General features: G+C 41.8%; 3 protein-coding genes, 1 long non-coding RNA gene and 1 pseudogene across 5 annotated transcripts in view; 3 read left to right on the top strand and 2 right to left on the bottom strand.

Annotated features, from left to right (window-relative positions):
* LOC127775977 (GDSL esterase/lipase EXL1-like) overlaps positions 1 to 3635 on the top strand; it is a 9562-nt gene extending 5927 nt beyond the window's left edge. The window contains exons 3-5 of the mRNA XM_052302291.1: positions 133 to 366; positions 1233 to 1485; positions 3171 to 3635. Coding sequence (XP_052158251.1) covers positions 133 to 366; positions 1233 to 1485; positions 3171 to 3358 — 675 coding nt within the window. The 3' untranslated portion in view covers positions 3359 to 3635. The remainder of the gene's footprint in view (positions 1 to 132; positions 367 to 1232; positions 1486 to 3170) is intronic.
* Positions 3636 to 15108: 11473 nt separating this feature from the next.
* Positions 15109 to 20099, top strand: LOC127777935 (GDSL esterase/lipase At3g14820-like). Its single transcript, XM_052304557.1, has 5 exons — positions 15109 to 15400; positions 18506 to 18636; positions 18799 to 19032; positions 19382 to 19643; positions 19912 to 20099. Exons 1-5 carry the CDS (start codon positions 15109 to 15111, stop codon positions 20097 to 20099), a joined length of 1107 nt encoding a protein of 368 aa, XP_052160517.1.
* Positions 20100 to 34705: 14606 nt separating this feature from the next.
* LOC127777571 (uncharacterized) lies at positions 34706 to 36922 on the top strand (annotated as a pseudogene).
* Positions 36923 to 43566: 6644 nt separating this feature from the next.
* On the bottom strand, positions 43567 to 46156 carry LOC127777591 (uncharacterized). 2 transcript variants are annotated; one of them, XR_008018350.1, is made up of 4 exons: positions 45966 to 46156; positions 45634 to 45878; positions 45445 to 45556; positions 43567 to 43623 (listed from the first exon to the last, which is right to left on the bottom strand). It is a non-coding gene; the product is annotated as an uncharacterized LOC127777591 (long non-coding RNA). The 2 variants fall into 2 exon arrangements; XR_008018349.1 differs by having other exon boundaries at positions 45634 to 46156.
* Positions 46157 to 50161: 4005 nt separating this feature from the next.
* Positions 50162 to 51373, bottom strand: LOC127777602 (protein DMP4-like). Its single transcript, XM_052304204.1, has one exon. It carries the CDS (start codon positions 51173 to 51175, stop codon positions 50414 to 50416), a length of 762 nt encoding a protein of 253 aa, XP_052160164.1. The 5' UTR covers positions 51176 to 51373; the 3' UTR covers positions 50162 to 50413.
* Between the last annotated feature and the right edge of the window lie 20716 nt (positions 51374 to 72089).

Below are 72089 nucleotides of genomic sequence, written 5' to 3'. Positions count from 1 at the left end.
AACTCTCAGAAAATACTTCGAAACAAATTTATATTTCCTCATAATGCACCATAAAAAAAGACATTTCGTTAATTGTGAAATACCAATTGATGTATACATGTGCATATGTAATATTTTGTTATGATCATGCAGACTGCCATATCGAGTTCAGGACAACTCAATTTATTCAGTGACTACAAGCAGAAGCTTACATCTTTGATCGGAGAGGAGGCAATGACACGTATTCTCTCAGAAGCAGTTTTCTTTACTGTCATGGGAGCAAATGACTTGCTCAACAATTATTTTACGCTTCCTGTGAGGCGGCATCAATATGACATTCCTGGCTACGTGGACTTTGTTGTCTCTAACGCAGTTAACTTTACTCTGGTAAATAGTTATTCTATTTTTCATCCATATTATTTTTAAGCCATTTTGATTACATGGAAAATTACCATTTATTTCAGTTGTAATGTAAGCACTGCAACGTTTAAATATCCCATATATTTCTGTGATCAGCAGAATGTGTAAGAATATCTTCATCTCCCTCTGCTTTTAATAATTCGTATAGTTGACTATTACTTGAATCCTTCAAATGGATTAAAAAGGCCCAATAATTCTTTCCTCGTATTTACGAAAAATACATCACACAATTCTATAATGTAGCATTATTTGTATATGTTGTTATTAATTTATTGCTAAAAAAGAGTAGGCAAAGTTTAAAACCGGAAAGTCCAATAACATCTCTTTGAGAGTGGAGGTGGTATTTCGTATTTTCTATCCCTAGCAAATAAACATTGTTGTGTTATTACTTCCATGAGTGATATAAACTCATTTTCAGTTAAAAAGAACGAGTGATATACACGCGTTTTTATTACTTGTTCTCGAGTTGGTGTTATTAGAATTACTTGACATGTTATATTTCAACCATCTCGTTGTCACTAGGATTTCATCTTATTAATAGAAACAATTTAATTTAGCAAGTTAACAAATGGAAATTCTCACCATTAGGAAATTACTTTAGTTCGTCGTTTTCAACATGTTTTACAAACTTGCAAGCTAGCTAGATTCTACTTGTCACCAGATCATTGTATGCATTGAGTTATTTAAAAAAAATAATGCCATCATTTTATAAAATAATATCGTTATAGGTACATATTTTAGATAATAAATATTGGCATTTTTACATTGTAGATTATTTCATGGGATGATCCATTTATTTTCATTCTTTCACACTAAACCTATCTCTTGTACAGACAATGAATGAGATGGGTGCTAAGATGATTGGATTCGTTGGTGTTCCACCACTTGGTTGTTGTCCCTCACAGAGAACTGGTCCATCAAGAGAATGCGAACCATTACGAAATCAAGCATCAGAATTATTTAATACTAGAATGAAGCAGGAAATCGATCGACTAAATGTCGAACATAATATTGATGGTTTAAGGGTTGTTTATTTTGACATATACTACAATTTGCTCGACCTGATCCACAATCCTGGTTATTATGGTAAGTTTGTAAATTCTCTTTAGTTATTCTTTTCATTTTAGATAAACAATGAGATCTAAAAAAACATACTACTACAACTATATTAGACGCGATAACGATAAGCGCAACACTTTCCAAAAATAGAAATACCGCGTCCTCTCCCTCACACGGAACTTATGCATCCACCTGTTAGCACCATGCAGTTTATATGCTACATCGTCTAGCACTATTGCACTAGTATTTTTAAAACCTTTTATGGCTTATATCTTTATAACTGTATATTTTTTTAATCTTATTGAGCCATCATACTCTATTTAAAATATATGTGACGAACGAGTACAATATTGAATATATTCAGATTATTTAAAATTTATTTTGATTTTAACTCCTTTAGCAGTGTTTTTACTTCGAATACCACGATGAGTTACTTGCCTCTAGCAATATAGTTACCTTTAGTAGCATGAAGGGTTAGTTTCTTCTAGCAGTGTAGTCACTTTTAATACCATGAAGAGTTACATTAATTTTTAGTTAAGTTACTTCCCTCCAGCAGTGCAGTTCCTTCTGACACAGTGCAAAAAGTTGCTTCGAATATCAATAGTTACTTCTACAGTTACATCTATTTTCTAAAGAATCACTTTCTAGATGAAATAAATTGCTTTTATCGAAAAACAAAAATCTCCCTCTCTCTCTATATATATGGCTTACCTCGAATAAAAAATATCATGTATTTACTTGTGAATCTACACATTACATACGAAGATCTTTCTGTTAACACATATATGTAATTACTTATAATGCTATAAAAAGTTACTTCCATTTTAGAATTCAGTTACTTCTAGCATTTAAGTAAATTACTTCTAAATATTTTAAAATATTTAATATTATACTCATTTCGTCATATATTTTGAGTGGAGTTCAACGGATCTGAAAAGTAATATATGGTTTGAAATATATAAGTTAGGTATATTTCCACTGAACTCTCGCACCAAAAGTATGCATTCATACACCACGCGTATATGATAGCATTAATCGGACAGCTTCGGCAGGCGTCGCACCGTAAGACTAATCTATGCACGCACACATTAGATTTTGCATACTATATTTATAATAATATACACATATACTAGATGTGTAATTAACCTACTATATAACCGCCGATTGAAAAAAAATCTAATCATGACCGACCAAATGTATTGATCAAAACAAGTGTATACTTGGCACATATGTATGATTAAGAGCATGTATACAAAAGACTTTTACTCCATTTATATACTATCACCGTACAACCCTGACCTCTTAATAGGCATGTCTACGAAAATAAACATATTTTCACGTATAGATCTATTGAGCTGTCCGAGTGTAAAATAGATTTTCACATACGACTCTTTACTCTTTACTGGACATCGTCCAAATCCTTTTACATACAAGTTTTCTTTTAGCCCACCTGCAAAAAAAAAAAGGGGCTATCTAAAAAAGTGTTTTTTAAGTAGTGAACACTAACTTCGAAGATATGTTCAACTCAACTTGCATAAATTGGCAAAGACTCGCAGCTTGCACAAGCAAGCATGATTAAATTTAAACCACTAGAGACAGTTTTTTGTGTATACGTAGCTTGCATGTGATAGAGCAACTAGACTTTGGTAATGGGTTTTCTGTGAGTCAAATATATTTAATTACACTGAACATCATGATGATTTTTTATGCAGGTTTCAAGGATACATCTGATGGATGCTGCGGCAACACAGTGCTAAATGCTGCTATATTCATTAAATATCACAGTGCATGTCCAAATGTTTATGATTATATTTTCTGGGATAGCTTCCATCCTACCGAAAAGGCATACGACATAGTGGTTGATAAGCTTATCCAGGAAAATAAGCAGTATCTGATGTAAATGAAATATATTATCTTATATACTACATGTGCTTAAACGGAATATACAACGACTATAAATGTATTCTATAAGTGATTTCAAATTAATCATAACTCTTATTTAGGAAAAAATAACATATATGCTGGTGAGCTAGCGTGTGAAATTCTAGAAAATCAATATATATTGAAAATAAGTTAGCTGATATTAATAATGTGTAAAGTATATTGAGCCTTCTCTGTAAGAAATGTTGTAGGGTAGCCCCTATACTCGAGTATTTATAAGATTTGGAGTAAATGTAAGAATATATATATTTATACACCCAAGAATTTTCCATTTAGAGATTTAACTATTCCATGAAAATTATTTTCAATAACAGAGGGTGGACCTACTTGTTATTTTGATAGAGGAAAGGAACTATGATAAGAGGGAATATATAGTGCAAACCTAAAAATATCATAGGGTCTTAACCATAAATGTCGTCCACATAAACATGATTAAAACTTTTACCTCGAGTAAACCTCTATTCGTAGTTAAATCTAGGAGTAAAACTTGAACATTCATTTTCTTTAATTTATGGTAGTTTTAGTTTTTATTGTGCACTAGCAAAAATGCTTGTGTGTTGTAATAGGTGAATGCAATTGTCACGATTGATAAACTCTTCCAGTTTAAATGATAAACTGAAACACAAAAAACAAAATAATAGCAAAAACAAGTCAATCCAGTTGCGCTCACTTCATGCACCATCACAGAAGAATTCTTATGTACACCTTTCCATATCATCAAGCATCAGTATTTTGCTATATATTGTTAAAAAGATACTCTCATCGACCAGAGATAGAAATGTTGATTATTCAATTAGTGAAAGTTTTTTTTCACTCTAGATGGAATGAACTTAAACATTGATAATTTCAAAACTAATATATTTATAAGGAGATAAATTAGGAAGAAAAAAAGGTGGAAACAAGAGAAAAAGGGGAGAAATGAGGAGAACGGAAGGGGAGGGAGAGGATCATGATGATTAGGAGGAAGGAAACGGAGGTAAAAATATTTAGTGGTAACAGTTGGTGAATATTTATATACAGGTGAATTATGGACGAAAAGCGATGAAATAACCTCCGGCCAATTAGACGTGAGTACACGGATTGGAAGACCCACAAATTAGTGCAAAATTGACACAACTAAAGTATATTCACCGTACACTGCCATAGGGGTCTACCTGCGAGTCTCATAGCGAAGTACGGTGGCCAGATGTGGTGGATATGGTTCGACCGAACCACCAACTGCACTCCTAACCGTCAGCTTCCATGTGGCAACTCCCCATCTGTCCCCAATGACGGTTAAGGGTGTTAACTGCCTTAACCACTGACCTACAACTGTCATTAGCCTCTATAAAATGAGGAGAAGCTCTCACTCTCAATAAACAAAACAAGTGGAGTACAACTCACTAACACATTTAGGCTACTCTCTAGCAGAGTTAGAATAAAAGAAGAGTGTCAAGGGAAGCTCCAAAAGGAGTGCCCCAAATATCGGATTTCACTTCAGGATGTTCTGGAGATATTTGCCTATCTTTGGGAGAGTCCTAGAGGAGCGCCGTAGTTGTCGTATTCGTGATCTTGTACCTCGATGGATACTTCTTTTACATAAGTAAGTATTTGTAATCTCCTTTGGTATTTACTTGTAGATTGTAGTGATCGACAATAATACTTATGGGGTGCACAATAATAACATGTGGATTATACTGGTTAAGGCCCTTAAGGAGAGGTAATACCCTAGTCCAGTTGTAAGATCTTTACCCTTCCAAAGAAAATGCCTACGAGCCCTATCTATATTATCAATGACAACGTAAGAAAATAACAAAGAGCACTTGTAGTAAGTATGCATAGTATAAGAGTCAATTTATCCCCATGGGAAAGTGAAGTGAAAGTGGCAACCATATTCTCCTTTCAATTTGGTCTGAGAGAGGCGAGAAATCAATCACTTTTGGCTTTGAAGCACTGAGAGGGATGCCTAAGTATGTGAATGGAAGAGAGATCAGAGAACAACCATAAGTTGAGGCCAACAAAAGAGAACAACCATAAGTTGAGGCCAACAAAAGAGCATTATCTTCGTCTAGATTGAGTGGAATCATACCAGACTTTGCAAAATTCACCTTTAACGTTGTGGATGAAGAAACTGTCCGAACAAGAGCTTTGAGAGCTATTAGGTGAGGGGCTGAGGCTTGCATAAACAGTGAAGTGTCATCAACATACTGCTTTATGGGAAAATAGTTTTTGGTTTTCTCATTTTAATTAATCCTGCAATTGGTAGTTGTTGATTTAAGATTATTTAGGGTGCTCTTGAAACTCAATTAAAAATTGAGGGACCAATTTAGAGCATGCAGAATTTAATTAAAATACTCCAATCTCAATTAGATTTTTTCTTGGACGTATTTTAGTATTTGAATTTCTTTTAGACTTTTACTATTTTTTATTATAACTTTTAGAATGTGATTTTTAACTTGGGATGGATTTATCAGGCCGTGACATGCTTATATGTAGGGTTGAAAGTGATTTAGATAACTTTCGTCCAACCGGACCTTTTTTCGGATTCGGATAGTTTCGGTCGGATATATCCGGAAATTTTCGAATTCGGATATTTTTTTGGGATATGAAAACGAATATGACTAGTAGGGTGCCCGTGCGTTGCAACGGGTAAAAAATAAAATAACAATAACCATTAGTTCATCTTTCAATTTTCATGATTTAAAGAAGCATTTATTCACTTAGAGCCAAAAAAAAGATGGGATTTCACCACCAGAAGGAAATATTTTTTTTCTTTGGCTTTAAAGAGTGAAGATAAAACCACTAAAATTTTTATTAAACTGAGAAAAACGCTACCCTTAGTGTTATGGACCATGCAAGCTTCTATGCAGACGAGAATGTTAACACAAGCTTCTATGTAAACTGAGAAAAATGTTGCCGCATAATTTGCATATAAATAGTTCTGATCAATGTCAAATTTCCATCAAGAAATCTCTGCTACAATTTCACTTCTAATGAACCTGCTAATCTCTCTCCATGTCTCCAGCTCGTGCCATAAGCTCCCACTCCCATACCCCCACATAATCCATCAACTCCTTTTCCTGGCAAGTGGCTAGTACACCAAGGCCACACGCTAGAGTGATCTAAAGCCTGCCAAAATGAAATGAGATGAGAAGCCACATGAACAACTTTGGAAGCACGATAGCCAAAATAACCAAAATTTGTCACCTTAAAGCAATTATTGGAACATTTAAATAAAAATGAATGTATTGTGCAGGCCTATGTTTTGACAAACACATGAATTTGAAAATTTTGCAGTTTGATAGTTTGGAGCTAAAACTTGGGCTTGTGCAGGCCTGCGTTTTGAGATAAATTAAGCTAGTAATGTGTGATGTCATGCATAAATCATTCTGAACTTTAATAGTCTGAAACTTGCACATGTATTGATTATGAAATCTGAACATGGGCATGCATTTTTTTGTCAACCTATCTGCACAGATAGCTCCCATCCACTTTGAAGGAAGATCTGACAATGACATACTACAGTGCACAGATGAACACAGCACTGCATATTTTGGTCCAAATATAAGAATGCTTATTACACAAACACCATAAGATGGCACAATCCAGTTCATGAAAGGAAAACACTGAATTTTCTTCCTTTGAAAAACAAAAGGTGCAATTAAAGAATAAAAAGCAACAAATTTTACCTGGAAGCGCAAATGTGTCGAAGCACTCAGCACCCTTCCCCTGCCCTCGCCCTTGATATGTTGGCAGGTTCTTCACTGCACTGAATTGAACTTTGCATTCATCTGTCAACTTAACACTTACAGACAGAAATGTCCCGAATAGGATAATATGTCATTTATGAATTGTGCCGCTGCAATAATCCAGCTATTGAAAGGAGAAAGTGTAAAATATGGTTATCAAATCAAGAAGACTGTCAAGTTAAATGAGAAGCGGGAAAAATTCATACTCATTAGTCAACTGAATAGCGATTTGAGTAGGAAGCATATCATCCTCCTAGGGGAAGAAACGTGCAAACATCAGAAAAACCGTTTCGCATCAAAGTAAAAAACTCACAGATACACTACCAGGACAGGCTTAACAGCATATGAAGCTAACAATTAACAGATACAAAATCCTGGAGGTGTAATACACTTTCTCATTAGGCATATATTCAAACTTCAACTATTCTCAATGCTCACAAATATTGCCTTAAATTACAAAATTAGGTGAGAGGAATAAAAAATCCAAACCAAAATCCATTTAGATAGGTCATGCCTAACTAAATGCAAAATCCATTGTTTATTAGCCAAAAAGTAGGTGATTTTTTTAGAAGAATAAGCCTCTCAGATTAATCCCTCTGTCAATTGAGACATAAGGCTTTCATTTACTACTTTAAAAAAATCGTAGTGGCGATAGTGACTCCAATTCTGACAAACACACGTAATATGGATAATTTGATCGTCAAATCCAACGGTTTGGATAACAGGCAAACATGTGCTTTCTCTTTGCATCTGCGCCCATCACAATGCAAAGCAACTCCCCCTCTCGCTTCCTGGTTTTTCTCCGCATCTGCTGCCACCACCATCACCGCAAGTCTGCAACCTAGCCATGGCATTGACAGCCTCCCACAACGCCTTGCCGCCCCTTCCTGCCCTCCCCCATTGCTCCAAGACACCACATCCCCGCCCAAGCCGCTCGGCCGAAGCCCGTGCTGCGCCGCCCCTGCCCTCCCCCTGTTCTCCACGTCACCTCTCCGCCCAACTCAAATCCTCCATGCCATCCCCGCAACACACCGCTTCGCTGTGGATGTTTGAGAAAGCACATCTTAAATTAACAGCATCCTAGAAATTATTAGTAGCAGAGTGTAAAATTCACTGTCGTTCCCCTCTATCAATGTCACACCCTGAAAATTGCTAAATTATAAATTGTTGTGAAAAAGGAATTTTTAGAATTTATTTAATAATTAAAGCAAGTGTGTGAATAAAATCTATGAAACAATTGAACATAAACTTGATCTAGATAAAATTTTATTAAATACTTTGTATGCCCAAGTATTCTCTGGATTTTTTTCAGAATTATTTGAGTATTGGAATTATTTTTAATAAATGAAAGATCATTTCAGCAATTATTTAAATTAAAAAGTTAATTAAATTCTTTTCCTCAGTCTGGGCTGAATCCGGCCCACTCCTCTCTCTCCCTTCTCCCTTCCGCAGCCCGTGCCTCTCCCTTGGCCGAAGTCTGCATTAGCTCCCTCCTCCTTCTTTCTCTCTGACCCCTGGGGCCCACTAGGCTACAGTGCCATCTTCCTCCTCCAGCATCTCTCCCGTCCCGTGACCGTGAAGCCGACGCCGCATCCTCCGCTCGATCCGGTGCATCCCGTGCTCCGTTTCTAAAATTGGTTGCAAAAACGGATTCCCCTCGATCTCCTCTACCTTATCCCTAAGAAACCCCTTTGAATACCGTTGTATATTGCGTGAATTCGGCGCGGTTTCGAGCTCCGTTTTTCCGGCGAACCCTAACTAATCCGTCGCCGATTCCATCCGTTCCCGAGCCGATCTCTCCCTCTTCCGGCTATAAATAGCAGCCCCTCGACCTCGTCTTCCGTTTCCTCCTTTTTCCCGAATTTTTCCCTAACCCTAGCCGCCTCCCCGCGAGCTCCCTCTCTCTCCACCTCCGGTCGCCTCTCCAGCCGCCGTGCGCCGTCGCCTCGGCCGTCGCCGGTCAGCCCCGTCACCTCCCTCGGCTTCGCAAGGGTGAGAGCTACCCCGGCCACCCGTTCTTTTGCGCCGAACTCCGCCGGAAGTCGCCGTCACCGTGAAGGCCGAGCCGTCGCCATGTTTTGATCTCCGGCGAAGCTTTGCCGCTTCTCCCGTGGTCGCCGAACCTCGCCGTTTCCTCCGGTGGCATCGCAGCGCCAAGCCGAAGGCCGTCCACCCCTTCTTCTCCGCCGGTGTTCGCCGTAAAGCCGCCGTCACAGTCGTCCCGATCTCGCCGCCGCTCGAAGCTCGTCGCCGGCTGCCGTTCGTCGCCCATCATCATGCAACTGTGGGTAAGGACTGTCTTGTTCTCCTCTTTGCTTTAGTGCTCTCGCTTTCCACCGTTGTGTCATCGTTTGTCGTCGCCGGCCATCTCCCGTTGCCGTTTTTCGTCGCCGCCGCCATTGGTGAGTTTGTCGTCGCGTCTTCTCTCTCCCGGAGCTGTCCCCTTATCGTCGGAGCGTCGCCATTCAGTCCTCGTTGCTATCCAAAGCCATCCGCCGGTGATGATGTTATCGCTGACATCCACATCATCTCAAGCCATTGCAAAATCAATATAAATATTGTCATCTCTTTTCAATTTATTCCTTTTTAATATATGTTATCTACGATCTAATCTATTTCTGGAGGATGTTTTAATCTTTTGTCTCAGCTATAAATCATTTGTAAATTGTTTAATCAATTTGGATTAGTCTTTTCTTTAATAGGTTTAATTGGAATTAAATCTTGTAAAATTCATATCTAACTCATACAAACTCGGAATGAGGTCGTTCAAGTCCCATAATTCATCTAAATTCAAGCTCTACCTATTTATGAACTTTAATTGTACTGTTCATTTGGTTTTTATTAGTGTTATAGGTTTAGTTTTCCGTTGTTTCGGAGGATCGTTCGTTCGTTGGAGAAGTTCCTGAAGACGAATTGAAGACACTTTTTCGCAAGGCAAGCATGTTGAACCCGTTTAAAGTTAATGTTTTATTTCAACTTATGCATTATTTTAGAATGTCATCGGGTGGTGAGCCTTTCTCATTTAATTATGGCCGAATATGACTTTATTTTCCTATGGGTTATAATTTGACTAGCATGGACCTTATATATTGGATTGGTTCAGCTAGATGTTATTTACAGTTGCTTAGCCGTGCTTAGAAACATTAGCTCATTAATGGGATAAATTATGCTTCACTATTACTTATGGTTATATTTAATGGTAGCTTACGATGGTTAATCGTGTTATGATAATTAATTGATAATTAAAATATGATTAATGGTGGGTTGTGAGCACATGGTTTTGAAGGTCGTGCTCATGACAATTAAGGACCGGTTCGCGAGCTATTGTTGTGAAATATTAACCGTGCCAACAACAAGCCAGCGTGGGCAACGGCTTTACCTTTTGTATAGCATGGTTCATTACGGGGTGCCAGACTAAGAAGCGGCGAGAGGTCCGTGGGGGTCGCTGGGGAATCCATGCCTCTGGTTTTTGAGGGGGTGATTATGATCCAGGAATGGTGCACTGTGGTGAGTTGTGTTGGGCAAAGGGTATTGTCACGATTTCCCCCTTTGTAGTGCCGTGGTGGTACTTCGAGGCATGGCAACATGTGTGGAATCGTGTCTTGTGGGTACAGTGGTACATCTCTGGCCAGAGTAAAACTATTCAAATAGCCGTGCCCGCGGTTATGGGCGGGTCTAACAATGTTTTTCGTGATTAGTCCCACACTACTCATTAATGATAATAATGTGATAATTAATTTAACTTCTGGTTTGGAATGGATAATTCCTGGTTTGGAGGTTTGATCTGTACGACCGGGGTTGGTTGTTCAGGTTTGGTTGGGCCTGAGCAGCATGGGTGTGCTGTTCAGTGTTGATTAATATTGATGATTAATTGCTATACTGTTTTACAAATTCTTAAATCTTTGCTAAATACTGCTTTCGCAAATGAACCCTATATTATGCCATCCTTTGGTATCCTTGTGCACTTGCATACTTGCTGTGTGGCTTGCGGAGTATTGCATGTACTCACCTTGCAAATAATCATCAAACCTCAGTTGAAGAAAAAGGATCCAGAAGGAGAAGACATTTGGTTTAGATCCCAGTTGAGCTGCCTGTGGGAGTGGAGCTGAAGCTTCGCTAGGTTTTATTTTTCCGCTGCAGTTTTCTTCATGGTGAGGACTAAGTGCCTCTTATGTAAGTATTTATTCGCTTTAGTTATTTTGATGAATCTGTATATTAAATTGTCAGTTTGTGTACCTCGGTTGAGTCCTGGACGAGGGTCTTAATGCACAAATTAGTTCGGAAATTACTTGTGAATTTCTGGGCGTGACAATCAACTATCCTTCTCTCCCATAGTACCCAACCTTAGAATCGTTTCCATGACCCTGAAGGCTGAAGCAATAGAATAAACACGGAGCTACTTTGCATTATCATTTCGGTTTAACTTTGTAACATGGTAAATCATAAAGGTTACCTATGGGATGACAAATCCCACATCATTTCCCTGGTGGTCTGCATTACGATTCTGAATTCTAATACCTCCTCAAATTTCCTCTACATAGAAATGACAAAAAAATATTAGTCGAGTTCTGCATAATCACCCGCACTGATTTAGGCCTCAGATCAAGATTGTTTTCAGTTGCATGGATTGATCCGAACAGCAAGTACTGCACCAAGAGAGGGAACACTTACGCTAGTTGAGGTCATCGAATTTCTGTGAAAGGTCGTCGTACCTCTCACCTTGGCTTAATGGTGTAGGAGGATACGTGGGGCAACCAGTATTGCATGAACAATGTCTCGCGGCGCTAGGTAGGAATGAGCTCGCACTCCAGACCGGCCTCGTGGACCTGCCGGACGGTGGCCTTGAGGAGAAGATGGGCAACGGCTAGGAGCGGGGTCTCAGGGGGTGGATGCACGCCGATGAGTGCTGCGGCGCCGATGGGATGGAGGTGGCGTGAGCAGGTGCGTGGGAAAGCGTGAAGGCAGCGGAGAGGAGATGGAGGAGAGGACGATGGGCCACCGGGGAGAGCTGTGGCGCCACTCCTCCCTCCCCTTCCAATCTCAGCCACCGTCATTCGAGCTCCCGCCACCTTGTGAGGCCAGATCGATGGTGAAGAGAGGGTTGTTGGCGGCGTTCCTATCGATTTGAGGTCGGCAGCGCTTGCATCGGGAGGGACTTGAGATGGCAGTGCGACGGTGATATGTGATTGATGAAACTTGAGGCAACTGCGAGGCGACGGTGGCTATGAGAGGGGAGGGAGACGGAGCGGTGGCCGGCGGCGAAGACTGAAGACCTGCGAGGTGGCGGTGCCTATGCAGATCGGCGAGGGCGGAAGAGGCGATGCGCAACGGAGATGAAGGGGAAAGAGCGCGAAGAAGGTGGGGGAGGGGTCGAGGTGCGAGTGGCGGAGGGGGAGGCGATCCGTAACCGAGGGGATACGCGACGTAATCTGGACCGTTTGATCCTGTGATCCAACAACCCTGTGGGTTGGGGTGGGGGAGCGGGCGGAGGAGGAGGAGAGCGAAGGGATCGATCTGGCAGTTGGATCTGGTGATTGTACGGATAGAATGGTGCGTGTCTGTCAGGGTTGGAATCACTGTCACCACTATGGAATTTTAAAGTAGTAGAGATATAGGTGATATCCATCGGAAATCAGATATCCGTCAGATATTATCGGGTATTTTCCATCGGATATCCGACTTACACATAAGGCCCATAATCCAGCCCAACCCAAAGAAGAGGCAAATCAAACTTCTTGGCAAAAATGAATTTCGATTTGAATTTTATGATACTAAATGAACTCATATGTAAAAGTTGTCAAAAACAAAATTGTAGAACTCATTGAGATCTACCAATTTTATTTTCGTCATTTCTCCATCCGAGTTTGATTGAACTATATAAAATTTGAATTTTAAAATATAAGAAATTCAAATAATTTTTTCGGGTAGTAACTGATTTCAAATGGAAAAATTGTCAAAAACAAAGTTGTATACTTATCAAGATCTATAACTTTTATTTTGATCATTTTTCTATATGACTTTGTTTGAACAGTTTGAATTTGAATTTAAAAGTATGACAACTTCAAATAATATTTTCAAATACTAAATCATTTCAACTGGAAAAGTCATCAACTTCAATTGTATAACTCAACAAGATCTATAACTTTTATTTTGATCATTTCTTCATCCGGTAAAGTGATAGTAATATTGTTCATAAAATTTGCATATCTCTCATTTGGTTTTATAAAATATAAGAGAGAGATGTAAATTTTATGAACAATGTTACTATCACTTTGTCAGATTAAGAATTGATCAAAATAAAAGTTATATGTCTTGATGAGTTCTACAACTTTTATGTTGATGACTTTTCAGCTGAAATTATTTACTGCTTCAAAATATCATTTGAAGTTTTAAAATTCAAATTTTTAATTGATAAAACAAAGTCATAAGAAAAAATGGTCAAAATAATAGCAGTAAAAACATAATAACATGATAGAGCATAATTTAGAAACCCAATAGCAAAAATCGTTTGTTAGTAGTGAGGGGTTTTTATATTCCGATTAATATAATATTCGTCACCGTATTCGTTTCGCTTCGTATTCGCTCCGTATTTGTATTCGATAATATTCGATTCCGTTTTCATATCCGGATTTCCGATTCCGATTTCGATTTCGAAAAAATTATAAAAACGAATATGACAGAGCAGTTTCCGATCGTATTCGATCCGCTTTTATCCCTATTTATATGTAGTGGAGTGGACTGCTCACTTGTACTTCCATTGCCATCTATTAATTACTCAACTTTTTGTTATGTGTGGCAGGGAGATGGAAAGCTGAACGTATGGGCGATAGTCAGATAGGGATCGGAAAGATTCGACCAGGATTTAGTTTGATTGTGAAAAAATCTGGTCCATCTGCTCAAAATCTGACGGTTAATACATATATAGTGATGATGTGGGGTGAGCTGTGGAACAAGCTATGCCTATGGGTACCAAATATAGAAAGAAAGGATATCGAGAGTTTTCTCACCGTTTCTTGTATGCGACACGCGAGGGATGCAAACAAAGCAACCGCATCCTACTATTTGCGACACGCGTGCGTGACACAGCTGCATGCACGTCGCAGCACGTCCAAGTAATTAACAGCCCCATCGTTTGGCCTAAAGAGCCAAAGAATAAGCCAAAATTTGAATTTTTGAACTTGATTTTGAAGTTGATTTTGGAATGCTTTTAACATAATTTTTGTTAATGTTGGCTTTTAAGTCGCTACGAACAAATCTACAAAAGTTTTACTTATAAATTAATTTTAATTTTCTAATAAGCCAAATAAGCCATTTTGGGTAAAATGGCAACCGATGGGAGCCTAAGCGTGTTGGCTATACCTATACTCCTTCCGTCCCAAAATATAGGAGTCCCAAAATATAGCTATTTCTAGCACAGTGTTTTATTTCAAAACGAAGCTATTTATTCACCTACCTCCTCTCAACCAATCACAACCATTATTCTTCACCTACTTTCTCTTTTCAACCAATCACACACTTCCTCCAATTATTCTCACCTATTTTCTTAATACCCGTGCCAACCTTAAAAATGGCTTCATTTTGGGACGGAGGAAGTACTATATATACTCCCTCCATTTTAAAATATTTGACACCGTTGACTTTTTAGTACGTGTTTGACCATTCATCTTATTCAAAAAAAATTTAAGTAATTATTTATTCTTTTCATATCATTTGATTCATTGTTAAATATACTTTCATGTACACATATAGTTTTATATATTTCATAAAATTTTTTTAATAAGACGAATAATTAAATATGTGCTAAAAAAATCAACGGTGTCAAACATTTTAAAACGAAGGGGAGTACTTATATATATCTCTAGTGCGCATCGATCCCTAGTGGAGTGGTAGCACATGCCCCAGAGAGGCGCACACACCAGTGCAGCAGTGAGAGGCTAACCGATCAGATCATCAAGCTCAAGCAAGCTAAAATCAATGATCGATGACGTGCCTAAGCAACAGTCGCCATGGATGCTGCCTTTTTGTTCGACCGATGCTGGTGCTGGTGATGGTGCTGGAGCTGACGATATTGATTCCGCCGGCTAGCTGTCTTGCAAGTCCGGTTCGGAACATCTCGGCCATCTTCATCTTCGGCGACTCGACCGTCGATCCAGGCAACAACAACAACCGCCTGACGCCGTCCAAGGCCAACTTCCCGCCGTACGGCCAGGACTTCCCCGGCGGCGTGGCCACAGGCAGGTTTTCCAACGGGAAGGCCATGGGGGACATGATAGGTATGTGAAAGTACTTAATTCGGTGGCACAAACAATCTGTGAGATTAATATATACCTCTGTGCGTGTTTTTGTTGTGTTTGTTTTTTCTGTTGTAGTATTGTCACCTATATATAAATTAAGTCTTAATGAAAAAGATACGCAGCGGCTCATCGCTCGAGCGTATTAATAAATGATTAAGCATCCTAGCTGACTTTAGTTCTTCTCTAGGGCTTGTTCCCTTATTCCCTTCCGAAAGGGAATTGGAGATAATTTAGGGCGAATATTTCCCTCATGCTCATATGGTGACTCGTTGATCGATCAAATATGGAATTGTCCTATGTTAGCATAGAAAATTATGGTGAAATTAGGGCGCTTTTTTTGCATATAGGTTGTGGGTGATCAGCTGCACGCAAAACCAGAAATACGATTAACATATGATTAGTTTAATATTAATTATTAAAAATTTAGAAAATAGATTTTTTTATTTTTTTCACGATTAATAACTTATTTTTTATGAAACACACCGTTTAGAAAATAGAAAACGAGGAGTATCTAATTAAGTTCAGTTAGCTCTTAAGAACGTTACCCTAGTTGGATACGCTAGTTAATTCTCATCCAAAATCTCAAGCCCATGATATCAATATGGATTTATATAGCATTTTCTTATGGGGAAAAAAACGTGAGAGAGAATTCATTAAATCCTATTATCATTAAATGGACTCTGTAGTTTTTATTTTATTTTAATTCAAGACATCAAACCGAGTGTAACTGAACTTATAACTTCTAAATTTCACAATTATTGAATTAAGTAATTGAAATGCGCTACTATAGAAAGACACATAGAGACGACATCATAGATACCGGAACAGCTAAAACCGACACTTAAAATACTTTTCCCACCCACACAAAAGACCACAGGGGCACGCACCAGCCGCAAAAACCGGCACTTATCTTCCTTGTCAGAGAAATGTACGCTCACTTCCCGTTGTCAATAAATTCCATGAATAAACACACAAGTATGTATACACAAAAAAATTTAAGAACAACGATCAGATGCCTACTCTATTGGTGGAGAAAACACCCAGGTAGATTGAGCAGGTCGGGGGGCCACCCAGTGCTACAGAGCACTTTTTTTCAAGCAAATTTGCCACCGTTTTTTCAATTTTGTAAGGATGCCACTCGAATGACAATTCCAGTGGCATTTTTGCATTTTTTTAGTGGCAGTTTTGCAATAACGATTCAAAATAGTGGTAAATTTATAATTGACCCTTTTTTCAAACGGCCGAAGTCAGTCTGCAGCCACTAGCCAGACGACTGCTCAATCGCCTGGAGCATGGTGTATGTGGAAATCTAGATTTTGCCGGTATAACAACCCCATGTGAAGAAGTATTTTGCACGCGGGCACGTAAAGCCGCCATCCTATGAAATGTTTTTGGCGAAAAAATTAAAATTCAAAAACACAAAATTTCCAAAAACCCTAGCTCGATTTGATCCCATCACCACCGGTAGTCGGTGAATCTGCCGTCTTTGCTGCAGTTCTCCATCTTTGTAGCCACCGTCATCGGATCCTACGTTCCCATCACCGGGGCCACCAGATCCGTCCACGGGGGAGACAGAGAAGCAATGGAGGGAAGAGGGCCCCGCCACATCAGGTTAAGCCCCTCGCATCGCCGCCACCACCGGATCCGTGCAAGAGAACTAGGAGAAGTCATGTTGTGGAGAGGTTGCCACTACCTCTGGGTCCGCCCCTCCTGATGGAGACGGCGGAGAAGCGATGGACGGGAGAGGCTATCACCGGACACGCCCTGGCTAGGGCTGTAGCCGTTGGATCTGTCGTCTCTAGGCTAGCCACCGATGGATCCGCTGTGCCTCGCCCCTCATGTCATAGCCATTGGAGAGGGAGTGTCATGGCCGACCTCTGCCGTTGCCACTAACCACCACTCAAGCCACCATTGCCGCCAACCTCTGCCCCGGCCGCCATCTCCGCCACCTTCCATCGCTGACCACCGCATCGGAGAGAACGGGAGGGAGTGAGTGAGAACTAGAGGCTAAGAGGAAAGGAGCATCGCAGCAAAGCTCCGACCCAGCCGCCGTCACCTCAGAGTTATGTAGCTAACCACTACACCAGACAGAACGAGAGGGAGTGAGTGAGAACGAGAGATAAGATAAGATAGCATGAGATAGTGAGGAGAAGCTCTTAAGAAAGGCCAATATGAAGAAAGGTGGCGGAGATGGTGGCATGTCTAGAAAAATCAATTTTTATAGCTGGACTTTTATGGAACACACCGGCTAAAACTTTTTTTGTATGGGTCATATTTTACGATTTTCGCATACGGGCGTTTACCAGACACCGCTAAACTTTTTAAATATGGGTCTTATTTTAGGCTGTTTGTAAAAATAAAGGAGTGATGTATGTACAAACCATAATTATGCATACGTGCTGTGATAACTCAAACTCCTCCATCCACACAATAACATAATTTGACCCATCATGCCTTGTCCTTGCCATCTGCCACCAAGCTCTATATAAAATTACTGTACCAATTTTGTTTCTGGTATCTCCATTTACTTGGGCATAATGGTAAGGTTTACATGATGTTTTAATTTTTCTTAAAGTCAAATTTCTCTAGGTTTGACTAAGTCTATAAAAAAAATATTATCAAAATATATCCAATGTTAGATTCAATGGTATTAAATTGGTGTTATAGATATTATTGTTTTTTCTATAAACTTATTAGTCAATTTGACTTAAAAAAAATCAAAAATGACTTATAGTATGAGACAGAGGGAATAGTTGAGACCAATCTTTGTTATGTTTTTATCAAACATGTATACTGTACTTGCAAACACTAATCTAATGTAAGAAGATTTGGAACTCTCAGAGAGAGTAGTTTGCAACCCGAACAAGAATTTGTATTTGTGTATCAAGAATTCTATTAGGATTTCAAAAACAGTTCACTTTGGGATATGTAAATTTGTGTATCTTGTCCATTTTACCATGAAAAATCAAGTTTTGATGAGTTTTTTTTTATCTGAACTTATTTACTGATATTATTAATTGATTGAATAACATGGTAACTCCGTATGAATATCTGGTTTATTATAATTAAGATTATTTCGAACAGCTTCAAAATTGGGTGTTAAGGAGCTAATTCCTCCTTATCTCGGCGATGGTCTTCAACTTGATGATCTACTCAGTGGGGTAGCATTTGCTTCTGGGGGCAGTGGATATGACCCTCTCACTTCTAAAATAATGGTACAATTTTACTTCTTAGAACTTATGTCTCAATACAAACTGCTCTCTAATTATTATCCAGTTTCAATTTGCACTGTAAAGTAAGATTACAGTGTAAGACACACACACACACACACACGCATATACAGCTAATATTACTTCAGACGTATTTCTGATTTTCAGACCGCGATATCAAGTAGTCAGCAGCTTCAATTATTCGAGGAATATAAGGAGAAACTAAAATCATTGGTTGGAGAAGAGGATATGACACAAGTTGTCGCAGAAGCCGTCTACTTTACCTCAATGGGGGGAAATGACCTTGCAAACAATTACTTCTTAATTCCTTTTAAACAGCATCAGTATGACCTTGGTTCTTATGTGGACTTCCTTGTATCTTTAGCAGTCAACTTCACATTGGTAAGAAGTATGGTCCCATGAAATGCATGATTTTTTGAGACAATTTACATATATTGAATATTTGAACGTTTCCAAGATAAATCACGCTTTGTGTACATCTGATTGGAATTTCTTGGTTGTAGTTGCTGATTTAGATTTACAGTGAATACTCCATTAGTCCTAAAATTTAAGAAGTTGTGGAGTTAGGCGTAGGAAAGTAGGTGGGCAGGTCACTGTATTCCAAGACAGTGAATGCTAAAAAATGATATATTTTGGGATGGATTGAGTAGTCCTTTTCCATTCTAAATTGTTTTATGCATCTGAGTTTGAATATGTAATGTAACATTATACTTGTTTGCATATTATACAGCAACTGAATCAAATGGGTGCTAAGAGGATTGGATTTTTTGGAATTCCTCCAGTTGGTTGTAGCCCTTCACAAATAATCCTCGGAGGACATCCTTCAGAAAAATGTGATCCAGAACGAAACCAAGCGTCAGAGCTATTTAATTCTAAAATGAAAATGGAGATAGCTCGACTAAATGCAGAACTGAACATTTATGGGCTCAAATTGGCTTATATGGATTTCTACCGCTATCTGCTAGAACTTGCCCAAAAACCAGCTCTTTATGGTACGTTAAATTACATATTAAAATAAGAGAGAGATTAACTGTTTCGCACAAAAACAAATAATTACATACATAATTATTATGGAGTGTTAAAATATTACATGTTGAGCAACCGGAAAAGTATGTGGTGAATGGATATGATATAAATTTCCGAATGATAATTGATGATCTGCATGAGCGTGTCGCATTCAACTACTAATTATTAATTCTGGGAGGTGGTCTGTACGAACATTTTTATACTGACGCCGATCTGAAATTTTCCATTATACAGGTTTCAAGGTTGCAGCTGAGGGATGCTGTGGTAGTACCTTGCTCGATGCTAGCATATTTATTGCATATCACACTGCATGCCCAAATGTCCTTGATTATATTTACTGGGATGGCTTCCATCCCACTGAAAAGGCCTATAGCATTGTGGTTGATAATATGATGAGGGTAATTGAAGAGCATTTGATGTGAAGGGGATAATACTATCATATATTATTAGTGATATGCCCTAGAGGCAATCATAGAGATGATTGTATCACATACTATGTTTTCATATTTATCCGACATTCACTGGTGGAGAAACCATCTTTCGTCGGTCGGTCGAATTCCACAATAGTCCCGGATGCAATAAAAACCGGGGCTAAAGATGATCTTTAGTCCCGGTTAAAAAGGGTTACGGGCATATTTGATCTTTAGTCCCGGTTGGTGATCTTTAGTCCCGGTTCAAATGTTGTCAGGGCCTGTCAGGCCCCCCGGGGATCTTTAGTCCTGGCTGGTAACACCAACCGGGACTAAAGATCGTAACTTTAGTCCCGGTTGGTGTTACTAACCGAGACTAAAAATCTCGGGGATCTTTAGCCCCGGTTAGTAACACCAATCGGGACTAAAGTCCCACCCCTATATATATGTCTTCTTCATCCTCCAGCTGCCCGAGCAAGCTTCAAAATTTCTTCAAAAAAGAGGGGAGGTCATGCCAAAATTTCTAGTGAATTTATTTTGGTGATTACATCTAAATCGGAGGCGCCTAAAAGGTTTGCAACTTCATCCTCCAATGTTTTTTTTGTCATATTACATTTGGAGCTATGTTTTGCACACTTTTTTGTCTCCAAAATTTAGTTGTAAGTTGATGAGAGAGAAAATTTGTGTGGGGAAGAAAGAATATATAGAAATTTAGTTTATTTGCTAAAGAAGGTTTTATAAAATAGTTGAGAAGGAAAATATAGTGAAAGTTAATCTTAAATAATAGAAAACAAACTAAAATGAAAATTAAAAGAAGTAAAACACATTAAAATTAGTTTAAAACTTTAGAAATAGTAAATAAGAATTATTTGGTGTAATATTTTATGATTTTTGTATGAATAAAGATATGTCATTATTGTATGACTGTTGAAAGAGTTTGTAATTATCTTATAATTATTGTATGACTGTCATTATTGTAAGAATAATTATTTGTGTACGATTTTTTTTCGACTCATGTAGATGGATCGGTAATGGATGTACGCTGACCGGCGGTCCAAAGAGTTTATTGACGGCGTGTATTATTTTTTGAGAGTGGCCGAAGCTAACAGGCAAAGGGGTTTTATTTGTTGTCCATGCAATAAGTGTAAGAATCAGAAGGAGTATTCCGCATCCAGGACTATTCATTTCCACTTGTTTGAGTCGGGGTTCATGCCAAGCTATAATTATTGGACATCCCACGGAGAGCAAGGTGTTAAAATGGAAGAAGATGAAGTGGAAGACGACAATATTCCGGACTTTGCTCAGTACGTTGGATTTGAAGGAAATCAAACGGGCGAGGAGGTAAGGGATGCTGATGGTAACGACGTTGCGGATGATCTTGGTCAGATGTTGCAGGACGCCAAGGAGGACTAAGAAAGTGAAAAGGGGCCCCATAAATTGAACAAGATGTTAGAGGACCACAGAACATCGTTGTACCCAAGTTGCGAGCAGGGTCACAAAAAGTTGGATACCACTCTGGAGTTCTTGCAATGGAAGACAAAAAATAGGGTTAGTGACAAGGCATTTGATGATTTATTGAAACTCGTTAAGAACATTCTTCCGGAGGGAAACAAATTGCCCGAGACAACGTACGAGGCTAAGAAGATAGTTTGCCCTCTAGGACTAGAAGTTCAGAAGATTCACGCATGTCCGAATGATTGTATCCTATATCGCGGTGAGGAGTACGAGAACCTAGAAGCATGCCCTGTTTGCAAAGCACTACGATATAAGATTAGACGAGACGATCCAGGAGAAGTTGACGGGCAGCTAACAAGCAAGAGAATTCCTGCTAAGGTGATGTGGTATTTCCCTATAATACCACGGCTAAGGCGTTTGTTCAGTAACAAGGGGAATGCTAGAATGATGCGATGGCACGCTGAAGAGCGTCAACAGGACGGGATGCCGAGACACCCCGCCGATGGTTCGCAGTGGCGAAACATCGACAGAAAATTTAAAGACTTTGGAAAGGACGCACGAAACATACGGTTTGGTTTGAGTATGGATGGCATGAATCCTTTTGGAGAGATGAGCTGCGGCCATAGCACTTGGCCCGTTACGATGTGTATCTTCAACCTCCCCCCTGGCTATGCATGAAGAGGAAGTACATAATGATGCCGATTATTATTCAAGGCCCCAAGCAACCTGGTAATGACATCGATGTGTACCTAAAACCACTGGTCGAAGATCTTAAACTGTTGTAGAAGAAGGAAGGTGTCCCCGTGTGGGACGAGGACAAACAGGAGGAGTTTAACCTACGAGCGTTGCTGTTCGTAACCATCAACGATTGGCCTGCATTTAGCAACCTATCCGGACAGTCCAACAAGGGGTAGAAGGCTTGCACTCACTGTATGGATGAAAGAGAAAGTACGTATCTTAAGCACTATAGGAAGGTTGTATACATGGGTCATCGTCAATTCCTTGCAGCAAACCACCCGGTACGGAAGAAAGGCAAGCACTTCGAACATAAGGCTGACAACCGTACGAAGCCTAAACATCGCAGCGGGAAAACAGTGTTTGCTATGGTTAAAGATCTTAAAGTAGTGTTCGGAAAGGGGCCTGGAAGCCAGCCTATAGAGAGCGAAGATGGTCACGCGGCGATGTGGAAAAAGAACTCTATATTTTGGGAGTTACCCTATTGGGAATTCTTGGACGTCCGCCACGCAATCGGCGTGATGCACCTCACTAAGAACCTTTGTGTAAACCTCCTTGGCTTCCTAGGTGTATACGGAAAGTCGAAAGATACATTGGAAGCACGTAATGATCTAAAGCATATGGAACAACGCGGCGACCTTCACCCAGAACCAAAGGAGAAATGAAGCCATTACTTGAGTCCAGCCAGCTACACTCTTAGCAAGGCAGAGAAGGAAAGTATATTTGAATGCTTGGAGAGCATAAAGGTACCATCTGGATACTCCACGAATATCAAGCGAATAATAAGCACGAAGGAGAAGAAGTTCACAAACCTAAAGTCTCATGACTGTCACGTGTTGATGACACAACTGCTACCAGTTGTAATAAGGGGTATCCTTCCAGACAATGTCCGGGCAACAATAACAAAGCTATGTGCATTCATGAACGCAGTTTCGCAGAAGGTCATCGATCCGGATAGATTAGAAGCCCTTTAGAATGATGTACTTCAATGTCTCGTCAGTTTTGAGTTGATATTTCCACCTTCATTTTTCAATATAATGACGCATCTGCTTTGTCACCTTGTCAAAGAGATCAGTATTCTCGGGCCTGTGTACCTACACAACATGTTTCCTTTCGAGAGGTACATGGGCGTTCTGAAGAAGTATGTTCGTAACCGTGCTCGTCCAGAGGCAAGCATCGCCAAGGGTTATGGAATAGAGGAGGTCATCGAATTTTGCATAGAATTTATTGAAGACCTTCGCCCAATCGGGATACCTGAATCATGCCATGAAGGGAGACTACGGGGAAAGGGAACTCTCGGAAGGAAAGCAATAATGATGGTAGACAACAATTTATTCCGTAAAGCTTATTTCACGGTTCTGCAACAATCTTCATTGGTAGCTCCTTACATCAAGGAGCACTTGGCTCTAGTTCGCGCCAGGAACATCGGTAAGTCTGATGCATGGATTACACAGCATCACATTGATATTTTCCCCGTGTGGCTACGACAACATCTCATGGGTAACGAGTCGATCAACCAACAACTTGCCTTCCTGGCGAGGGGACCGTCTAGGTCGATCGCGACATTCCAGGGATATGAGATCAATGGGTACACATTCTACACGAGAGCCCAAGACATGAAAAGCATGAACCAAAACAGCTCTGTTCGTGTCGATGCCATGGGACACGATGGAACAACTGGCACGTATTACAGTGCCATCGAGGACATATGGGAACTTGACTATGGTCCTCTCAAGGTTCCTCTGTTCCGGTGCCAATGGGTTAGGTTGACTGGTGGAGGCGTAATGATTGATGACAGTGGGATGACAATGGTTGACCTTAACAAGGTTGGATACTCGGACAAACCTTTTGTCCTTGCCAATAATGTAACGCAAGTCTTTTACGTGAAGGACATGTCTAGCAAAGGAAAGAAGGGCAGAGGGCCTGACGAGCCTAAGCGTCACGTGGTTCTCCCAGGCAAAAGAAAAATTGTCGGAGTTGAGGACAAGACTGACGAGGATTACGATCAGTTGGATGGGCAACCCCCTTTCATGGTGACGATTGACCCTAGCATCCTCCTATCAAATGAAGACACCCCTTACTCATGTTGCGATCACAAGGAGGGAACAACAGTGAGGAGAAAGTACGTGCGGTCAACCGTTACCGCCGATGTATTGCCGTAATTATTGTGTACATGATGTAAACTATTTTGCATGTATTGATTATCCATATAAATCAATTGTTGTATGGCATATGTTAATTACGCACCACTATTAGAGGTTTTAACAAGTTTAAATCATGTATATGCTAGTTATATGCGATAATTACAATTTTTTAAAAGTTTTAAATCACGCAGGTGGCATTTTCATATGTTAATTAGAGTTTTTAACAATTAATTTAATATCATTCATATGCTAATTATATATGACTATTCGAATTTTTAAAAGGTTTAAATCATGCATGTGGCATTTACATATGTTAATTAGAGTTTTTAACAATTAATTTACTATCATTCATATTCTAATTATATATGACTATTTGAATTTTTAAAAGTTTTAAATCATGCATGTGGCATTTACATATGTTGATTAGAGTTTTTAACAATTAATTTAATATCATTCATATGCTAATTATATATGACTATTCGAATTTTTAAAATTTATAAATCATGCATGTGGCATTTACATATGTTAATTAGAGTTTTTAACAATTAATTTAATATTATTCATATGCTAATTCTATATGATTATCCAAATTTTTATTAATTTTAAATAATGCCGTATGTATATACATATGTTAATTAGAGTTTTTAATAATTTAATATCATTCATATGCTAAGTATATATGATTATTAGAATTTTTATTAATTTTAAATCATATATTTGCTTATTACGTTTTATCAACTTAATTTATTACAGACAACAATAATTTTTCGAAGTAATTGTCATTAATTTTTGTATTTTAAATAATTTTAATGTATTATTTTCTATTTTAGAAACACATATGTAATGGAAGTTTATATTCAGTGCGCTTATCAGTAGTCCCGGTTCTTAACCCTAACCGGGTTTAAAAAGAATTTGGAAATAGCGGGAAAATATCTTTAGTCCCGGTTGATGAGAACATCTTTACTCCCGATTGTTCTCATCAACCGGGAATAAAGATCTAGGGGTATATATATTCCCGATGCGCGTCCTCGTCTTCTCCACCAACACTTAGAAGTTTTTGCCCGATCGATCTCTCTCGGCTTCTCCTTCGCCGCCACTGCCTAGGGCATCCCTGCGCCGACGCCGCCGTCGTTTCTCGCCGTCGTCTCGCGCTCGTTGTCGTCGCCGCCTCCGCCTCCTCCGCCGCCGCCGCCTCCCTCTCAGCTCTCTCTCTCCGATCTCGATCTCTCTCTCTCCCTCTCGGTTGCCGCCGGCCGCCTCGTTGCCGACACCGACACCGACGTCGTCACGACACGATGCCGCGCCACGACACCGCGGCGGCACAAAACGCCGAGACGCCACGACGCCTTCGCGGCACAGCACTGGCGCCGCGCCGCCACGCCTCCACCGCGCAACGCCGCCGCCGTGCCGCGCGCTTCGCCGCCACCGCGAAACGCCGCCGCCGTGCCGCGCGCGTCGCCACCGCCGTGCAATGCCGCCACCGGGCCGCGCACCACGCCGCCACCGCGCCGCGCGCCACACGCCGCCGCCGCGCCACGCCGATGCCACGCGCGCCGCCGTGCCACCGCCACGCCGCCGCCGTGCCACCCCGCCCCCGATCCGCTGCCGCCACACCGCCGCTTCGCTGCCGCCACGGCATCGAACGAATTAACGTGAACGTGAACGAACGTGAACGAGCGAACGAACATGAACGAGAATGTGAACAAGCGAACGAACGTGAACGAGAACGAGCGAACGAACGTGAACGTGAACGAACGTGAACGTGAACGTCAACGAACGTGAACTAACGAACGTGAACGAACGTGAACGTGAATGAACGTGAACGTGAAATGCAATATATGCAGGTGAATGAACGTGAACGAACGAATGTAGGTGAATGAAACGTGACCTTAACGAGAACGCGAACGTGAACGATCGTGAACGAAACGTGAACGTCAAATGCAATATATGTTACTTCGCGTTTATCCTAATACATCTATTTGTATGTTGCGGAAAAGATGTTGTCGGAGTCGTCCCTCAAGCCGGAGTGGTAGCTAGCCCTCGAAGAAATTCGCGCAGGCAAGTGACGATATTATATCGCAGAAGGTTATATTTGTAATGCAATTAAGACTATTAGATTTAATATACGACACTTAGACTTAGTTTTAATATAAGATTATTATAGTTTTAATACAAAATTATTAGATTTGTAACTAGACTTAGCATATAAGATTGTGTAGGGTTCTAATATACGACAGTTAGACTACGCATATATCACTATTTGAGTTTTAGTATAAGATTATTAGATTTGTAATTGGACTTAGCATATAAGATTGTGTAGGGTTCTAATTTACGACATTTACACTTAGCATATATGACTATTTGAGTTTTAGTATAAGATTATTTGAGTTTTAATATAAGATTATTAGATTTGTAATTAGACTTAGTATATAATTTATTGACTAGCTAGGGTCCTATAATATACGTCACCTAGTCTTAGCATTTATCACTATTTGAGTTTTAGTATAAGATTATTAGATTTGTAATTAGACTTAGCATATAAGATTGTGTAGGGTTCTAATATACGACATTTACACTTAGCATACATGACTATTTGAGTTTTAGTATAAGATTATTTGAGTTTTAATATAAGATTATTATATTTGTAATTAGACTTAGTATATAATTATTGACTAGCTAGGGTCCTATAATATACGTCACCTAGACTTAGCATATATCACTATTTGAGTTTTAGTATAAGATTATCACTTAGCATATACGTCACCTAGACTTAGCATATGATTGTTAGCATATAAGATTATTAAAACATAAATGTCTCATGACTTAGCAGCTGTTTCCTGTATGAACAGATGGCTGATCGCGATGAGGAACAGATATTGTACGATACAATCGCGGAGGGAAGCAGCCAGTACTGGAACGAAGAAAAGGGGAACAAGGATCCAAACCAGTATTTGAACGAGGAAGGGAACGTGGAGAGGGATGCGGAGGGGAACCAGGAGGGGCACGTGGAAAGGGATGTGGAGGGGAACCAGGAGGAGGAGGCTAGTGGAAGTCAACCCTCCGCTGGACAGAAGAGGGCACGCGGGCAACGAGGTGCCGCGAAGAAGCTTGAGGGTCGGCACATCATAACGGAAGTGGACGAAGACGGCCGACCTAGTGCCCCGGCAGAAGCCACCAAGAACTATGTACGTCACAGCGGTTGGGTTGTGCGGGATAACGTGCCTGTCAGTACGGTGTACTGGCGTAGAACAAGGGCACGCGGAGATCATGAGAGCTTTGTCCCAGATTCGGAGAAAGAGATGCTGTGGACCACAATGCTCGAGACATTCACCCTTCCCGCGGGTACAGAGGACAAAGTGAAAAGGTGGACTCTAAGAAAATGGCAGAACAGTTTCAGAGCTTCAAGGGAGATCTGTACCAGAAATATATCCTGAAGGGGAAGACACCGAACTTCGACACATTCCCAAAGCTAAGGGATCACTGGGACGAGTTCGTTGCATATAAGACAGGTGAACAAGGGCAGGCGATGATGGAAAGAAACAAAGAAAATGCCGCCAAGAAGAAGTACCATCACCACTTGGGGTCAGGCGGCTATAGCGTCGCGATGCCGAAGTGGGAGGAGATGGAGGCTAGCTTGCTTGAGAGGGGTATCGAACCGGCCACCGCTAATTGGCCGGAACGATCAAAGTTCTGGTACTATGCTCACGGTGGAACGCTCAACCCAGCTGATGGCTCCCTGGTCTTCGGCGATCAGATACGCGAGGCTGCGCGTCGACTGACAGACGCAGTGGAAGCCTCTTCTCAGGGCACGTTCCGACCGGACAGAGAGAAGGACGAGCTGTCACTCGCCCTGCAGACTCCAGAGCATCCAAGACGAACACGAGGGAAAGGGGTGATTCCTTGGAATATTGGGTTCAAGGAGGACATCCACACGTACAGGAGTCGGATGAGCAGCAAGAGAGATACCGAGGCGAAGATTGCAGATCTTGAGTTCAGGGTATCGAGCTACGAGCTCAGCATGCAAGAGGAGGTGGCAAGGAAGGTTGATGAACGCATGGCCGCACATCGGTCCAATGATCCCCAGCCGACCATTCCTCCTGCAATGGTGAGCCCGTCAGGAAATCGTAGCAGTTGCGCCTCAACGGGGCAGGTAGGATCACAGAGCATGGACGCCATGCAAACCCAGGACGAAACCACCTGCCCCGTTGATGACATCACTCAGCGGACACCATGTGAGCTGCATATCCCTTCAAGAACTTATCAATAAAGGTAAGCTCGTAGTTTATAGATTTTAGATTTGGCCATTCCGCTTGTTGCTGCTCATATATGTTGATTACTAATAAATAACCTCTCACCACATGAAGGTGGCGTCGGGCATGGCCATCCCAACGGACCCTTCAGGTACTTCCACTGCAGGCCGATTCCAGCAGGATACTCCAAGGTCGAAGTTGAGTTGGTCGAAGGCGTGTACGAGGACCTCGAGCTAGATTACCCTGGAGGAGACGGTGAGACGCATCTACGAGACACAAGCCACGCCATTATTCTATGGCGCAAGCGGTACATCATCCTCCCTGGGCGACAAGCGGCGTCTCGTGCACCATCTCCTCCTCAGGCTCCTGCACCGTCTCCTCCTCATGCTCCAGCACCGTCTCCACCTCAGGCTCCTGCACCGACTCCTCCTCAGGCTCCTACACCGACTCCTCCGCAAGCTCCTCTTCCAGCACCTTCCAAGTCAAGGGCCCCCCAAGCTCCACCGCATGCCCTCACAAGGGCAACGAAGAAGGCGAAAGTTGACGCCACCAAGAACAAGGACCCGGGGTACGATTGCACGCAAGAGGAGCTTGACGCTTACGTGGCATCAGAAGTCAGGAGACAATTCAAGCCTCGAAGTCCAGAAAAGAAGATTCCTATAGACCCGAGTGTCAGGAACTTCTTCAGGGGTATGTCTGCACCTGCCATGGAGGCCATAAAGCTATCGGACTATGAGTGAACACTCAAGAAAGCATGTTCTGGAAAGTCCAAACCAGTCCCTCGGCTTGGAGAGCAACCAAACCAGGAGATCGAGCCGTTGGTGTCCGGTGAAGATTTTGGAATACAAGACTTTATTAATGACACCAGGCTAACTACGGATCAATTGCTAGGAGACGCACCAATCGAAAAGGCGGAAGTGAAATACATGTACGAACTTGGTAAACCGCTTGTCAAGCCTGAGCTGCTGTAGTCCCTACCCACACAAATGTACAAGTTCCATCAGCTGTACATGGAGATGAGCGCCACCAGTAGAGAGATGATCGGAGCGAGGATCAGGGACACGGACTTCTTGCAAGGAGATGACATTCCCTAGATCAATTTCAAGGGAATCTACGAACTATACCAGCTGGACGCCCTCGACGTCTCTACTATGAGTTGCTGGATTTTGTAAGTATATCGTTCAGTTAGATTTCTTACTACGTCTCCTTTAATTAATTAGGTCCTTGTATATAAGTAGACTATATATAATATATACTCCCTTTTATCGTTGAAGAATGGAGATTCAAAGGGACCGACGGCGGGGGGTTTTCGATACTGGATTCATCGACCCTCGGAAAGTAAACGTCGTAATGCTCGACCAATATCCGCAAGCCACAGAGGACAATCTCGTCCATCTCCTGAAGGCGCAGCATTACAAGACGTTCATACTGTTGCCGTACAACACAGAGTTAGTTTAATTTTACTGTCTTCCTATACCAAATTTCATTCCCGTACGAACATGCTAAGTGTTTCATATGTAATGCATCCCACGCACATTGCAGATTCCACTGGGTGCTTTTACTCTTCGACCTGGAGGCCTGCACCGTCAACGTATATGACTCAATGGATAAAAAAGAGTCTACGTTTGACAAGGTTTTCGAACTTATAGACAGGTACTGTCATAAGTTCCTATGTTAATTAAGAATCTTGTTATAGTTTATTGCTACTGCGAATCATAGCTTTAAACTCCATGTAGGGATTGGTATCGGTTCCGTCATTTGGTCCGCGGCAAATGGAGAGAAAGACTTAGGCGGAAGTTCAAATTTCCTGTGAGTACACATGCTCTACATTTATATTTCTCCGATTCAAATACATACAAGTGTTATATTAATTAGATCTCTCGTCGTTCGTCATTTATTTATAGTGCGCAAAGCAAAAGCAAGGAACTAACTTGTGCGGCTAATACGTGTGCGAGTATTGCCACTGCCTTGTAGACCAAATCATCACCACAAGAGAGCTCGATGTACGTACAAATAAATTCAAAATTTCATTACGTATCGATTTGTTGTTTAATTACTAATCAATTTCATACATTCATATAGTTTATTCGCATGAGGGATAACCTGATCACACACAAGGAATTTATCGCGGCGGTTCAAGAACAACTCATGGGATTCATCAATGTACAAATCCTTGATCCCAAGGGTGAATTCTACTACGACGGAAAAACAATTCATAGGTCCTTAGCTTCTGAGATAGCGACTACTACTACGTCGAAATCGTAGCTAGCTAGGACATATAATGGATTGTAATTAATACATGACTATGTTTCTATATGCATGTGTACACATTTTCTATAATGTAAATATATATTTTGGTCATATATATATATATATATAATCATATGCATTTGCATAACATATATATGTATAAATACATATATATTATGCATGTACATATGTATTGAAACATATATAAATATAATATAATATATATATGCATATATATGTATTGAAACATATATATGCATAGTTTATATATATATATATATATATATATATATATATATATATATATATATATATATATATATATATATATATATAAACCATGCAGCAAAAGGGCCATGCAAAAAAAACAAGGTCAGCTCGATCTTTAGTCCCGGTTATTTCACCCGGGACTAAAGATAGCGATCATTAGTCCCATATTGGTAGTCCCGGTTTCCAAACCGGGACTAAAGGGGGGTTACGAACCGGGACTACAAACGCTTTCTCCACCAGCGATTGTTCCTTGAAATAGATAACTCCTTATTGGTTAATGAATATGTGATTCTTTCATGAGACTCTTTATGTTGTTTGTTACTATTTCTAAAGGATCCCTGATCAAATATCATATGTGGAACAAATATGTTTATATGATCAGCACATGTATCAATTGATGATCATGTCTCATGGATCATGGTATAGAGATACCAAATTAATAATGTGGACACATGTTGGTGAACATGTCGTTGGATAGACCCAACATGAGACACTGCAAGAGCCATATGTGTTGTGTCATCAGTTATCTCATTTAGTGTTGGTGTTGAATCCTTAGACCTGAGATTATCATGGTTCTCAACATATGTAGTAGCTTACTTAGGGACTGCTAAACGCTACTCCATAAATGGGTAGCTATAAAAATAGTTTTCGGGTATGCTATGAAACATGTAGTGTGATATGAATAATCAAGATGGGATTTGCCCCTCCTATGGAGAGATATCTCTGGGCCTCTCGATGTTGTAGATTATAGAAGTGCATAGCCATGTCAAAGGTGATTGAGGAGTCAATCACAAGTTATATAATCTATCAACAGGTTCGAGTGAATGATTGACCTATTAGAGGATGGCACATATCTAGCCTTGAGCTTAATCATTATCGTGAGGCAAAGGGGTTCATACAAGTATACACTAGAGGTTCAGCTGATATGATCTTTATGTATGCCCAGTGGGTCAATACGTTCTGCTAGGGGCCGCTGTTGACGCGTGGACCGAAAAGGAGTTTTCGGGTTACAGCCGAGTATATATGAACCTACAGGGTCGCACGCTTAATGGGCTGAAATAAGGGGATTGGATGGAGATCCAATATGAGCTTACTTCGGATAAGGGATCCGAATAGGAGTACTACAGGCCTTGGAGGCCCGAGTGATGGATCCTATATATTCGTGAGGGGTGTGACCGGCGGAGGCATTGCATCATGTGAGAAACCCTAGCCGTCACTTCCCTCCCCGAGCAAAACCCTAGCCGCGCGCGGGTGCTAGCACATCTGCGTGTGGCGTTTCATCCCTGTACGTGTTGATACTGGTAGAGGCGCCGCTGGTTTGCGGTGCTGATCGGCGTGGGAGTACGGCGAGGAGAACGCACGAGGAGGAGAAGGTCGAGCCGGTGCGATCGACTACTTCCTCTACATCGACGCGCGCTACTTCGCGAGAGTTCCTTCGACTTCTCAGCGTCTTCTTCCGCTGCACAGCGCATCAAGTGGTAACGATCTATGATCTAATACTTGCATGGTTCCTGGTTTACGCGATAGAAAATTTTGATTTATGCTATCGTAGCCTACGCGTATCCCAACATATATATATCCCCTTATTCATGAATTTCCCTTCCACTATGAAGTATTTTGTGTAGCGTAGTATATGCTTTAGAATGTTAGTTGGACTGCTCTCATCTATATTTATCTCTGTGTTAGAATGATGGGCCGGTCTCAGTTATCTTAATATTTATCAATAAATTGGATAGGCCAAAGAGCTTGTTGTAAAATTGATCTCTAAAATTTAAAACCTTGTAAACGATACACATGGTTGAATGTACTATTTGGCACTTTGGAATTTAAATTTCTACTCTTGCATTCAAAACAATATCCTTATCAGAATTTTCATGGAAATCCTAGAGCTGATAAATTCTTAGATATATGGTAAATTTTCAAGCAAACCATAGTACTCCACACATTGATAATATCAACGTAGGCAAATTTTACTACAGTAGACCATCATTTCATGGTTTTAGCTCCTGGATATGGTAGAAGTCAATCTTTAAGAGAAAAAAAACTTTTGAAATATGGTTATTTGCTGCTGGACAACATGCTCATTACAATATTTATTTTCAGTTTAATAGAAAAGAGAAACAGTATGCAAACACAACATTCCCTTGGCCCCAATTGTCATATTCTCCGATTGGTATCGACGGAAGCAAATCTGCGCGTGGATACATCGGAGTTGGCGATGGAGTCGGTGACCAGCTAGACAGACAGGAACAACTTCAATCGGTGTAGCGCCTTCCACCATGTGCTCGCTAACCATCTTCTCCCTCTCGATCACCATAATGGCTTTGGCCTCACCCACGCACGCCGACCATGGACAACCTCGCCTCATGCATGATGACGCTTTGTTGTCCCTCTGTTCCTTCCACTGTGGTCTCCCAGGGCAGGAGTATTGAGTAGGCAGGAAGATAAACGGTATGACAAGTAGGGTCAAGACTATTTTTTGACTTTTTATACTATTTATCTCTTCTATTTAGCCAGAAATAAAAAGTTTTATTTGTACAGTGTACAACAGTAAACAACCATATTTTTTAAGTTTTTTCTTCTTAAAATTTAACTATAACAGGGATGGTTGGAAAATTTAACTATAGATATATTCACAAACTAAAACAATGTCCTTGGGCAAAATTTTCCAACCATCCCTGTTAAATTTCTTAGTACGGTATAGCGAAGCCTGATGCTGATTGTAAATCAATCCTTTCTCAAATCTCAAGCCGGCAGGTTTGCCAATTGATGATTGGTCCACGTGTCATTATTCACTTGGCAGATAAATCAGCATCTAAGAGTAAAAATAAATACTGAGACGAGCAGCTGGCGTACTGTAAGGAAATGAAAAAGAACAGGGTTACCGCATGCAGTGTTCTGCTGCTGTGTTGCAGCTCCGCATGCAGACAACAGAAAAATCTGGATCAATCGAGCGGAAGGAGCCCACATGGCTCACCCTTGCATTGGCTAAATTACTCATCACATAGAGAGGGCATGTTCACTTTGATGCCATTTTCAACCTTACTAAATTTTGGTAAGGTTACTAAAAAAAGTGATTATATTTAGTTTGCTGCCAAATTTTGGTAACTATATAAGAAATCTTGCCAGTTCCCAAAATTTTGGCAACTATGCCAAAATGGTAAGGTTTTTTTTATCAAAGTGAACAGACCCAGAGTTTTGGTTTCAATGAGCGTAACAATTGTACCCTGTATTTGCAATAAAATTGTTGAAACAATAATGCATCTCATATATATTTACACACTTATCTATAATAATATAAAAAACACCAGTTCATCAAACACCTCTCTTACGGTTAGATCTATTTATCCAACGGCTTATATGGAAAGTTAAATCAACCTGTAATTAGCGATCCCACGTCGTGATAAGCAGCAGTTGTAGCGATCGGTCAAAGCGAAAAAATATTTTGTGTTGCCGGCAGCCCGTCGGCGCCGACGCCTCCTCCTCGACGTCCCCTCCATTGCTGGCGGCGGAGATGCAGAAGGTGGTGAGCCTGACGAGAGGGGGGGGGGGGGGGGGGGGTGTCGTCGTCGCGGGCGGCGTCGATGTGGTGGAGCACGGACAACGGGGTGCTCTTGCGGTCGAGGGCGTCGTCGAGGGGGGAGGAGGACGACGACGACAAGGAGGCGCTGCGGTGGACGGCGCTCGAGAAGTTGCCCACGTACGACCGGGTGCGCCGCGCCGTCCTGCCGGTGGTGGACGAGGGCGGCGGCGGCGGAGGGGGATGGGAGGCGGGGAAGAAGGTGATGGACGTGCTCAGCCTCGACCCGTAGGAGCGGCGGGCGCTGCTCGAGCGGCTCGTGCGCGTCGCCGAGGACGACAACGAGCGCTTCCTTCTCAAGCTCAAGGAGCGCATCGACCGGTGCGTACAGTACTTGCACATTTCGTCACGATGTCGCCGTGGCGGTGGTCGAGGTTGCGGGTTGCCTGCAGGGTGTTTGATGAATTGCGCGTGGTAATTTGATGTGCAGGGTGGGGATTGATATTCCGACGATCGAGGTGCGGTTCGAGCACCTGGAGGCGGAGGTCGCGTCGGCAACAGCGGCCTCCCCACCGTCCTCAACTCCATGACCAACAACCTCGAGGGAGCCGAGAATGCGCTGGGGATTCTACCCAACAAGAAGCAGACCATGCCCATCCTCCACGTCGTCAGTGGCAGCGTCAAGCACCGCAGGTGAAAGAAAGAAACATAAGCATCACATTTTCATAATCGCTCCTGCTTTACATAACGTTACGTGTGTGCTGCTCTCATGGTTTATTTGGGAAATTTTGAAGGATTGTAAGGTATTTGCTTGAACATATTTTTGTATGGGATGCCGGTTCCACCGGAAACGAAATGCTTTTTCCATTAGACATGTCCCTGCAAACTGTAAAGTTTATTTGTCTTTTGTTGGAGCCTAGATTAACCAAGAACATTTGGAATTCAATTTCTATGCTTCTCCTATAAAACACGCACCTTTGATTATGCAGGATGACTCTACTGTTAGGACCGCCCAGGTCTGGCAAGACCACCTTGCTACTTGCTTTGGCTGGAAGGCTCGGCAAAGACATCAAGGTTTCAAACAAATTTTCTTTACTTATTTTGCAATAACTGCGATATAACGATGCGTTTGGGCGTTTGGCAAACCAGTCCGTATTCCCACAGATGTGTGCACTTCATCTTTAATATAGTATATGGTTAGCCAAAATACAGAGAACATACTTTTGTATGTATATTTGTGTATTCCTTGAAAATATTCCTAGGAGCAATAGCGATTGTTGCGTGCTTTGCCAATCAATTAGGTACATGGACCTATGTTGAATGGGAGACGTAGATAATCTTGGCATCAAAACATAATGTTGAACTTACCTTTTCAGTTACCCATTATAGAATATTAAAATTGCTAATATATACTGTTAATAAGTGAACATCAAATATTCCAACATATTACTATTAAATCATTCGAGAGCACAGTGCTTAGGTTGCTTCCGAATTTTCTATATTAGTACACAGGTCCTCATTCTGAAGCATTTTTCAGGCAAAAACCAACTGTACAGGTTTCACAATTGAAGAGAGAATCTCATTTGAAACAAACCTTTTTTGTCAAAGGCTTTGTGGATACTTGCATAAAACAGCACCCAAATGATGCTGCTTTTCTTGAAGAAACAACAATTGTTGAACATTATGTGAGATTGTTTTGTTCTGTTCTGAACTGTAAACCGCATCTAATTGTGTCCCTGGCGCACTTTTGTTTTGTTCATGTATGTATTTATATGTGGTGTGGATGCCTATGCGCTGAATAGGATCCCCCGTGTTGGTGCAGATGTTTGAACTTTGTGGTGGTTCTTACAGACCTGAGTAGCTTGGATCCATTTGTGATGTAGTCTATGGCTTTGCATAACATTGTTTGCACTGACACTATGACACTATGCAACTACTTACTGCAGTTGCTTTGTATATATATCTCGACGAAGTATGAAACGCAATATATACCGACATGGATGTATATCATATTAACATTTACATTGTTAAGGTTTTTTACCACGGAAGTACATTCATTGATTATTTAACATGATTTCATCCTATGTGATTTTTTCTCGTTGCAACGCATGAGCACCTAACTAGTTCCTGTAAAAATACATAAGCATCTCCAAGAACTGAACAATATATTTTAAAATTGATTAAATAATCACACTCACCAACAACACATATTTCACCTACCACTAGAAAAAAAATAAATAAATCGCAAATACAAGCACACGTACCAAATTTATGATTTAAATCTAGGTGGTTAAGTTTTACCACAAGAAACACCATCTAACACATGTAGCCTATCGCTGGAAAATACTAAACTATAAATACAAACGCACTAAATAAGTCTTGACTTAAAACTGGTTGCTTGGGTTCCACAACGAGGAACATAAACAACTAAGTATTGTTATGAATGATGAACATTGGAACTCCTCACAAAACAAAAATGTGAACACTTTATTTTTTCTAAAAAAAAATATCAAGACCTAATTTTCATTAGTAGATAATTTAATTATAATTTTAGACAAATCAAGGAACCACGGAATAGCATGGGCGAAAAAATAGATAATTTAAGAATTTTCTGAACAATATGCTCTAGTATATTAAATAGTAACTCGAAATCTCATTCAACAATTTATTTCAATGTATGTTTTTTCATAAGTTTCCAGAAAATGAAATTGATTCCTATGGATTTTTGTGATTGCACTACACAATAATAGGTACGGGCCATAAAACGAGCGCGCCAATTGACCCGCTGAATTTCTAGTATTTCCTAAGCCTATCAGCAGGCTATCAGCCTGCAAATAACTTTTGCAATTATTTTTTTTCTCTTTTATCCATAGACAGATCCTGACGGAGGCCGCTATCTCTTGCACACAAAGATGCCAAGTCATGTAATGTACCACGTAGCGCTTAGCATTTTTTAAAAAGGAAAACAAAAGGTAGCCTAAGCCTAATGCTTAAGTGTGCTCAGTAGACGTAACCCTTTTATGATAAAATAAAAAAATAAATAACAGACTTAAAAGTTTTGCATTTTGATTTGAATTTTTTAATTTAAGTTGAAAGTTTTGAGTTTTGAGATGAACGTTTTGAAACTTTCAACTCAATTTTGACAACTTTTAACATAAACTTCAAAACTTTCAACACAATTAGAATCTTTTAATTCACTTTTGAGAATTTTCAACTCAAATTTCAAAACATTCAAGCCAATTTATGAATCTTTCAATTCAATTTTGAAAACTCAAATTTCCAAAACATTCAAATAAAATTTTAAAATTTCAGCCCTATTTTTGAAGCTTCCAGTTCAATTTTGAAAACTTTCTGGTTAAATTTTAAATTTTTAACTCAACTGTGAACTTTCAACTTAATTTTCAAATTTTAAGTTGAAAATTTAAAAAAATTGAATTGAAAGTTTTAAATTTGGAGTTGAAAGTTCTAAAATTTGGGTTGAAAATTTAAAATTTTGGATGATTTTTTTTTAATTTTGAGTTGGGAAGTTTTTAATTTTTTTACGATGGTGAAGGCGTACGACGCGTCATACGCGTGCCACGACTGTATGTGTGATATGGTGATACTCACGTCTGCTCCCATGTGGGCCGACAGTGTGCCCCTTACGTGGCAATGGGTCGACGTGGGACTACGTATCGGCGTATGCATGTGGCAAGGAATTCTGGAGCCTAGCACTGTTTGGTCCATCACCCACCTAAAGTGACGTAGCCTACCTCCAAGCATAGTGCAATAACAATACCTAAGACTAGAGATAGGCCCACATTGCTTGTCTTTTTACAATTCCCTCCATCCTAGAAAGCATGCACTTTCATTGTTCAAAAGTTATCATTTTAAATCTTGTTAACAACCCTTCGCTCCTATTCAAACAACAACCATATATGTTTCAACACTCCAGTATTTTGGTGGAACAAAGAAGGAAAAGGGGATACAAGTTGCTAGCAAACAGGTGGGACGAGAAGGAGGAAGAGAAGGAGAATGAGAAGGGTTGCCACCGGCATCCAAGTCGTCGCCGCCACCACCGCGAGCCTCAGCTCGCCAATTGATCAAATCTCCCTTTTTCGGTGCTACTCCTGCTGCTTATATAGTGCTCTCCCTTTGCTTGCTTGGGCATGGCTTTGAGAGTGGTGACAGCCCATTGGCAGCACAATTGGGTTCCTAACAATCTCCTCTTCTTAAAATTCGACTTGTTTGCAAGTCGATGGCAAGTAAAATTCTGAAAGTGCCAACCGCCTAGGTCCCATGGCACTTGTAGCTCTTGGCAGATCAAAATGCTCAAGTCATCCTTATCATTATTGCTCTTCCTTATAAAGAAAATTTTCCTCTGCAACTTAGTATCTTTGCTTCCTCCATAGTGCTCATATATTTCCACAAGCTTAACTAATTTGCCTCTAACTTTCAGCTTTCCAGACATAATTGCCTAATTGGTGTAGCAACAGGACATAGCAAACAATTGGTAACATTTGATTTGTAATTTTGCAGAACTGCTTGTCAATTTCCAAGAATGATTTGATGGTTGGAATGAAAACATTCTTCCATGCTGAAATTATATTCTTGATTGCACTTGGCTTGATCCCTTGCATTCTCCACTTCTTTTAGTATAATTTGAATTCCATCCTTGCAGCCCCAAGTATCTTGAAAAATGTTGATATCCAAGCTGTTCCCAACACTAACACGCCTTTGCTCAATAGTCTCAAAGTATTGTGCCATCATATAGGAGATGAATGGATGTTTAGCTGACTGCAACAAGTCATTTTTCCTATCATCACTTGGATCTTGAGTTATTAACACCAACAAGACAATCTCTAATTCATGCATCACCACATATGATTTGCTTGCCCGCCTTCAGCTCAAACAATTTAAATTGAAACAGAGAGCGATAACAATGACCAAGCTCCATGCAGGTTCTTTATGGTTCGCATCATAATCCATTCACTAATGTACTGCATATGACCCCAACAAATTAACATCTTCATCTTTGTCTCAGTGGAACACACCATCCCTAACCGAAGTTGTTGCCTTATCTTGTAAATTGAGAACCCCAGCAGTACATAAAATCCAAAGTGCCTAATAGGGGGAAACGTGCACTACAAGTACCTCATTGATGTGTGTGAGGGTGTCCCGATCTTTCAATGAGAGGGATAAGTCAATTGGGGGGAGCGACGTTGGCGATCCGACTACAACTATCCAGGGATGTTGCGCCTTAGCAATCGTTACACCAACTCCAGAGGCGGTCGTGAATCTCGACGGATGCACGATCAGCCCAACCACGAGGGTATTTGTTCCTGCAAGCAATCGAGAACCAGCAAGAACAAGATGAACAAGCAACTCAATTTGCAAATCAAAGATATTAGATTGAATCAACAGAAGTAACAAGTAGGGTTCAGTAACAAGCAATCCGGCGAAGTAGCGATGTTATACTTTGATCTAAACAAAACCCGAGTGTTCTTAGCGGCGGCCATAGGTATAAGAAGAGGGGACGAATGACCACAGGGTCGTGCAACAACCCTAGGACGCGCCCCTAATGGGCCCAACTTGATACACAGCCCATTGGGCTAAAAGAGGTGACGCAGCACCATGGACAGAAAACAATCGGGAGTAAAATACAATTGCGGCCGCTCCAGAATAGATATGGACATGTGGTTGGATCCATTTGAAAGTAGATTTGATAAGCTTTCCATAAAGTACTTGCATGCCCAATTCGAAGTTCGCATGAAGTCGTGGCGGCCGTCAGAAGTTGGCGTTGTCCTACAATCCGAATCCACCCCGCGCGAATCCTCTCCCCTTCGGATCCTCTCCATCGTTCCTGAGTAAAATAAGAGTGCACGCATCTCCGGGGTATAAAGAAGAGAAACATGAACTCAAGAAAGAACTCACCTAATAGTTGAGTTGACGTGCACGTGTGCGGATAATAGGACCATGAAGTTGTACTTGTGGGGTGTGGATGTATCGATGGTATTGATATCCTCATCACTCATGGGCCAATATCCAATATTAGCATTTTGCATTCAAACACAAAGAATCTTTTCCTGGTAGCAAGCTCATGCATTCTAGAAATTCCAAAGATGGTGCAGGTCACGTAACTAACCAAATCCTGTTGTTCCTTCCAAACAAATAGAGTAATAGCCACTCTAATTTCCCAGGACTTGCATTGCTCAAGTCGAATCGGTGGTGGCCATGGTGACATCAAACCTACACTTGTCCAAAAGGAATCGAGTACATACCATGGAATGTGCCATACCTCCCCTCCTCTAACCACACAACCTAACCAGGGAGGTGGCCAAGGGTTTCTCTTGGGATGCCCCACCAGCAACTTGTTGTTACCTTTGAGGCATTTCATCAAACACTCACTGGGCATCAACTTGATAAGGTCCATTTCAGCAATCAACCATAGCGAGGAGACTTCGGATGATGCATCAGGTACTAGAACACCCTTAGGAACACCCATCATGGTCTGGCACATAACCCTGGCGTGGTCTGCACCACCCTTTGACATCAAGGCCAACCGTCAAACAGTTGGTGAGTATCGCCTTGGTACTATTAGGGATGTTGATGTTGGTGCTGCCAGTGGTGCCATCAATAGATAACAACTCCATTGATGACACGGTAGAGGTGACACAAGTAACCACGATAGCCACAGTGTGATCGAACTTGGCATCGTAGCTGGAACATATCGTCGAAGAGTTGGTGGGCGTGACCTTGGGGAGGTCCATGGTGACAAATGTAGGTAGCTTGGTGCTTGTCCTCTCTGTCTTCTAGCTTTCAGGCAGCTGTTGGAGCAAGTACCTCATCAATGTGACTTGAATTTGCCACCACCCAAGTGATGTTGTTGAAGCATTCCTGTCATAGGCTCTCCAGACCTCCCATTATATTTGAGAGATGAAGTGAATGATTCAAGTCATCAAACAAACATAATGAAACATCCGACGCTTCGAGAGAAGAATATCGGAGACATTGCTGGGCCTTTAGCCTGCCAGTCAACTTCAGCCTGATATGCCTGTCAAACCACTCGAAGGCGGCGACCAGATGTGTTACACATTCAGGAGACTTGACAAAAATGGCTAAAGATATACAACATCTCAAATATTCTTAACTCATACTCATGTGAATCTAGTTCCCAGGATGTGCACTAGATTCACACTTTCATCCTAAGCATGAAAATACATAGCAAAATATACTTAAGACGGAAATGATCTAAATCACAACTACTTCATAGTTACATAGGCCGACCGGCCAAATAAATATAAGAGAACAGCGGAAGCTTGACTATCCAATCCTCAAGCACACCGACTAGGGGTTTACACCATCAAGTTCAAGTCCTGGAAGAAGCAGTCGATTACCCGCATCACTCAAAGACTAAATCTAAAACCTGCAAGCAAAAGGTAAATTCAACAGCAAAAGTCAGTATGTACTGGCAAGCACCAAGACAAGCCTAACACCCTACTTGCAAGGCATATAATCAAGAAAGGCATAATATGGTTCTTTTTAGCATAAAGCAAGTTTTATTTGCATAAAACACATTCAAATCAGATTTGATTTCAAATAAATTTCAGCAAGCTAGTACTTAGCATATGGGCATCAAAGTAGGCATTTATCATGTATAAATATTCACCTCATTGCCATCCATGGCAGCAAGGAGATCATTCTCAAATCTCAACATAATTTGAAGGTAAATTCAGCATTTAGAAGAATAAACACAAGTCTATACTCAACACATATCCACATGCCGATCATAAACGCGAGCACGGTTAATCGATTAGTTTTTAGACTCTACAGAGTTTGTACAGCTTTACCCACATGATGTGAATCGCTCTAGTTCATCCGGTACCCGTCAGTACCACTATACTCTACACATTGAGTACGGTCTAGAGGTCACAACGAGACTTTTACATTAAGTATTGTCTAACCTTGCATGAGCACGATACGTGTTCCTCCATCCTAGACCATACTTGATATATGATCTAGAACCGTTAAGTGGCGAGCCCATGCTTTAAACTTAACGCCGTGGTGACGGATACAACGAGAACCCACCACGTGGCACAATATCGTTGTATTGGATAGACTTAGACGCCCATGCCATGAGGCGGAACAGTACACTCGTCCCCTCACGGAAATCACACATGTATGGAATTTATCATCCTACGATCACACGCTTAGGAACAGTACACTCGTCCTAAGATTCAACACACACATGGGTAGTTCCTTTAGGTAGCCCACAGTACACTCATGGCCTCTACCTATACTACAACGGCCTCCCGAACACAAGGTCAGACAAGTGCTTAACTTAATAGGCCAAGGTTCCCCATAAAAACACATGTGGATGTACGGTAAACATAATGAACAGACATTGAGTGAAATCCTTAGATCGGTTTGGGCACACTCTCCCCCTATCGGTACACAACTAATTACCATATGTGCACCACTTGAGGCCCAAACCTAAAATCCATGTTTTCCATCATTTTATTTGTCAAATACTTCATTTATTCATCCCTTTCCAGAATCTAAATAAAATCATTTTTCATGTTAATATGAGCCCAAGTGATAAGTAAAACCATTCTAAGCATGGCTAAGCAGTATAGTCAACTAGTGACAATATAACTCATATTCCAAGTAGTATTAGGATATGATTCCTAAGGTTAGGAATGAGGATATGGATATATGTGGGGTTAAGGAGATAATGAAAATAATAGGAGTTTGTCTAACAAGTTTAACAAAATTTTAATTTATTAGTATACAATCGACATGCAAGATTTGCAAACATTTTTAATAACCTCCAAAACATAGGTTCAAAGTGATCAAAGAGAGGGAGGTGGGACTTGCCTTGCAACTGGAAAATGTTAGCACCTAAATCACTTCTTCACCGGTTAAGCAATCATCTATACAAAGTACACGTTATGCAATTAAATACTGAAATATGCGAAAAATCCAAAATGCTCTAAAATGCATGATTTGTGCACAGTGGACTGGTATTGGTCTAAAAATAATTTAGGTGAAATAATTTTTATTTTATCACTTTTTATTTGGGAGTTATGAATTTTAGAAGTTTGCTCGATATAGGGTAGTATTTACCTAGGTAGTGTTATAAAATATTTTTACAAAGTGATTCTTATTAACTTTGACTCCACAGAGATGTAGGGATGTGTTTTCTAAGACTAACACATTTGGTTTCACAATTTTTTTGGAGTTACAATGATTTTCTTATGAATTTTACAAGTTATAACGTGTTGTAGGCATATAGTGTCTTGAGAGTTTTATGTCCTTCTTGATTGAGTTGAGTAAAAGGAATAATTTGGTTAACTAATCCATTTTTAGTTCATAAGCTTATGGTCTTATTATCATGGTTCATATTTTTATAGACTAGGGGAGCTCTAGTCTATGCTAGCAGTATATTATATCAACCTAGAAATTACTATATGAGCTATGTTCTTCTAAGTTTTGGTGGATGGGGATGGAACTATGGCTCCACTGGTCCTAATAAATTTTATTTGGATTTATTTGGAGCATATGTATTGTATAACCACTATTATGTGTTTAGTACCTATACTACCAAATTAAGGTTTAGAGCTATGATCTGAATTAAGGTTTAGAGCTATGATCTGAACAGAGGGTGCCATATTTCACTCTAATAGGATGAAGTATATTACTTTCTAGTTTTATAGAATCTTGGTTCACTCCATTTGGACTAAATATGAATTTTCTACAAATTTTACAAATTGAAGGCTGCTTAATGTTGGTTATTCCTTACTTAAATATTTAGAGGCTTTTATTATACGGTAAGTATAAAATTTTATTTTATAACTTAGAAGTATATGTTTTGGTGATTCTACAGAATTTGGGCTTACTCAAAAAGGATCTAAGATGAATTTTATACAAACCTCCAAAGTTCAGCTTATCTAAAACTAGTCGTTTTAAAGGTAATAGTTTTAGAGGCATTTGATGTAAAGTGTGTATACGTTTTATTTCACTTTGTTTTTAGAGAACATGTTGGTGGATCTGTAGAAACTAAGTTTGCTCTAAAATGAGTTGAAATGAATTCTGTATGCATTTTATGAGTTTGTATATGCTTTATGTATGATTTATCTTAGATGAATTATAGAGGCTAAATTTGTACTGTGAGTGCAAGTTTTTATTTCATAACTTTAAATTTTATAATTTGGTGATCACAGAAATTTGAATCATCTCAAAATAAGCTATATTTGATTTTATATGGATTTTACAAGTTCTAGGTATCTCTCTTGTATATTCTCAGATTTTATCTCCAGGGGGTCCACTGTCAGTCTCTTACCGTCTTGCAAAGAAGTCCCTATACTTTATGTGAACTTCACTTAGGTCCATGGGTCTACATGTCATTGGTTTGTATGTTTTCATATTTAACCCTATGATTGTTCAAATTTTCAAAACAAAGTCCCTGCCTTCCTCTCCAGTCGGGCAGAGACAGGGCAGGCCATGGCCGAGCTCGATCTCAAGCTTGCCAGCGGCAAACGGTGGCTCGTTTGTGGGTGCGACCTAAAGACAAAATGAAGGTCATGTTATTGCGATTCCATTCCTCTACTTTCCTCGGTTAGTGGACATCGGAGTAACGCCGGCGGCGAGTCCGAGCGGAAAACGTTTTCGGGTGGTGGTGCATGTCGTGCTATAGACTTGATCTACCCAAAGAGATGCATGCATGTATGTTTTATAGGCTGCAGGATTCTCACCGAGATGCTAGACAAGGTTGGCGAAGCTTGGTCGTCCGTAATAGCTCGCGAACAGGTCCGGCGGCGGCAAACTCCTTCGGGTTGACGGCGACAGCTCAAACTACTCCAAGATCTAGCGTGCATGTGTGTCCATGAGGTTATTGAGGTCCCAGGGATAGTGTATACGCGAATAATCGGACAATGGCTCACCGGAGAAGATGGATTCGGCAAATGGCGACGGTGACCGGTGTTGAGGAGGACGACGGCCGATCTCCTTCCTCGATGCGCCATTCTTCAAGATTTTTGAGGGGAAATGGAGAGGACGACGACGCGAAGCTGGTGGCGTGGTGGCTCGCTCCGGCTTGGTCTAAATCGACGGCAACGGCGACGATGTCGCTGCGGCGGCGCCCGGTGCACGCACTGGAACACCCGTGGGCACGGCGGCGTTTCCGTCGCTACAATGGATGAAATGAGATGGTGTCAAAGGGTAAAGTGGTAGGCATGAAGTGAGGAATACGGAACGAGAAAGAGTTGGTGATGACAATGTCTCGACGACGGGTTGCGGCGTCCTTTTTCTTGGCGGCCGGCAACGAAGAGATGGAAGAGGAGAGCTGGAGCTCTCCCTCTCGGTTTCTTCGGCTTAGAGGTGGAAAATGATGTGTGGAAACGCAGCTGGGAGGAGGTGAAGCCTCGGCTCGGTGCTGCCACGTCGACGCCGTCCAGAGTGCGCTCGGCTTCGGCTTCTCTTTCTCCCTCTCGTTCTCTCTGGTCGGTTGGGGGTGTTGCATAGGGTTGGAGCTAGTCAAGACACTGTCAAGTGGGCCCAGAACGAAGTACACTAGGCTGGAGTGTGGGGGATGGGTAGAAAACTGTGTGAAAGAGATTTTTGGACGAATTTTCAGATTATTTTCTCTTCCCTAACTTGTTAATTCATAGATTAATTTGTGTTGCATATGAGTTCATGTGGATTTTATTGGAGGTAGATGAATGTACTTAGTTTCCATTTTCTTTGATTGTACTCAAAAACTATGGATAGATTACTCACAGAAATTAGGAGAAGATGGGCTCTTTAGAAACTAGTTTGAATTTCTAGAAGACCTAAACAGTGAGGATAAATTCTGGAAAAATTATATTTATTCATGATAAATTACCTAGTATTTGAATAAATTATTTCACTCATACAATTTTATACAGTCTAATGCATATTTTGGTGAGGGTAGGTTTTAGCCGATTAGAAATTATAATTAGTGTACTATTTGACTGGTTTGACTGATTTATTCGAGGTATCAAAATTTAGTTATTAAATTGCACCAAAAATACAGTGAGTTGTATGTGTTGAGTAGAGCCTACTTGAATTTTTCCCATGATTTTATCTTGCAGAAGTTATTTTAGATAATTAGCAAGACTAATCTCTTAAATGTGTTTCCCTTTCCTAAATGCATGTAAATGTTTATAAAAGTTATATTCGGACTCTTCTTAACCTGAGGTGATGTTGATATGTTAGAATTACAGTTTACCTTACACATGTCATAAGCTTCTTATCTATTTATGTATAAGTTTACTTTAGTATTAAATTAAGAGAATGCTTATAGAGACGATTAAGATAGAATTTACCCTATATGAGTTAATTTATTTGTTCACTTTCATGTTCATGACTTGTCTTCAGATGAGTGGCAAAATTAGTTTTGTGAGGCTTGACATTGGCCTTGTTGATATATTTTAAGGTGTATTATGGTTCCTATGTATTTTTTTTCCATTAGTTAGCACTAGGCTCTAATGGTTTAGTTGTTTGTCTAGATTTTAGTTATTATTCATGAGACCTATTATGAAATGCAAATCGAAAATCCAAATGCACATGAAGGACTCAAGTCAAAACACGTCTTATGCAAGTATGCATGCTTACACTTGTGTTTGCATTTTTTTCCTAGGTTATAAATGAAAAAGTTTTAATTTGCCCTCAAATTTTATTTAGTTGCATGAGTTAGATCAACTTCCCCTAGGTTTAAAATGGAAATTTTTGGTTCAAAAAATTGAAGAACTTTCCTTTCAACTAGTTTTGATTGAAATTCCTTAATCCTAGAATTCGGGTATGTTACAATTACGTCAAACACTTGGGGGGCACTGGAGGAGACGAGGTCGGTGGTGTTGAAAATGATGCAGAATTGAAGTCAGCGGTGGTCGCCTTGATGGAGGCACTCATCTCCTTGAAGAACTTGTTCCTATTAGCTTATATCTCGTCCAACTTCTCCAAAATTCAATCAATCTTCTCTTCACACGTACGCTTGGCCTCCATTTGTTCAAACTTCTTCAATATCAGATCTAGAGCTTTGTCTAGCTATTTCCCTCTTTGTTCATGATGGAATTGATGGGGACGAGTTCAGATATCCTCTAATCTTCCTTGGACATGTCAGGCTGACTAGGCATTCCATCGAATAGGTTGTGGGCGTAAGTGTCATGAGCACCACCCTTGCCCAAATCCAACAACCACTTGCATGGGGTGTTGCTGCAATACTCCCCCATCGACTCCATGCTAGAAATCCCACGAACCAACAGCTCTGATACCAAATTGTTAACAACCCTTCGCTCCGATTCAAACAGCAACCATATATGTTTCAACACTTCAGTAGTTTTGGTGAAACAAAGAAGGAGAAGGGGATATAGATTGCTAACAAACAGGTGGGACGAGGAGGAAGAGAAGAAGATCGACGAGGGTTGCCACCGACCACCCAAGTCGTCGCCGCCGTCGTCATGAGCCTCAGCTCGCCAATTGATCAAACCTCCCTTTTCTGGTGCTGCTCCTGCTGTTTATATAGTGCTCTCCCTTTGCTTGCTTGGGCCTGGCTTTGAGAGTGGATGACAGCCCATAGGCAGCCCAATTGGGTTCCTAACAAATCTTCACCAAGAAATTGGGGACCTTCTAGGAGTTTTCAGTAGGACTTGTTCTAGCATTCATTAATCAATTAAATGTAAGAAATTCACTAATTAATTAATCACGATTTTTGTTTACATCAACAATTGCATAACTAACTTAAATGAACATTACATATCCGAATAAGCAACTTGTACTATATATAAAATATCCACAATTCCACACCACGTTGACCATCTCAATCAGGACAGAGTATATACGTCAATTGTACAAGTTTACAAGACAACTAGGAGATACAAAGCACGCAAGACAGGAGGCAGCTACTGGAAAGGAAAACATCCACGTGGGTCGGATACCATATTGTTAACAACCCTTCGCTTCGATTCAAACAACAACCATATATGTTTCAACACTCCAGTATTTTGGTGAAACAAAAAGGAAAAAGGGGAGACAAGTCGCTAGCAAATAGGTGGGACGAGAATAGGGGTGGACAAAAAAGCTCGAAACTCGTGGCTCGGATTGGCTCGTAGCAAGCTCAGCTCGGATCCATTCAAAATCGTAGTCTTAATGAGTCGAGTCGAGCTAGCCTTTTAGCTCGTGAGCTTAACGAGGTAGCTCGCGAGCTGCTCGTTTAGCTCGTTAGTATAAAATATCACCATATCTTAATGAACTTAGTGTTTCTTTACTAGTGCTTAGTCTTTTAGTTACATCAAATCTATTCATATTTAGTGAGTATTATATTAGTTAGTGTTTATTATTACGTTAATACATAATAAAATGTTAAATTTGAAATTATTAATATGATATTAATGAGATATAGCTCATTAACAAGCCTAACGAGCTTACGAGCCAGCTCGTGAACCGAGCCGAGCTAGCCTTTTAGCTCGCTAACATTAACGAGCCCGGCTCGTTAACACAACTAGCTCAACTGAGCCAAGCCTTAACAAACCGAGTTGACTCGTTAACACAACGAGCTCAAATGAGCCAAGCCACCCCTAGACGAGAAGGAGAAAGAGAAGAAGATCGACAAGGGTTGCTACCGGTCACCTAGGTCGCCGCCACCGCCTCCGTGAGCCTCAGCACGCCAATTGATCAAACATCCCTTTTCTGGTGCTGCTCCTGCTGCTTAATAGTGCTCTCCCTTTGCTTGCTTGGGCCTGGCTTTGAGAGTAGCTGACAGCCCACAGGCCGTTCAATTGGGTTCCTAACAAATCTTCACTAGGAAAGTGGGGGCCACCTAGGAGTTTACAGTAGGACCTGTTCTAGCATTCATTAATCAATTACATGTAATAAATGGGACCACCTATATATTTGTTGATAAATTTTCTCCTAAAAATTTAACAGATGTAATTATATTATAATTGTAATGTAATTACACTGTAACTTGCATGTAACTACAGTGTAACTTGTATGTAAGTTTCACGTAATTTTGAATCGTTAAATCTATTACTCCCTCCGTTTCATAATGTAAGTCATTCTAGCATTTCCCACATTCATATTGATGTTAATGAATCTAGATAGATATATATGTTTAGATTCATTAACATCAATATGTATGTGGGAAATGCTAGAATGACTTACATTGTGAAATAGTGGAAATACAAGATTTGTTATGGTGAGGAAGAAAAAAATCACAGCACATACATATGTGAAAGAATTTATTCCCACAACCTCCATTTGACCCAAATAATATGTTACCGAGAGATTTTTGAAAGTTATATACAAGTTACATTATAGTTACAGTGTAATGACATGCAAGTTATAGTGTAATTATATTACGATTGTACTGTAATTATATCTGTCAAATTTTTGGGAGAAAATTTGTCGACAAATATATAGCAAAATTGGTAAGAAATTCACTAATTAATTAATCATGATTTTTGTTTACATCAACAATTGCATAATTAACTTAAAAATATAAAATGAACGTTACATATCCGAATAAGCAACTTGTACTATCTATAAAATATCCACAATTCCACACCACGTTGACCATCTCAATCAATCAGGACAGAGTTTATACGTCAATTGTACAACTTTACAAGACAACTAGGAGATGCAAAGCACGCAAGACAGGAGGCAGCTGCTAGAAAGGAAAAACATCCACGTGGGTCGGACTTATTAAGCCACGTGTACCGGGAAACCGATCCCGTGCCGCGTCGACGGGAACGTCGCGAACAGCATGGTTCCGACGAGCCCTCCGGCGAGCGGCACGTCGGTGAGCACCTGCCTCGTGTCGTAGGACATCACCGGGTAGAAGCAGGCGCCGACGTTGTGATCGAACATGGCGACGGACAGGAAGACGATCAGGGACAGCACGGCGTGGAAGAAGTCGATGAACCTGAGGCGGTAGGTCGCGGCCACGTCCGGCGGCGGCGGCGCGGTGCCGTCGATGACCCACAGGCCGGCGCGCGTGGCCACCACGTACCGCACCGTCCCTTTCCCGTCGTGGAAGCTGTCCGTGAAGCAGAGGAAGAAGCACGCCGCGGCGCAGAGCCCCACCAGCCACGCCGTCATGACGCGGTTGACGTCCTGGCACTTGCCGCCGTTGGTGAACACCGGGGACAGCACCTCGAAGACGAGCACCGCGCCCGTGGGCAGGTGCTTGGCGAGCTCCGCCGTGCTCCGGAACGCCCGCGTGATGGTCCGCTCCAGCCGCGTTGTCTCGTCGTCAGAGCCGCCATCGCCGTCGCCGCCCGCCAGCAGCAGCAGAGGCTCCGTCTCTGGCTGCACGTTGTGGCGGTTGGTTATGCCAACTGAAACGGGTACAGCCGAGCTAGAAGCTGGCGGCGCGGTGGCAGCTGCTGCCGATGAAACGCTGGCCGCCGGAGATGACGTCGCCGGCTTCTGGGACTCGAGATCAATTTGCTTGTTTGATGCCATGGCAGATCAATTCGATCTTGATTGATGGAAGAATATGTGCCTAATTAAATGGTAAGGGTGGATTTATGGAAGGCTCACTTTATGGAGTGCACGTACGAATTGTTTAAAGCACAAGTAAGATGAAGCCGGCAAGAAAGCTTAATTGTTTAAGACTTATCACTGGCACAAGATAGGTCATCAGTAAGCCTCATGTGGTTAAGCCTCATGGCCTCATCTGTGTCGGGATAGCGTACCGGCACGAATACCAAAAGTCACTGTTACGAAAAATCATATGTATCGAGTCCCTTGCCATCACGGATGACAGTCACGGATGATATATCATGAAGATCATCATAGGCTTATCGTCAGATAGTTGTTTGTGACAGGAAGCGATCAAAAGATTTACAGATTATATATGGAGATGAGATTTTGAATCTTCTTGATATGTGCTTATATATATTCTAACTGCAACGACTGAAACTTTTGGGTTTGTTTTTGTGCTAATAGCGGGAATGGAACGTTAATTAGATGGCCAACCTTAGTTTTTATAATTCGAATGGTTTGATCGTGTCCAACCTTGGTTAAGCATAGTCTATATAGACTTGTAGCTTGACTTTGGCAAAATAAAATATGGCCTCGTACACAGTACTTTAATTTTATCCGTATAAAATTAAATGTGGAAGTAGCTTGATGAGGCACATAATAATGTTTTACGATGTTGGCAAGCGGCAACTATATATTCTAGGATTATCGGGGTATTCACTTGTTCTCAGCTTATGTCACAAAGATTACTTTTTGAATGTATCCTGAATACAGGTCTGAATTTTGGTGATCTACCGAAATAATCCTGTGAGCGAAGTTGCGTAGTAAGGAAAATCTCACATTTTATATGGTCTGAGTTATAGAAAACCACATGTGTAAAGACATATAGCACAAAACCACATGTTTTAAATTTATGGTCTAAATGATTCACAAAACCCCACGTTTATTAAAATCTAGATTAATTTCAGCATATGTTAAACAATATTTTAAAGTAGTGAAGATTTAAATTATCAGTCCAAGTCAAGAACTTAATAATTACAAAATTCGTATAAACTCTACGAATTAGAATTTTAAATAAATTCGTGCTCAAATGCATAAGGATGGGGTTTGTGAAACTTTAGAACCATAATGCACGGGATTAAGTGTCGCACGTCTTCAACTTTTACCTAAAACATGGGGTTTTTGAATTTTACTTAAAAAAAAGTGTTAGAAACAAAGATTGTTACAATGGATGATGAGAAACTAGGGTCCAGATCTTCTGTTATGTGGAAGTAATTCTCGATGTGGCGAATGACACATACGATTTGATTTCCGATCAACATGGTTTGAACCCTGTAATCGCGGCACCACGTCTCTTCTGGTTATTAACCGTGCAATTCCCGATTAATCTCATCGCGAAGGTTAATCCCTGCATGCGAATCGAAGAACACTAGCGGAAATAATGTAGATTGCAACTGAATATGTGAATGATAAGGATATCAAAGTTGGGGTTTTATAAACTAAACTAACTAGTAGTGAAACTGCAATGACAGAAATAATCTAAGTAAAACCTAACTCTAAACTATGATGGCTACTGGATATGTATACATACATACATATATACACATACATACATACAGAAGTTAAATTGCACCGGTTCTAATAGTTGGGGGTCGAGATATTTGGTATTGTGGTTGAGGAATACAAATTAGATTTGACGACTAATTAAGGGAGTCGAAGTGAACTTATTATGTGTTCTCCACACCGGACGATCGTATAGTTAAGTCCACAAACAAAATAAAAATGCTGGAAGCACATTAGTGCTACTAACGGCCGAATACTTGGGGCAAGTCTGTTAACCAGCCCAGCACTATATCAGCAAATCAAGACATGGATTGACACAAAATGATATCTCATTCAAAGCCCATAAAAGTCACTTCACCAAGCCGATTAACGGTTGCAAAATTTTAGCCAAAAAAGGGAAAATCATCCATGGAAAAATAATACTTGATACCTCCTTTGATCAAGAAAGCATCTACCCAGCCACGTTTTGCAAGCATGATTAATTTTCGGCAAAATTTGTTACAAGATATACAAAAATGGTGTAATTAGCCAGGGGACACGGTAAGAACACGTATTTGCCGTAAGACATTGCAAAAAAAAGTAATTAGCTAATAGACACTCGCACCATTATTTTATTATTTTCGGAAGAATAGGTTAGAGAAACAACCATTAAGGACAAGTTTGCACTTGGCTCAAATGAATCCAACGTGGGCCCCACATTTAAGCCCCTCTCCCTCCCTCTTTCCATATGGGAGGGCGGACCAGCGAGACAAGGCCCCTTCGGCCGGCTGAAGGTAGGCGGTGGTGGTGGCATAGCCGTCGGTGGTGACCACGACAAAACTCTCATAGATGCCGTTTTTAATTTGTCGTCACATATTAGGTTTTTTATAGTGTTTATTGATATGAAAAAAAAACGAAGAGGAAGAAAACACGAAATACTATTGGTCCAATTATTAACAGTGAGATGAAAAAGATGTATTTGTATTAAAGAGGTCTACTCGACAAATTCTTTTGGATAAAACTACGTGTTTAGGGACGGCGGGAGTACCTTTTATGCCATATATACTAGCATCAAATAAATAATGTCGCTTAATTGTTACATTGTCAATAATTAAGAAGTGTGATCCTCCTGTTGGAAGCTTGGGATAACCGGTCAAAGTGGTCCACCGAGAGCGGACACTGATGGCCCGGTCTTCGAACCATGCGTGCATCAGTACGCTGTTGCCTATCTCGTCGCGACTAGCGACGTTCTTCCCGCAGCACATACAGCACATACAGAGATGCGGACCAGGACTGTAAATATATACAATGCAAATATGCAATAGTTTTCTGGCTGGTCCCATCTCTTACTCAAAAACATATATTCATCCAACGCTGATCCAATGCCAATCCGGAATTGCTATACATATGACGCCATATTTCTTTCCCGTTTACAGTCAATTTTTTCACTGTGCAATTAGTTCAGAGATTCGTGCATGTCGAGACTCTAATGCCATCGTAACTACTACTATTGCTGATACTATCTCAAATCTCTAATCATTACGGAGTAAAAACCAAGATTCCATGCACAGATGGCAGCCAAAAGGACAAGAAAAGGAGAAGCGAAGATAGGGAACTCACCGTCAATGTCTGTTTTTAATTACACTGCAGTTACAGATATAATTACAGTATAATTGTACTATAGTTACATGTGTAATTCCTATGTAACTATAGTAGTTACACCTCTCTTATATACCACTTACATATATAATTAGTATGTAATTTTGGGATTTACATATGTAATTTTAGTTCTTACATATGTAATTTTAGGGCTTACATTGTAAATACACTAAAATTAGATATGTAATTTAGGGACTTACAATGTAAATACATGCCGACTATTTTTTAATAAAAAATATGACGCCATAAATATAACTACTCCCTGCCAATCTGGCACGCATGTCGCAAGCAGTCTCTGCCATCATTCTAAACGAACTACTACCATCAACTCCGTATCAGAATATAAAATTTTACGAGCTTAACTCGGTTTTTGAAAATAGATATAATTAAATGAGAAGAATTTGTGATTGGATAAAAAAAGAGTTAGGTAGATGGAGTGGGAAGAGAATTGGTGGACAAATTATTATATTTTGGCAAAATTAGTTACAGGACACTAAAAAAACGTGTAATTAGCCGTGAGACACCACAAAAACATGAATCGGCTGTAGAATATTGCAAAAGAGTGGTAATTAGCTATTAGACACCGGACATATTATTTTATTATTTTTAGTGGAAACGGAGAAACAATCGAAAAAAGCCAGATTGCCCTATGTAGGACAAGGATGTCAGCCCCTCCTCTAATTTCTTGTCCTCTTTCTCCCGACGATCCTTTACAACGGCCGGCGCGGCGCGTAGAGCAGTGCGTCTGGGTCAAGCTCGCTCGCCGTGTTGAACATGGCGGCACGCGCGTCCTTGCCGAGCTTGTCTTGGTAGAAGGAGCCGTGCAGCATCTCGTTGTTGACATCGTAGTGCCGGAACTTGCCCTTGTACCGGGTGAGCAGGACGTTGATGCGGCTGCTCACGGCGGCGAAGAGCTCGTCGGCGGGAAGCGCCTTCACCCACTGCTGCACTGCGTTGTCCACCTCACAGAAGATGCAGTGGCCGCGCACGCAGATGCCGTGTTCAGAGCAGAGCGGGAAGCTGTTCGACATCAGCCGCAGCCGCACCTCCACGCGTCCGCCGCCTTCACCTTCACCACCACATCGCGCTTGCGCACCTGGATGACGTACAGCATCACGCGCGACGCCGGCTTGGACTCGACGCGGAACGACCCGCCGATCTCGTACCACCGCTCGTCCAGCGCCAGGACCTGCCCGCCATTGAGCCACTGGCTGTCGACGGCGACGGCGACGTTGATGTTCTGCGGCTTGCGGTGGCGGTGGACTTGCCGGTGCTTCCCGATGACGCGGAGGAGTGCGTCGGCGTGGCGGAGCGCGCTCTGCTCGCGGTGGGTGCGTCGCCGCCGCTGCCGCCAACGTCGCAGGTGGGAGCGAACGGGACGACGGCAGCATGCGACGTGCCATTCTGCTACTGCCAGGTGAGGCTGAGGCAGCCGGCATGCGCGGCGCTGGCGGGGAGGGCGACGAGGAGGCTGGAGAGGGAGTGCTCGCGGCCAGGGGTATTTCAGTACTTTTAAAACTCTTTCTCTTTCCGTTTCTACTAAAAATAATAAATTAATGTCTCCAGTGTCCTATAGCTAATTATCACTCTTTTGCAATATCCTACAGCTAATTCACGTTTTTACAGAGTCCCACAGCTAATTACACTTTCTTTAGTGTCCGGTTGCAAATTTTACCTTATATTTTAGAACAAATTAAAAACCTAAAACTATTATATTTTGAGAAGGAAAAGTAATTATATTAGCCGGCTAAACAAAGCGCCAGCTAGTCTAGACTGGCCTTCTCACGCATCGGTAAGTTTTGCTACTGGTCTCCATTACGTCCTATAAAAAAATAAACATATTTTAGGACTACGGATCTGGACTAAGATATGTCCAAATTTGTTTTACTATAATATATAATATTTAGTTATATATTCGTTTTTTTAGCACGGAAGAAGTATTATGGATGCAGAACCTCGTAAGTACCGTTGATACAGTAGTGTCTAACATGTGAGTCCGAACCTACATATCAAACATCTCCTGCTAACTATCAGGACTGCAGACATTTACTTTAACCTCTGATCTTTTATATCTTTCATATTTCCATATCTACTACTTTCCCATTTAAAAATACAAGCATTTTTATTTTTTAGCAAAATATTAGGGTTAATGAAAATATTCCATGTAAGTCCTATCGGTGATCAAATTTTGAATTTTGAATTGTTTAGATTCCTCTTTCTAGCACCTGATTAATTGGCTAAAGTTGTATGGACTTTCTTGTATTGGATTGGGTGTCCTAGAAATGCTTATATTGTTGAAACGAAGATACTACATATTTTAAGTCCTATAAATGCTTAATTCCTACAAATGTTCATATTTTAAACGAAAGATATTTTGTAGTAAAATATTTTTCTATAAAGTAAAATACCTAAGTCAACTTTCGTGATCATCTTTATTAAGTGATTAGCAATCATTATTTTCTTGCTTGCATGTCTGTTCAAATTTTGTGAGAAGACATCAGTTATGTTTACTGTAGTAATTATATCTTGTTACTATGATTCGGTAGTAATATTATCGTAGAAGTGCAGTAGCACGATACATTACTGTGAAATTTATAGGTGTTACTGCACATTTTTAGTAACATCATGATTAAATTAACATATGGTAGTAACGCTACTAGTATAATACTACTGCTTGTGCATAGCTAAATTTTTAAATCTAAATCTTGTGCAAAATACAGTGCTAAAAAGTGCATGTGCATGGTCACAAGTTGACACAAGTGCTAAAAATACTTCTCTTTATTCATACAAAGATACATACTAGCAAGCCAATTACAAGTGAACTTTTAGAATTCCAATGTTTAAAAAACAATATCTCTCACACCTAATCGGATCACCAACGTCGCTGCATCCAATCGACTTATCCTCTCATCGAAAGATCGGGATACCCTCGCTCATATCAAGTAGAGATCAGGAAAGACGGTGGTAGCATGGAGGGGAGGTTGATGATGGCGGCAGCCTAGAAAGGACACGGACCAGAGCCACGGCGGCGACACAAGGGTGAGGTACGCAATGCCGACGCTGGCACGGAGGTGGAGGATGGGGGCGGGGGCGGCGTGAAGGGGAGGCCGAAGAGGGTGAGTGGACAGGGCCTTGATTGAGGTGTCCAAAACATAAGGATGATACGATGGCCTAGATCGAAGCTAATCGGACGGCTACGAACAGTTGTGTCACTGTTTTACTGTAGCAACGGGAGGGGCCACGTAGCAACTGGAAAAATAATAGGTTTTATATGATATTTTTATCCAGATATCTTCCAAGATAGAAATGTTTTATCTCTTTGCAATCATAAATTGCATCCATTTTTTGTGAAGAACAAATCAAAGTTCAAAACATTACTATGAAATTGTACACTTAATCATTATTTTACTATTGCCACTTTGCTTAAAACGTTCTAAGCTAGACATCATAAAAAAATATCCATGGTTCAAACCCTTACAAAATAAAATCAATTTGCATGCTTTGACAAAATATAAAAAGTACTTTGGACTATCCAAAACAACGTGTTCATTTCTTTACAAAAGGGAGGAGTGACAGGAGTCATCCATCACTAACATACTTTGATAGTAGAAGTCATCAATTCACATTTTGTTGCTGCTAAAGGGTGAAAGTGTATCTAGGCCTCCAACTTATTGTGGTAATTAATAAATGCTGGTTAGAGAGGACTAATCTGGTTTGTTAAGTTTGTATTAGATAATTAGTCCTCGTTATTGATGAAATGAATGGTTCCTAGTAGATCCAAGAAAACCGTTTCCTTTGCTATTGCTTTTGAGTCATATGAAAATCTCTACTATAAGGCCTTATTCGGTTAATCTCCGTAAGAGAGGGATTAGAGAGGATTTATTTCACATCTATTGTGGTGTTAAATTATTTCCCCTCAATCTTCTTCAAACCGAACAAGGGCTAAATGGATGCCATTTTTGAAACCTAAGGTTGGAAGTTGGTGCTCAAAACTTTTGCAAAGTTTTTTTTATTCTCTGTGATTTCTGAAAAAAAAAACTAATTGGGAATTTGGACGGTCGCATCGGAATATCTGACCGATCAGAAAATCCGATTTGAGCAAACTTCTGATCCTTGATTTGGTTTGAGAAACTTATTGGAAATTCTGATCATGTCACCGGAAATTCCATTTCGTCGGGAAATCAGAAATTTTGAAAGTTCTGAGTCACGGTTTGATTTTGAAGAAAATATTGGATATTCCGATCGTCAGACGGAAATTCCAGTAGTACTGGAATATCCCAAATTCTGTTTTTAACTCAGTCTGTGCAGGCAAAAACTATCTGAATATCCTATACGACATCCTATACGATTTGAGTTTGGAGTAATTAACTCAGGTGAATCAATCTCAAGATGCTGTCCAGGAATGCAGGGTCTCCACTCAGGACATTCACAGTGCGTCACTCGCATATGAGGAACCTCGTTGTACCACGTATTCTAGAACTACAAGTCCAAAATCCAAATTCTTCAAAGTACAAGTAGCTCTACTAGTAACCTTAATTTTATATTGCAGCCCCTAGTACTTTTTCTTTCAGTTCACATATTTTCGTTAATTTGTGTAGAGGTCCAAAATTTGCAATCAACACCCTTGAATCCAACAAAGAATATAATATCCCCTTTTCGCCCTCTCTCCCTTATCCTCACGCCCACCTCCTCTTCCCCTCACGCCGGTGCACCCGCCGCTAGGGCGGCGCCTCGATCTCCTCCCCTGGCTGGTGCCCTGGCTAGCGCCCCCGGCTGGCGCCTCTCCTCCCCTTTCTCGGCCGACACCCCCGGGCGGCGCCTCTCCTCCCCACTGCCAGCCCCTACTCCCCACATCAGCGGCGGCGGAGGACCCCGAGGCGAGTCTCGGCGACGGCGTCCATGTAGTGGCCTCGCACGGCCATGCGGATCGAGCCTAGCGTGGCTAGTAAGCTCCCAGCAGCGTGGATCTAGGTCGGCCTCACCAGCGGGCGCGGCTGACTACCCCAACCGGCGGTAGTCCTCGCGGAGCCGGGTGGAGCAGCGGCAGCGCTAGTTGGAGTGACAACTCGCCAAATCTCCCTTTCTCTCTGAGTTCGCCGGCGCCAAATCGATCTTCACCACCGCCGACGCTTTCCCCATCGAGCCTATGAGCTTCTCCGGCGAGGACGGCATCCGGTCGCCCTCCTCCCTAGGCGACGCAGCAGTGTGGAGTATGGGGACGACGACACATCCCTCTCCTCTTCTTTCTTTCTCCCTTGCTGCACGGAGCGCTAATGTGGGCCACTTATGCAAAAACTGACGATGAACCGGTGGCAAACTTGGGCTACGTGGTCTTGGCAAAGCTCCGCTGGTGGAGGAGGTGGCACCGAATATTCTGTTCGGCGTACTCAGGCTAAATGCCACATGAGAGCATTGTGAATGGCCTCATGAAACCAGACCTTGAAAGCCACAAGCCCACAACACCCTGCCCCTCAATGCACTTCATTCACCGCACTCACGTTTTCACCAAAACACCTGACCAGATCACTGACACCCTGCAGGGTTCACGCTCTGTACGATGGATCGACCACTGTAAAAATCAATCTGCCAAACAGCGATCCGGCCAGCCACACTGGTGGAGAAACTTTTTTACTCCTGGTTGGTACCCTTTTAGTCCTGGGTTTCTAACCGGGAGTAGTAATCCGGGACTAAAGATGGGCATCTTTAATCCCGATTGAAATAGCCGAGACTAAAGATCCATCTTTAGTTCAGATTGGTAACAACAACCGGTTTGGTTGTTGTTACCAACCGAGACTGAACAGGAGTAGTGGGCAGTCCAGATGATCCCCTTTTCTTTTTTTTTATTTTCTCCCGAATCGAGTGGCATGCACATCCCCAAATCAAACCCCAAATCCCCAAATCAAAATAACATCCCAACTCCACATCACAAATCTTAAAGTTACTTATACTCACAAATCAAATACATCACAAATCCTAAAAAAAGTACAAAGCAAATCAAGTACATCACAGATTATATATCTCAGATCCATACAAATGTCCAATGAATTACAGATTATATATAAAAAAAATGTCTCGGATGTGAGGAGGAGGAGGCTTGGATCGGATGTGAGGAAATTAGAGAGGGATTATCTTATCTCTAAATAGCTGGATGGGAGGGAAGGAGGGGGAGTAGAGGGGAGGAGGAGGAAGGGGAGAAGGGAGAGGAGGAGAGGGGAGGGGACGAGGAGGCTTAGATCGGATCTGAGGGAATTGGAGAGGGACGATCTTATCTCTAAATATTTAGTCTGGAACTTAACCGATTAGAGATGGGAGTAAATATATTTACTCCAACCGGGACTAAAGATAGATTTTTAGTCCTGGTTTGTAGTACCAATCGGGACTAAAGATCTAAATAAACTTTACTCCCGGTTGTTACTACCAACCAGGACTAAAGTGATAATCTTTAGTCCCGGTTGATACTACCAACCGGGACTAAAGATCCTCAGCCTCCTGACATGACATGGCTCTGACAAAGCATAAACCGGGACTAAAATGATCTTTAGTTACCGGGACTAAAGATCAAAATTTTTATAACCGGGACTAAAAATAATTTTTAGTCCTGGTTTTTACTAGAACCGAGACTATTGTAGAAATCAGCTGACCGAGCAAAGATCATTTCTCCAGTAGTGCCAGACCAGACCTTTAACCCTTCCTCCGTTTCACAGCCACGCTCACGTATCAGCTACCCCGGATGACTGGTGATGAAATTGGTGGTGCGCAGCGAAGCAAAAGCGTCCAGAATCCAGAGGGATTTAGGGTGGATTCAGGTGTGGGCTCCGATATCACCATCAACCAAGCGCACCGGGAGGGGTCCTCCCCTACCCGGCGGCAGCATGATTGCGCAGGGCGAAGTGGCCGGCAGGGCAGGGCAGGAGGTGTGATGGGGCGTTGATGGATATGACCTCCCCCTCCCGGGGGTCACGTCGTTGCAGCGATGCGACGGGCTCCCGTCGCCCCTTTTGGTTTGGGTTTATTTGTGTAGCGGTAAAGCGTATTTGCGTTTTTTGCAATGCCCTCTTGAATTGGTTTCATCTCTTGTTATTAACAGTTCATCATTAAGTCTAGCTGTCGTACAGCCGTAGTAGCTTTGCTAGAATAGGCCTGACTGATCAGAGTGTTTTGTTCAATTGTTGCAATCATGGGTGGCGGACGCACCTGCTCATGAAAATACTATGTTTTAGGGGATAAGAATAATGACATGGGAGTTATCTGAAATACTACATGATCCCCCCCTCTCCCCACCCACACACACCCTTTTTTTTAACCAGGAAACAAACGTTATTTTGTTTTTGAAAGAAACTGTTGGTCAGTAGCGGCCCGACTCAAATAGTGTCAAGCATAAAAATGTAATGTTTAAATAAAAAAAATGAGACGTTATAATCTATATGGTGTTATCATTCCACTTTTCTTCTCGTTTTCATCAAACAAAATTTTAGTATATTTTCTTTCTTTGGTAAAATTACTATTTGATAACTAGTCAACATCTCGTATGTTGGTGCCAAAAGTATAAATATTAAAATTTTAATCATATACCAAATACATCGGTTATATTGAGAATCATAGTGACTTACCCTCTATCTCAAAAAACCTTACGTTTATATACATTTCCTATTAATGGCAGTTAGCTGATATCCAAGACAATATCAGTCGATTGCCTCATTCGTCGGATTATTGTCATCCGATGGTCCATGACATGTCTTCTGCCTCCAGCTGAATCAACTTTTATATCTCATTAACTATGTGCTGTCGATCAATCACCCAACCACTAGAGACGATGTTAATTGAAGAGGGGGAGAAAACCGATGACTTCCTCGACGAGCCATATGCCGCCGACGCCCACACCTTCAGCAAGCTTACTTCATATTAGGCCCAGTTTAGATAAAAACTTTTTCTTTAAACTTCTAACTTTTCCATCACATTAAAACTTTTCTACACACACAAACTTCTAACTTTTCCATCACATCGTTTTAATTTTAACCAAACTTTCAATTTTACCATGAAGTAAACACACCCTTAGGGTTTTGGAATTGGAATTGGAGATGCACAATTTTTATTATGGTGTCCAATCCAATCTAAATTCTTTGAAATAAAGGTTCAAGGATGATTTTACTCTACATATGTTTAGAGTAAAAGAAGTAGAAAGACCTATTTGGAAATCATGAATAAACACAATGATGTAGTAGCATTGTAAATTATTTCCCTTTTTCTCTTTTTATATATATATAGAGAGAGCAAAACTATTCTACAACCGGGGTTCTATACCCCCTCCCTCCAAAAAGCCAAACCCACCACCCCTCCCTCCTTCCCAAGGTCTAAAATCCACCTCCCATATCAGTTAAAGGGTGGTCAAATCCTCCTCGCGCTAATCAGACCTCGGTCAATCCGCCTACTAACTTCCCCCACCATGCATCTCTTCTCAGCTCTCGTCGTGCATGAACGGTGCAGTAACATGATGGCCATTGTGCACTAACACTATGTTTTATATATAGTAACAACGCTCAAAAATAGTTAATATATAGTTATGACGGATCTACTTTTGATAAGTATTTTTTTCTAGCATCATGGTACAAACGTTTTTTTAAAAAAATAGTACAACACGTGAGAGATTTTATTCTTCAAAGATTCACTTCATTGGAATTCGACTCTCCACAAGCGGTAATACCATAGCATAGCATTATTATTTCTATTGTCTGTTATGCATTACTGCAATCCCATCACGACATTACTGCAATAGTGTAGTAAGGACTAAGTTTCAAGTAACACAACATGTTACTGATATTTCTTGATAATGTTACCGTAAGAACATATGTTAACAACCAACACTACTACGTAAAGCATTTTTCCGTGTGGTCAAAATGATTTTTCCGTGCGGAGGATTTGTCCGTCTGCACCCAAGTGTCTGGAAAAATCAATTTTTTTTCTTACGGGTGGCCCAACTGTATGGGATAATCATTTTCCCGTGCGGTCCACTTATCCTGTGCGGTCAAATTATACCGCCCGCATGGAACAAAAGAAAACCAAAAATAAAAAAAACGAAAATTGTGGGCCTGCACGCAACCGGCCACCGCAACTCGTCGGATCTGGGCGGGGCCCGTTCGTCGCTGCCTCGCCGGTCGCTGCCTCGCCACTCCCGCCTGGTCGCCGTTGTCGCTGTTGTGCCCGCCCGCTGCGACGGCGAAGGTGAAGGTGGCGCTGTTGGGCCGCTGCGGGGAGTCCGGGCGGCAAAGCCAGTGGATGATGGAGGCGGCCTCGCGGACGCGGTGGCGCGAAAGGAGGTGCCCTAGGAGCGGCGTGGCGAGGGGCAGCGGCAAGGTGCGGAGTGGGTGGTGGCGGATGGTGGTGAGGAGGCGGCCGGCGGCGAGGACGTTCCCCGTAGAGACACAACGACGACGGCCGCTGCCTCGACGACGTCCGCCGCCTTGACGACGACGATGTCCGCTGCCTTGACGACGCCCGCTCGCCGCCTTGACAACGCACACAACGATAGCGTCGTCGTCGATGGAGCCGAGCGACGACGTGCGCGACGAGGACGACGACCAGGAGGTGGTTTCGCCGCCGCCTTCCTGTTCGGCGTCTCATCCGGTCACCGCCTCATCCGGTCACCGCTGCGCCCGGCCACCGCCATCGTCGGCCCGATAGAGGGGAAGGGGAGGAGTTAAGGTGGGGAAAGGTGTGGGGATGCTAGGTGTGTGGTTGGGAAAGGAGAATAAAAGGAAGAGATAAGGTAGAGAGAGAGATGGGAGTGGTTGAGGGAGAAAAACGGAAAAAAGGAAGAGAGAGGATGTGAAAATTTTGAAGTGGGTGGGAGGGAAAGGAGGGAGGTATTTTCCTGTGCGTACCACTTAAAAAGCCCACACACAAAAGTTGATTTTTCCGTGCGGTCCTCTTAAGTCCCGTGCGGTCGGATTAGGACGTCTGCACGGGAAAATCGATTTTCCCGTGTGGGCGACAGCCTAGCGCCTGTCCCCTTATTTTCCCGTGCAGTTCCACTTACGGACCGCATGGAAACAAAAGGGAGCGGCGTTCAGGAAAATATATCCTGTAGTAGTGCGAACCACCTTGCTTAACACTAGTCAAAACGAATCCATCGTATCCAATCTTGGTCAAATCCCTAAGTGGACGCAACATTCGTTTTGTGAAAATTGTGCAGTAACACTAGTGCTTGAACATATGCATTTTGTAGTAACCAAGCGAGTTACGACAGTTCCCTGAAAGCGTTACTGCTAAAAGGAAGGGGGAGTATGTAGATGGAGGGAGGAGGCTGGTTTTCTTGAGGGGAGGGAGGATAATTTTCTGGGAAGAGAGAGATATATCGGGAAAAGATAGAGCAGAGGGATCATGAGGGGCAAAGAGAGATTGGGATTATATTTTGGTACTACAGTATAATTTTGTTACTATATTTATTTCACGATGTTAATATAGGTTTGGAATAACACATAGTACAACTGGTAGTAACATGTGAGAGTAAATACTATAATTTAGGAATGGTAGTTGTATGGACAAAAAATCAATAGTGTGGCGGTGGCTTCTACTCATGAGAATTAAATGATGATGTGTCTTATGTTACCCTAGTAATCTATAATTCACATGGTGATGTTGCTGTAGCAGTGCATTAATATTTTTGCGATAGTGCAACAAGACGGTTTCAAGTGTACAATAACAACCATTACAGTATCATTACTACATGTGCCAATACTATACGGATTAGCACATGTTAGAAGATAAAATTTTACTTAAAAAAAATTCATCACAAGAAACATAGTCTACTGGTTAATGATTTGTGGTGATTAAGTTTTTTTTTGACCGGGGAACTACCAGGGCTTTGCCTAGTAGTGTATTTTCATTAAAAAGAATAAAGTATGTACAAGTTGTGGTGATTAAGTTGAAGATCTTACGTTCATTTCCGATTGAATGCAATTTTAATTTATCCAATAGAAGACGAGGACAGAGAGAGGAATCGAGACTTCTCTCTCCTCAAAAGAAGAGAGGCGTGAGACTGAGTACGGATCGGGAGGGAAGAAGGGAGCGCGAGAGAGAGTTACGTGACCACGACTACTACGGATACAACCGTTGCTCACATCATGTATGAACAAGATGATATCAAGATCAAGTATTCCAAGTGCGGGAAACCGATTCGGCCACCTCCTACACTGCTGACTTCAAATGGCTGCCGAATCTGCATACAATCTCCGCTTTTGACCCGAGAGTACTTGATGGAAAGCTCTCAGAGTCCTCTTTGCAACGCATCCAGCCTCATCGCCAAATTCCATCCCAGTCATCTGCAGATGAAGAAACAATGTGCTACGTCACCTGTCATGGGCCTTTGGGCTTATAACTTTGTTTGAGACCCGGGCCAAGTGGGGCCCATGTGGGGTGCATCCCAACCAGGGGAGCATGACCTTAGGCACCCCTAGGTCCTCCTTCCCTCTCTTGGGCCGAATCCGGCCCATTTCCCTCCCCCTCTCTCTCCTCTCCCCGCGGCCCACTCGGCCTCTCCCCGCGCGCGCGCCACTGATAGGCGGGCCCGCCCGCCACCCTCGCTGACGGGTGGGGCCCACCCGTCATCCCCTTCCTCCCGCCGCTCCGCCCGCGCCTAGCGCCGCCGCCGCCGCCGCCAAATCCGCCGCGCTCCGCTGCTCCCGTTCAAACTTGAATGGGGGAAATATTTCCCCCGATTCCCTCTCCCTTTCCCCCCATTTTCCCCTCTCTCTCTCTCTATTTCGGATGGAAACCACCCCCCTAATCCCACCGGCGCCATTAATGGCGGCCGGATCACCTGCGCCGGTTTCCTTCCCCGCCGGCCGCCCTCTCTCACTCCCAACCCTATATAAACCCTCCCCGCACCTCCCTCGTCTGTTTCCGCCACTCGCCGCCCTTTCTCCCCGCCGGAATCGAGCTCGCGCCGTCGTCCTCTCTCTCCGCCGTCGCCGTTGACCTCCGGCCGGCCCTATTTGCTCGCCGGGACCGTCCCCCGCCTCGGCGTCGTCTCCTCCGGCTTCGCCGCACCGCTGCAGACCCCGTCCACCGCCTCGCCGAGCTCGCCGACCGCCGGAACGCCACCGTCCCCGTCAACCCGAGCCGCGCCACCGCCTCCCTCCACTCTGGCCGCCTCCTCCGTCGCCGCCGTCAACCCGGGGTGAGCCGTGGACCGCTGCCTCTTTCCTCCTTCCCTTCCCCTCTCTTGGCCGCCGCTCCGCTGTGCCTATGGCCGCCGCCGGCGACCATAGGGGCGCGGGCGCCGCCTCCCGCCGGCCGTGCCGACGTGGCCGCCTCCGGGCGCGCCGTGTGGCCGCCTCGTGGGGCCTGGCCATCAGCCGCCCATGCTCTCGGGTGCGGCTAACGTGTGGGGCCCACGGCGCCGGCTGGTGAGCCGCGGGTGCTCCCGGTCCACCGTGGACCGAGAGGCTGCCGCGTGGGGCCCACCACTCCTGTGGACCCGGCCCGCGCGCCCCCTCTCCTCGGCTGACGCAATAAACCCTATTTTTAATTAAAATTTAAATGAAGAAATTCGCAAATATTCACTTAAAGAGCATATAAACTTCAAATGGCCATAACTTGGCCGTTTGAACTCGGAATTGGACCGTTCAAGTCTCTAATTTTTCCTTATGAAGTCAAGAACCCATTTTTGTACTTTGTTTCTGCTTGTTATATCGAGTTTATTAGAGTAAAAGCCTTTTTCTTTCCGTTGGTCGTGTAGACGCTGCAGCTTCGGAAGATCCGCTCTACGTGGAGGTTGAAGCCGACGTTGGGGAAAGTGAGCAAGGCAAGTCACATCATCCTTGAACATATTGAATCCTAGGTTATAAAATTATTTTGGTTTAAATTACTGCATTATCGTTTTATTTAAATTCCCGCGTTATCACTGTTTTGTTTAGCCATGCCTATTTATCTTTGTTATGACCTCATTATTATTATTGTCATTGTTATTATTACCTTGTTCAGCCTAGGACAAATAAAACCCCAACTAGTGGGTACTCTATTCATGGTTCCACTAGTATGAACTTAGGTAGATGCTTCGCGGATTAATTAGACAACATTAGGTGGTTTTATAACCTTAGACTTTGGGAATGCTCATATCATTTGGACACTATGGAATGGTTGGACTATGTGGAAATGGACACACACCTTCCCCTCTGTTCAAAACCCCCAAAATGGTTTTCAGCTGGGCTCGAGGTGCGTGGTTTTGATAGAAGCACCTCGGCCACTATAAGGACCGGTCTTCGGGCCTCTGTTGCAAAGCACTACCGTACTTTCACATGTCTAGTGGGTAAGGCTTAGTTTGTGGCTTAGTCTGGTTATAAACAAAGGTACACGGATGGAGATGGACGAAGTCGGGGCTCGATGGACATCTCTAGGACAAATGAAGGCTACACGAGCTGTGCCCGGTAGTCGAGATGTCATGGCACAGGGCCGGTGTCCTGCTGCTAGGGGCTCAATCCTGCCTACCTGTCCCGGGGGTTCCAGCCGTAGGCGGGGTTGGGTCGGTACTCTTGTTTATGGCTAGGATGGGTTGGGAACTATGTCATGTCTTTCGTCCGTATGCCGTGGTGGTATGTGGCACGTGGTTACACGTGAGGAAGATGTGTCTTGTGGGTAAAGATGTACACCTCTAATCAGGAGTATAATCTATTCGAATAGCCGCGCCCTCGGTTATGGGCAAGCCTAGCAATGTACCCAAGTTAGTGTTTTAAATTCTTAAAACCTGCTTAACAACTAAAATGTGGAATGGTTGGCCTGGGTTGGCTTGGGACGAGCTGGGACCTGGGTTTGGTTGCCAGTTCGGTCTGAATCATCGTAGGCCTTGGGTTAAGGCAGGTTCGTGTGGGTTCATGGCCTTGTTTAATAACATTGTGTAGCTCTAGGATCGTGTTTACAAAATGGCCCTGAGCAACTAAAAGTCTTTTTAATGCTGTTTACTGCAAACCCTAACCCCTTTATTATAACTCCCTTGTACTCCATTGCGTTTATTCTGCATTCGTGGGTGTGTCTTGTTGAGTACGGTGGTTGTACTCAATCTTGCTCAATTTTTCCTCAAACCCAGAAGAGGAGTTCCTGGAAGATGAAGGCTTTGGTGTCTAGCTCGTGCCTGCCATCAAGTGCCTGTGGTCGTCGCCCTAGTCTTCTGCTGTTTTCCGTTTATCTTTGTGTGTGCTGGGCCTTCGTCGCCCATGTAATAAATTAACTATTTACGCTCCCGCTTGTTAAACTCTGAATTGTATCAACTTTTAGTGTACCTTGCCTCCTGGGACAAGGAATAATAAACGCACGTAAGGAATGCCCGTTGGGTTAATTCCGGTCGTGACATGATTCTAGGGTTTTGTTTGATTAAAGTTTAGCCATTGCTACTTGCCTGCAGCGGGCGTGTCAGCTAGACTTCCCGTCTGCTTGTTCTTCGAAACCCCAACTTATCATTTGTATTTAATTCCTATTTGCAATTCAGATTGCTTTTATCTTTTTTGCTTGTTTCTTTGATTTGCTTGTAGGAATAAGGTTGATTTGCACCGGCAAGATCAACAACCCACAGAGAGGTGTATCAATCGCAAAGGCACAACACAATGTCTCGAACGGTTGTAGTCGGGTCATCAATGTTTCTCCCAAATCGTATTTATCATCAACTCATCGAAAGATCGGGCCAACAATAGCCTTGGGTGTCTCCAGTGGAGCTCAGGGTTCATCAAGTGGTATCAGAGCTTTCGTTGCTCGGTATGTTTTTATCTACATATTACCAGAAAATAGCCACAAAAAAATATTGCATCCATTACCTAGCCATCTTTGTGCCACTGCATTGTTCTTTTCAGTTTTTGCTTTGTTGAGTTTTCTGTTGCATCGTCGCGTCAAGTTGTTGGTCTTAGCGTAGTACGTTTAGGCTTTCGAGTTCTTGTCATGTCTATTACCACTGTCGTCGTCGTCGCCCTGTCTTTGTTGTCGTCGGGACCTATGAAAACAAAATCATCTTTCCGCCAGGGTTCTATTTTTCTAGTTTTCAAAAGTTTATGTCGGTTAGTTTTAGAGTTGTTGAGTTGCACCTAGGGTTTGTAGATCCTGCCGTGTGTTTGTTTTTGCCGTGCATGTGTACGCTAGAAGAAGGAAGGGGGAGAGATTTTTGTAGATTGGATTCGGCTTCCATAAGTGAGGACGAAGGAAGGTGAAAGTCATTTCTTTGATTGGATTTGGTTTCTATTTGTGGGGGCCCAGGCCGAACCTTCCACTCTGTCGACTCCCTCCCTCTCAGCCGACAACTCCCCTACCTCCCACTGTACCTCCACCTCCCAACCGGTTGTGCCGAGTTGCACCTTGGTGAAATTTTTTGGAGTGTCAGATTGAAGATCCGTTTGCAAAAATGGAACTTATGCAATGAGAGCATTACATTTTTGTATAGTTCTAATTTTGGGTTTGGACTTTTGCATTTGAGTCCCTATAATTTTTGTATTTACATGAGTCCCTGTAATCTTGCATTCAGGTCCTTGAGTCATTTTTGCTAAAAAAAGTGAGAAAAAGCAGAAAGGTGCTTACAAAATTGAAAAAAAAAAATTCCGCACCAAAAAGAAAAGAAAAGAAAAAAAGAAAGAAGAAAAGAAAGAAGAAAAAGAAATAAAGAAAAAATAGAAAATAAGTTGTTATCTTTGAGCCGAATTTGATATATCAGAGTTGTGCTTGAATTGTTTCTAGTGCTATCTTGTGGTACCATTCGTGTCTAGGCTCGCGTCTCTAGTCCGTTCTAGCCTAGGACCAGCGCGGTACTGATTTTGAACGATTATTCAACTTTGTATTATCTAATTTGAGCATCTGCTATTCCTTTGCTACATATTTAAGTCTACCAAGAGCTCCACAGATTTGATTGCAACCGCACAGCAAGTGTTTGCCAAGGCATCGATACATCCAACCTCCATTAGGGTGCTTGGTTGAGTCGGTGTACGTCACCATTCCGCTAGCTTTGGTAAGAACTTGTAAGAGCTTGGTAAAATGCTTAAGTGTGTGTGATATTGGAGCTTCCACTACCTAGTAGTTGATAGGAGTGTGCATATTCTTGTGTATGTTTCTTGTTTGCTACTAACCATATTGATTGGGAGCTAGCAGTAGACAATGAATTTGACAAATATGATTTTTCTAATGCTCAAATGATTAAGGCCGCTAGTAATAAGTTCACCTCTTCTACATTATATTGGTGGAGTTATGTGAGTAACAAATCTGAAAATTGGGATGAATGCTAAAACATGATGAGAAAGCGTTTTGTGAGTTTATATTACAAATGTACTCTTCATGATAAACTAGAACATCTGAAACAATGTGATAGAACTGTTAGAGAGTACATCCATGAATCTAAAGTTTGTATCATCTACAATGATCTAAAAGAGTGAGATGAAAACACAATGCGCAGATTTTTCAAGGGGCTTAATTCTGAAGTTCAGGTTATGCTTACTAATGTGACATAATCATATTGAACACCTATTCATGCTTGTTCGTAGCATTGAGAGTCAGATTATATCAAATGCGAGTAAGCATGAACAATGTGATTTATCTGCTATTTCTGAATCTCCTATATCCTTATGCAAAGATGATGTGCAAACATTGGAGGAAAAATCTTTTGTCTCCCCTGTTACTAACGTTTTGCAGGGAGTTCAGCACATTCAACAAAAGGAGGAGAATGGTGTACTTGAGAAGAAAGATGATGAAGCACCTGCGATATCTAAAGAAAGTTTGCAAGGTAAATTAAATGGTGCTGAGATAAATGAAGGTGAGTATTCTCAAGCTGAGCTACACAAGTCCACTTTTCATGCTATAGTAGAGCAACCATTAGTGGAACCATTTGCTGAGATGTCTTTGTCACAAGTTGATTTACTTGTTGTTTCTTGTGATAAAGAAGAGTTGTGTGATAATGCTTCACTTATATCCATGCCACAACTAGTGAATGAACATGCTATTCCTACTGTTAATTCTTATTGCACTGATTTTAAGCATGTTGTTCACATTGCTGATGAAGTAGAGGAACGTGAATTGACATCTTCTTTAAATATTTTGAGCTATGTTTAGTTTGATGATTCTTGTGAGCTCGATAATTTGAAGGAGAAATTACTTGCTAAATCTGATTTCCCATGTCCAACTAAAGCTATTTTTCATATCTTTGGCGAATATGATCATAGAGGATTATATTTGGTAAATAGAATTTTTATCTGTTCGGATTTAGAGAGACATGTTATTGCTAATCACACTACTTCAAGTTTCTCTAGTTTTGATCGGATGAAATAGGTTGTTTTGTATGGACTATGTGAAGAGCACCATATGGAAAAACCGAGGATGGTTTTCCATGAAGAAGGGGAGGATGATGTGACCACGGCTACTATGGATAACATCATGGATGAACAAGATGATATCAAGATCAAGTACTCTAAGTGCTGAAATCTGATTCGGCCACCTCCTACACTGTTGACTTCAAACGGCCGCAAATAAAGAAACAAGGTGTTGTGTCACCTGCAACAGATGAAGCCTCATTGCCAAATTCCATCCCAATCATCCGCAGATAAAGAAACAAGGTGTTACGTCACCTGTCATGGGCCTTTGGGCTTGTAACTTTGTTTGGTTCCTCGGCCCAAGTGGGACCCATATCAGGTGTGCCCCAACTAGGGGGGGCACGACCCTAGGCACCCCTAGGTTG

This window comes from Oryza glaberrima, chromosome 6 (assembly GCF_000147395.1).
Source record: "Oryza glaberrima chromosome 6, OglaRS2, whole genome shotgun sequence".
In the NCBI taxonomy this organism is placed as follows: domain Eukaryota; kingdom Viridiplantae; phylum Streptophyta; class Magnoliopsida; order Poales; family Poaceae; genus Oryza; species Oryza glaberrima.
This window is presented reverse-complemented; position numbering and strand designations above follow the sequence as displayed.

Bases quoted from the DNA above. Each gene is read 5' to 3' on its own strand.
- LOC127777602 (XM_052304204.1), bottom strand. From the start codon at position 51,175: ATGGCATCAAACAAGCAAATTGATCTCGAGTCCCAGAAGCCGGCGACG.
- LOC127777935 (XM_052304557.1), top strand. From the start codon at position 15,109: ATGACGTGCCTAAGCAACAGTCGCCATGGATGCTGCCTTTTTGTTCGA. The intron at 19,033-19,381 runs GTAAGAAGTATG...CATATTATACAG, and splicing joins TAGCAGTCAACTTCACATTG to CAACTGAATCAAATGGGTGC. The intron at 19,644-19,911 runs GTACGTTAAATT...TCCATTATACAG, and splicing joins CCAAAAACCAGCTCTTTATG to GTTTCAAGGTTGCAGCTGAG.